The sequence below is a fragment of the Magnolia sinica genome, chromosome 5 (assembly GCF_029962835.1).
Source record: "Magnolia sinica isolate HGM2019 chromosome 5, MsV1, whole genome shotgun sequence".
In the NCBI taxonomy this organism is placed as follows: Eukaryota; Viridiplantae; Streptophyta; class Magnoliopsida; order Magnoliales; family Magnoliaceae; genus Magnolia; species Magnolia sinica.
In genome coordinates this window covers 6,051,781-6,123,869 of record NC_080577.1, presented here as the reverse complement: position 1 = coordinate 6,123,869, position 72,089 = coordinate 6,051,781, and the positions used below count along the sequence as shown (strand labels likewise).

At 41.0% G+C, this 72,089-nt stretch overlaps 4 protein-coding genes across 6 annotated transcripts in view; 3 read left to right on the top strand and 1 right to left on the bottom strand.

Annotated features, from left to right (window-relative positions):
• LOC131245263 (probable transcription factor GLK1) overlaps positions 1-5,202 on the top strand; it is a 7,368-nt gene extending 2,166 nt beyond the window's left edge. Inside the window, exons 3-6 of the mRNA XM_058244597.1 lie at positions 279-599; positions 684-758; positions 984-1,100; positions 4,472-5,202. Of these exons, the coding sequence (XP_058100580.1) occupies positions 279-599; positions 684-758; positions 984-1,100; positions 4,472-4,621 (663 nt within the window). The 3' untranslated portion in view covers positions 4,622-5,202. The remainder of the gene's footprint in view (positions 1-278; positions 600-683; positions 759-983; positions 1,101-4,471) is intronic.
• A 13,967-nt stretch (positions 5,203-19,169) lies between these two features.
• On the top strand, positions 19,170-29,206 carry LOC131245262 (uncharacterized). Of its 2 annotated transcripts, XM_058244595.1 has the most exons (9): positions 19,170-19,539; positions 20,599-20,726; positions 21,335-21,391; positions 21,519-21,632; positions 23,428-23,496; positions 23,578-23,616; positions 27,003-27,056; positions 28,742-28,822; positions 28,947-29,206. In XM_058244595.1, exons 1-9 carry the CDS (start codon positions 19,206-19,208, stop codon positions 29,010-29,012), a joined length of 942 nt encoding a protein of 313 aa, XP_058100578.1. In that variant the 5' UTR covers positions 19,170-19,205; the 3' UTR covers positions 29,013-29,206. The 2 variants fall into 2 exon arrangements, with proteins under 2 accessions (XP_058100578.1, XP_058100579.1); XM_058244596.1 differs by lacking the exon at positions 27,003-27,056.
• A 13,367-nt stretch (positions 29,207-42,573) lies between these two features.
• LOC131245261 (protein E6-like) lies at positions 42,574-43,825 on the top strand. Its single transcript, XM_058244594.1, has one exon. It carries the CDS (start codon positions 42,631-42,633, stop codon positions 43,588-43,590), a length of 960 nt encoding a protein of 319 aa, XP_058100577.1. The 5' UTR covers positions 42,574-42,630; the 3' UTR covers positions 43,591-43,825.
• Positions 43,826-48,645: 4,820 nt separating this feature from the next.
• Positions 48,646-59,138, bottom strand: LOC131245260 (aspartate carbamoyltransferase 1, chloroplastic). Of its 2 annotated transcripts, XM_058244593.1 has the most exons (7): positions 58,935-59,138; positions 52,414-53,089; positions 51,810-51,949; positions 50,396-50,569; positions 49,554-49,790; positions 49,317-49,452; positions 48,646-49,076 (listed from the first exon to the last, which is right to left on the bottom strand). In XM_058244593.1, exons 2-6 carry the CDS (start codon positions 52,988-52,990, stop codon positions 49,345-49,347), a joined length of 1,236 nt encoding a protein of 411 aa, XP_058100576.1. In that variant the 5' UTR covers positions 52,991-53,089; positions 58,935-59,138; the 3' UTR covers positions 48,646-49,076; positions 49,317-49,344. The 2 variants fall into 2 exon arrangements, with proteins under 2 accessions (XP_058100576.1, XP_058100575.1); XM_058244592.1 differs by lacking the exon at positions 48,646-49,076 and having other exon boundaries at positions 49,155-49,452; positions 58,935-59,137.
• Positions 59,139-72,089: the final 12,951 nt, after the last annotated feature.

The window sequence follows — 72,089 nt, the reverse complement described above, 5'->3', positions numbered from 1 at the left end:
CACTTGGAAGGATGATCCTTACCTATGATTTTGGGTTGAATGTGAACCATCTAAATTTTTTTCAATTCAAGTTTCATGTACTGGTCTGCATGTGGTAGCATCAAGGACATGGACGGTTAAGATCATCAGATCATCTCAACATGTGGGCCCAATGTTGGAACACATGGTGGCTGATCCGGAGTCATGATTGGGAGAAATGAAAGTTATAAGAGATGTAGACTTAAATTGAAAAAACAAAGAATAGCATGAAGAGGCTGAATATTGTGAGTTATGTACAGAAATATCGGTCGCATCGGAAGCATACGCTAGCAAGGGAAGCAGGGGCGGCAAGCTGGAGCCAAAGGCGGCAAATGTATGGGGGTGGAGGGAAGAGAGATATGGGTCCTTGGATTGCACCTACAATGGGATTCCCTCCTCTTCCTCTCCCTACTGCCTTCCAGCATTTCAGGCCATTGCACGTGTGGGGCCATCCGACCGTAGATCAGTCCATTGTACATCTGTGGCCGAAACATCTGGTCCATTCGCCATCTCCACCGCCACCATCATGGGTGCCTCCTCCTCCTCTGGATCCTTCCTATTGGCACCCTCCACATCAGCATGTAATATCTCTCTCTCTCTCTCTCTCTCTCTCTCTCTCTCTCTCTCTCTCTCTCTCTCTCTCAAAACGTGACTCTTCCCTTCAGGTATCCAAAGATGGCTGGGCTCCAAATGCTTTCACCCAAGGGACTCCTTGTTTCCCTCAACCAATGACAGCCCCGGTATTTGTCTCAGCCTTTTCCTTACTCTTTTGTTTGCATTTGTGCATCTTTTCCGTTAGCCCTTGGATTCATTTACTAGCTTCCTATCACATGTTGGTCACTGCTACAAAACACAAGAGACAGCTTCCATTTATATCATGGTAACTGTAACAAATAAAACATCTCTTGCACATGTAAATAGATTAGAATATGGAGAGTTTTACTCTTTCAAGGAAATGTATGCAGAGATTTCCTACTCCAATTACAGTTCCAGTGCCAGGCATTCCACCCCATGCATTGCGCAAAGTAGACAACGGCATTCCCATTCCAAGCGGACAATCCGACCATATAGACTTCCATCCGGTAAGAAGCTATTTTCTGTTTTCTCCCTCCCTTTTGGGAATTGATATCTGTCCCCCAAGTTTTTGATACGTACACTGCCTTTTCTGTTCTTGACATTAGAACAGCACAAAAGCGTACTATCTTAGTACTTGTGCCGTCTCTCCAAAGCACACATAGTAGGGTTATTTTTCAGTCGTTTCCATCCATCTCCTAGGCCCTTGCATGGATGGCTTATGTTTCAAAAATCAAACCTGCCAAACAATCATATCTTGACCATTAACCATTTTTAGTTTAGACCATCCATTTGATGTTGTCCACTGATTAGATGGATATGATTGTTTAATAGGCCTAATTTTTTAGAGATAAGCCATCCATGCTAGGTCTATCTATATATGGGTAGACCGGACCTAGCATACTTGTTGTTAAAGAGAGATGGTTCTGCAATCTTCCAGTTTTTCTAAGTCCAGGCTATCATCTCCCACGTGCATGGAAGAGTTTTGGGTATTATTTATCGGATTTGATTTTCGAGATAAACGCACAGAATAATTACATTATGGATGGATTGAACACGGGCTTTGAACAAATTGGAATGCAGCAAGTTTGAGAAATTGCTCTCTCACCATTAGGGGTGTACATCTAGCTGAACCGAGTCGAGCTGAACCCAGCTCGGTCGCCAAGCACATCCAGCTTGAACTCGGCTCGGCTTGATGACCGAGCCAACATCTCCAGCTCGGCTTGGCTCGGCCAGCAATTGAAACAGTTCGAGCCAGTTTCGAGCTTCGAGCTTTCAAGCCGAGTTTGAGATGTCTCGAGGCCCACAAGGAACAATAGGGATAGAGAAAGGTAATTTGCTTTATGCACTAATCAAAGAGGTGACCTCAATTTATTTGATAATTTTTTTTCAATATGTTTAACTGATTTCAAAATCGGCAACATAAAAAATAAATAAAAGAAAGCTAAGAAAAACCAAATCATACAGAACCACGAGATTGAATAACGAGCAGCATCCAATTCTAATATATAATCGATAGCAAATATTGAATAATGCACCAAATGTGCTAAGGATAGAAACCGAAAATCCAAAACTACAGGAAATTCAACGACGAGAGAGAGAGAGAGAGAGAGAGAGAGAGAGAGAGAGAGAGAGTGTGTGTGTGTGTGTATGGAGATCTTGTGGAGAGGAACTTGGGAGTTGAAGTGGATGTAATCACCAGGTGTTGAAGAGACACTTTTCATCGCTGCTCCTACAATTCTCCGTTCATCTCTCGCTCTCTCTCTCTGATTTTATTTTTTTTTACACTGGCGAATGTAGAGAGAGAGGGGTGCACGAGATTGGTCCAGATGGTAGGAAAGGAACGGAGAGAGAGAGAGAGAGAGAGAGAAGATGGGTTAGGGTTTAGGGGGCGGGCATCCGTGCGGGTAAGGGAAAATGAATAAAGGGTAATAGGGTTTTTTTTTTTTTTTAAAAAGGGTATATGTGCCTTGTACCAGGTCGAGCCGAGTCAAACCGAGTCGAGACGAGTTCGAGTTGGATTTGATCCAAGTCGAGTCGAGCTGCGGTAAGCTCGAACTCATTTTCAAGCTCCAAAAATAAAGCTCGACTTGGCTCGAACTCAGCTTCGATCCGAGTCGAGTCAAGCTTTTTCGAGTCGAGTCAAGTGAGCCAATCAAGCTAGCTCGGAACGTGTACACCCCTACTCACCATTACCATAGATTGGCAAGGCCATCTGTTAATATCTTAAATCAGTTACAAGATGGCTGTTTAATTGTCCATTAAAACAGTATACAAATACCCTAGAAATTTGAATTTCAATACCCTCCCGCAAGCACATCTGCGTCCGCCAAAACTGAGACACATCAAATCCTTTGAATTGATCATGTGTGACTGCATAAGAACGTCGTGAGTCAGATTAAAAATGGTTTGTTTGTGTATGAAGCAACATTCAGATTTGATCAAAGCTCCTTCAAATATGTTTGTCGCACTCAAATTGTCACACTACACTGTTGATGAAAGTTTTAGAAACACTCTTAGGTCACAAAGGAGCAAGTGATGTTATATCTTTATTGTGGAATTGATGGATATCATTTATGCATCAATAATGAAGATTCAAAGCTTTAATCTCAAAAGCAACTTGATTTAGAAGACATTCCTGATGCCTCAATATCGTCGATGAAAATTTTAATTTTCCTCACTTCACACCTCTAGAAGAACCTTCAATGGGACTAAGGTTTTCTCTATTATATTAGCGAGGGAATCAAGACATTTATTTACAGAAAAGAGGGACAGAGAAGCTTACCCATCATACTTCTCTCTTCTATGGTCTTCATACCGTAAATTTCTATATCCGGCTTAATAACCGTGTATAGGGACACCGGTTCAAGCATCCTGCCTCAAACCTATTTGCAATGATTATAACTGTAGTGGGGCCCATTGAATCTCTCAATCTAAATAATTTAATGATTAGATCTAAATTGATGATCATAAGTGGCCCACCTGATAAGAGTCTTACAAGTGAAGCCAACAAATTTCAGCAACAACATTAGCAAGAGCTTCATCTTTTGTTCTGGCACTCAAACATACAACAATAGCATGTTTCTTCTAAGTTCAAGAAACAAGATTTGGTCCAGAAAACACAATAACCACTCATAGTGTCTATGATATATAAGGATTACCAGCTCAATCAGCATCAAAATATGCATAGAGCAATATGCAAGGCATAGTAACAAGATGAATTCTAAATGAATGTGTATAAATATTAGGTAGCAAATAAAGGATTTGTTTTGCAGCCGTCCAATGTTATGTGGTGATCTAGATGGCTAATATAATTTGATGATGGAGGTGGAGGTGGAAGGACCATCAAATTAAGAGTTCTTTCATTGCAATAGCTTAGGTTATAGAAAGGTGCACCTGGCCATCATTCAACAACCATTGCTGTGTCAAGTTATTTTAATTTCTTTTAAGACCACGACAGAGACAAACATTTGTGTATACATGAACTTCCACATACAATGCTTGCTTTCATACCAATGTGTCATTCTAAAGAGTATCCTAAACGTGCACACGGTGGGACATACCATGAAAATTTTTATAGGAGAAAAGTGGGATGGTCCATTCATTAGGTGGGCTATGCCTTCCAAATCAAGGGATTCAATGGGTCCAGTTTTCTCCTAGTTCATATTTATGTTGTGGCCCACCTTTTGCATGACTAAGATGAAAGTTAAAAAAAATTAAAATAATTAAATTAAAAAAAAAAAAAAAAACATTGTATGCTAAGGCTCACATACATCATTATTATATGTGAACAATATGTCTCTATAACAAAATAATGTAGCATGTACTTGTTTATAGTATGGAACTTTATTTACATCTGTTGTTTTTGGGATTTGAACAGTCAAAAGAGACCGTAGATGCAGCTATTGGAGATGTTTTAGCAAAGCCATGGCTGCCACTTCCTCTTGGACTAAAGCCCCCATCTATGGAGGGTGTGTTGGTGGAACTACAAAAGCAAGGAATATCAAAAATACCACCATCTTGTGCTTGATAACATTAACAATATCTAAGGGTTGCCCCAAAAAAAACCAATAAAACCCGAAATTCGCCGACATATCCTTCTTGTAAAAAAGTACCCTTGAAAGCTCTTTCTTTTTCTTTCTTTCTTTTCTTTTAATTTTACATGAGGTTGTAACAGTGTGAGATATTATATAGTAAGCCCAAAATGTTTTTCTTTTTTCTTTTTTTGGGTAGAATGTTGGGGCTACTTGCTCTCTAAATGCAGTAAAGAGGGTCGATCGATCCTGGGTAATGCTGTATAAGAACGGTGCGCTACCAACTAAACTATTGAGTTGGGGTTAACTCAAGCTGTGTCCATTTCATGGTTTTCCATTCTTAAAGCCAGAGTTTCCTATTCGTCATGGACATGGAACTGTTTGGTACCACACCAGGGCCCATAATTGATTTATCCAATCTATTGATTTGATAGCCTCCATTGTAGATCAACCATGCTCCAAAATCTCTTCATTTGGTTAATTCTATCATTTTCATTGTTTACATGTAAATACATGGTTAAGAAGAAATACACCATAGTCGATACTCCATGGAGAAAAGACAAAAGGTTGAGGGTTATCTTTCAAGGAGACACGGTCATATACCACACTGGGAAACTGCAGCCTCTCCTTTCTTTTGTTGTTTTTAAGCTCCAGTTTTCGTGAATGCTGTGTGGGAGTTATATGATAGGTGAGGCCCGTTGTTTTTGTGGTGCCCATCAGAAGGAACCTGTTTGTATATCCTTTTTTTACAAAGTTACAGGTGGTGTGTTTCCACCTCTCTGAAAAAAAAAACAAAACAAACTCAAGTTTTCAGTCTACTCCATGGGGGTTATTTTGGGACGAAGTGTAGATTCCAAAATAACTGGTTTTAAATTTTGAATCATAGGCCATGTTTTTGTGCCCCAAAAATGGGTTTGGATGAGTTTCCTGGGGCGGCATGACAAGTTGGGCCATCGCTTCTGAAACTTGTGTCTGTGAATAAGGGCTTATCTACCCACATGATCATAGTTAAGTATATGTGATCATCAAAGCATTATCCTTTTTTGTCAAGATAATGTAAGAATTTTCAAAAAAAAAAACAAAAAAACAACGTATGCAATCATATATGGAGGATAGTGGTATTTTGTGTCGGAAAGGTGTCTTACACGCACTGAAATGCCTGATTTTTTTTTAACTATTCATTTATTAATCAATATGAACAACAATACATTTCAGGTGGGCGCCACAAAGATGAATGACGACCTCACCTATCATATACCCGGAGCGCACCTCACTCAAAGAGCCCATAACTAAGAAGCTATAAAGAAAAAAGAGAACTTAAAGGCGAGTTCAAGTATCGAGAAAAAACCGCTTACAGAGAATCTGTTGAGATATAGAGTTTGAAAAACTATTTACATAAAGTAAATTTAAATTGAGAAAAAGAGAAAACTTATCGGTTTATAGAAGTCGAGGCATGACATGAGTCACTCGGCTTGAAATCGAATTTGCTCCCCTTGGACAGCATCCTAAGTGCAATAGGTTTCCAGAGCAATCGACCTCCAGGATACAACAACTATGACCCCGTCCCAGCGGTGCACTCACTCTGCAGAAGCTCGAACCACTTTGTAGTCTTAACCCGAACTAGAAAACACTTAAACCGTATTTTTAATATAAAACAAACTTTTTCTTATTATTTAAAAAAAAAAAAAAAAAAACAGATGAGAGAAAGTCTATTTATAGACTTTGTGAAGACACCCTTTCACAAAGGGTTATGACTATTGGGTTTAAACCCAAGTGGTATGACCCTTAGGCTTCAAAAGACACAACTTTTCAAGACAAAAATTGAAGGGATATAACCTTTCAGTGAAAAGACACATCCGTAGGGCACATGCGCACCTATGGCCACAGTCATGATCCATCCCAACGGATATTTTGAAACATTAAAATATTTTAAAACAATTTAAAATACAACAGAGTCATCAATTAACACTTTTTAATTGTACCCAAACCAGCATTGTCTATGGTGATAAGACCCTTCACCGGACTAGGGATCTCCAATCTGTTAAGATATCTTTTATTAAGCCATCCACCACTACCCATCCTTGCTAGAGCATCCACAACTGCAACTGCATTTCCTTCAGGCAAGATATGAGTAATTTTGAAGTTAATTGATTGCCGAATGGGCTGAATATATGGCACCTAATCGATACCAGATATTCCATGAAGGTACGACTTAGGGGTTGGAAGCCGCCTCTGTAATTCGAGAGTCTATTTCTACAACAATGTTAGATAGCCCCATAAACCCACAAATCTCCAAACCATCTATTAGGGCATGTGCTTCCATGGTGGTGTTAGTGACCCGCCTATATGAGTTGTGGAAGGGGAAAATAACTTCCCCCTTCACCTAGATTCCCCCTAGTAGAGCCATCTACATTTAGTTTGAGCCAATTCAGCTTTGGCCTGGACCATTTAATGATCCGTAATCTCATTTTGTCTTTGCACTTAATACCTTCCAATCTCAAGGATTGGATAGTTACCGTTTAGACAGGGTCTTCCTACTTTAACCAACAACCTCATGATGTAGAACGTGTCACAGATATGTTGCTAGTATGGTTGGGCCAAAAGGTGGATTGTAAATTGACCGTAACTTTTGATCTAGGTATTATTACGGGGTGCACAACCTATCACTCTTTATTGAAACGGGTCATCCGAGGTAAACAGACCTACACAGTGGGTCGCATCTGTCCATTTCGTAAGAAAACACGCGCTTTCAGCTCAAAAACAATTTTTTAGAAAAAAATTACTATTTTTAGTAATTTTGAATTTTTTAATATTTTTCTATTTTTAGAGTTTTAGATTTTCTTCCTTTTTAAAAATAACTTGTAATTATGCTAAGAATCTTCTAGCAAAAGTTTATTTCAAATTTTTATTTTTAGAAATTAGGCTTTTTAAGAGTTTTAATATAATTAGAATTTTTATTAGAGTTACAAATTTGCTATTTTTGATAATTATGAAATATGAGGTTTTTTTTTCTATATTAATGGCGTAAGGTACATAGATATTACACAATCATCAATCAAATTATAAATTTATAGAATTTATTTTCCATTTTCCTTGCTTTTTTTTTCGCGAATTCAAAAAGTCTCTGTGAGGAGGTTAGAAAAGCTTCATGGATTTAGAGTAGTTATCTTGAGGAAGTCACGTTAATCCCTGCCTCACCTCATGCCTGCCTCTCTCAGCCACAACCGAATATTTTACCAATGATGGCTTCCGTCGACACCCTCTTCTCATCAAACCTGCGTGCATTCCTTCCTAGCTAAATTTCCCACACTATGAAATCCAGGGCCAAACCCCTTATCTTGAACGTCCATGACGAACTAGCCTTACTAGTCCAATGGATAATTCTTTGTGCAACAGATTGATTCGCCTGAATGTGTGCATATTGAATAGACAAGCAAGATTCATAACATAATAATATCATATATTACAGACGCAAGACACAAACTTCTATGGTCATCCACCTACCGTAAAAACGTGCCCATGACTGTGGCCCACCAATGTATGCCACATGCCTATCTTTCTTTCTCCAATGGAGGGCCCTTTTTGACGTTGACGTTGCAGCTTGTGAATGATTGGAATTAATCTCAGACATGTGTAACACATTTAAACAAGTACAGGAGGCGGTAAATCACAATCTTTCCAATTTTTTTTTTATTTTTTATTTTTTAATGAAAAAGAATGCGGGGATAGTTTCAATAACAACGACTCCAATGTGAATAAATAGATAAACCACTACTCTCCAACATGGTCGGTTTTGGAAACGAGCCTGGGATCTCAGTTTACACAGTTGGGGCCCATGGTTCCAAGATCCAGATCTTTGGTATGATGGGGCCTGCAGAAAATGGATAGTGGCCGTCCACAAATGGTCAATTAAGAAAATGAAATATATGAACATTAAAAGGCCAAAGATCCTTGCTAGGGATGGGCATAGGCATACAAATACTAACCGATGGATGGTGTAAATTTCTTTGGGTCAAGGATCATATATAATATTCCTTGAAAAAGTATAGAACAAAGAGGAGGTAGCTTGCAAGACAGTGGGAGAGAAGGTAAGAAACCGTTCTGGCAGGAAAGTATACATGCTTACATTAACCCAATCAAACAATCCAAAGTTGTAGGAAACACAGTTAGGTCATCATTAAAAATTCAAAATTATTTAACAGTCCTAACTTTCGATTAACAAACATTTGTTGGCTCATGAATTCAAATCATTAATATTTTCATTATGATTGCTGATTAAATACACCCAATAAGCAAGTTACAAAATCAAATCACTCTACGATCCATCTAGATAAGAGCCCATGATTTGTACAATTTGTTTTGAGATCATCAAATAGCACACCCATGATTTAATAGTGAATGCCACATCATGCCCTAGTAGAGTTTGAAAGTTTTTAACATGTAAAAATGAGAACCATGCAGCTCGATCATAAATTACCGAAATGCTCTTTATTTTGCTAAAAATGCTTCTAAGGGCCTGTTGTAACACATCTCTGTACACCGAGTCTTCCACACCTTACACCTTTAGACAAGAGTTTGTAACCCATTGAAACCCCTCATCTTAGGCTATTTTTGACCAATCACAATTGAGTGGGGTCCACTAGTACACCCAATCATGTTATCCAACTCTTAGAGAAATCCAAACAATTAATCAATGAGGCCCATCATATAGAATTCTTACATTCAAAAGTTAACCAAAATACCTGTACAGATTGTAAGATGGGAAACCAATAATGTGGTAGAAAGCACAACCCTCTGGTAAGGTAGCAATCACAAGCTACCCCTCCTGTTCTGCGCCAGTGCCACCATGAAACCTTCGACCATGATTACCACTCACATAAACTGTAGGAACAAATTTCATCCTGATACTAAACTTAATGTCACCGCAAGGCGTTCCATCCCCACATTTCGTGTGATATGGCTCACCTAAGCTTTAGATCTGCTTGATTTTTAGAATCTTGTGTTGTTGTAGACTTTCAAAAGTGGATCTCTATGGGCCCCACACAGCTCCTGGCAGAGAGATATCTCTGTGCCTGGGTTCACAAGCAATCTGCTCTCCACTGGCCAATAGGTCCACATGTGACATGCAATCATGTGCTGCCCGGCCTCTGGACTTTCTCGCGTGACATTTGTTTTAAGGCCCTGATTGCGGCACTCTATTGCCTGATATATATATATATATATATACACACACACACACACACACACACACACACACACACACACACCATTGTAATGAATTGGGCTAACCACATATGGTCATCTACCATGATCATGCTGGAAAATCTGGAAGAAGGGTTCCAATGGTCCTCTTGAGATGATCACACCCATTCAAGAGAGAGTTTGTTTATTTCACAACTCTGTTTTTTCTTTATTCTTTTCATTTTTTCTTTATTCTTTTCATTAATACTGCAACAACTTGTGGGTGTGAGTGTGTGTGTATATATATAATGCCATAAGATGCCTATCTACCTCCAACAATTATCAGCTGAAATCCTACCAATTCAAGCAACCCCTTAAACAATACTGCGCTCTACACATCCAGCTGTGACTGGACCATCCCCTCAAAATATCATAGATAGGACAACCGTTATCTTTCACTTCGTGTCCCATGAAACGAATGGTTAAGGAGAGAAAAGTACCAATGGTCCAAAATTCAACTTAAAAAGATCACAAGATTGGTGGCCAGGATATTCCATTCAGGGATACTTTGAGGAATGGTCCATCCACGGTGGGATCAATGGCCTACATGACAGAAAATGGCCCCACTCGCCAGAATCTAAAACTTGCCTTTATTTTGAAAGGCCTTGGGTTTAAATTCCCGTAGGCAGATTCAAGATACTATTCTTGTTAGAGTAATGTGTTACGTTCACGTGAGGCTGCCTGACTTGTCAGACCACTATGCGTTTGCCACTATATCTTAAGTGATGATGACTCATCCCCGTACCAGTTAGACACACGATCATCAATCTAGACCGTCCAAATTCGGATATCCATTGCGGGTAGGGTATAAACGGAAAAAAAATAATACTGTTCTGATTATCTTAACCATCTTATATTGATGGAGGTCAATTTTGGTCCACTGAACATTTTAATTTCGTATATGGCAAAAGATTTGATGGATGGTTTCATCCGGTTAGTATGATTTGCAAGTTTCCTCTTTTTCTTTTTTTCTTTTTATACAAAAGGGCCCACTATACAGACGGTCTTAATTGATATTTAAGTGCAATGGACCGCCACCATTGTTTTTAATAATGATGAGGAACGCACATGTTAGCAATGGACCCCGGCAAAACGCTGGCGTGAGGGGCCACCAGCGGAGTACAGGTGTAATATTTGGGCATGCGTTGACAGGTAATTACCGGCGCTGCCATTACCCAAAAATCCAACGTGTCGTTGTCGACGATTGAGAGCCACGAGATCCAACGGTGGGGACCACGAGAAATGGAAGTACCGTAAAGTCCATAGTTTGAAGGCATTGCAACCGACGTGGCATATTACAGACCGTCCAACCATGAAGGCGACAAGGCGGGAACAGCAGCCTGAAGGAGGAATGTTCACATGCGTTGGACGCATGGAAAATACCATATATGTTCGAGCCAAGTGGGCCCCTCCATGATGCTCAAGTTCCATCCAACCCATCCAATTAGATGCGCCTCACCATATATCGCAAAAAATCTAGTCTGATCATAACTCAGGTGGCCCACACCAAATGAAACAATGAGAGACGTTGGGGAGGAAGACGACTACTACAGAAACTTTCGGACGAAATATGAACATTAGGTGCCACCTGCCACGATGAAGGAACGTCAGAACGCATGCCATTCTTGTGGACCACACCACTCACATGCATTGCGTTGGAGTTATGGTCCTACTATAGTGGGATGTATGCTCACACCACTTATATCATACTTCTCTGTTTTCTCGTATTCGAATTCTTTTATGATTTAAACTCATAATAGTTTTATCACTTGAATTTTTTTAGTCGTACTTTTCTTTTTCTTTTCTTTTCTTTTTTTAAAATTGGAATTCTTTAATGATATTTTTTTTTTTTGTGTGTGTTTTTAATTTATAATAAAAGTTTTACTTAATATTTTTAGTTGTTCTAATTATTATAAAGTTAGTTAAATTCATATCACCATCTAACTCTTGGATGATTAGTTGCAGCAGGATCTAGATTATGTGAGATTTATAATTTCCTCGCAAATTAAGTCAAGTTTTATATTTAAACTAGACTCAAAAGTAAGCCCAATTCCAAATTAAGTCCTAAGCTTAAGCTAACTTCTAAGTTTATGTTAAAAACTAAGATAAATGTTAAGTTAAATTCAACCAAATTTGAGCCAAAAATCCAATCTCATGCCCTGGGGACCCATTTCTTGTCTAAATTAAAAATATCAGAAGCATCTATAAAACCCACTACGACTCCCCATGAAATTTGAAGTCAATCCACATAGCAGGGCACATCCGGCACATGACATGCCACTCGCCATGTGAATGGTTCTGCAATTCGAGGTGATCTTTGAGTGTGAAATTTGAGAGTAATTTATGAGATGGGCGGAACATGGTGTGCTGCGAGCAACTTGTTATGAGCTGCCTGCCGTATGGAATCAAAGTGCAGCATATGAGAGGAAAGAGAATTCTACCCCCATCTTAATTATATAACTCGGTCAGAAAGACCATTTTACTATTAAATTTTCACGTTTTTTATGCTCCATATCAAGCCCCCTAGCTAAAGAGAAGTTGTCACATGGTGCTCCCATTCCCTTAACTAATAACATTCCTTCAAGCCTCTATTTGCTCACAAACTTCACCCAAATCACTACCATGACACAACATCCACCTAAAAATATGCATTCACCATTTCATTCCTACACCAACTAGCCAAGAGGAGAGGAGAGATATCTCTCCCCTATAACCTAGCCACCCTTTCAAAGCCTAGACCATTTGGCCTAAGCCATCTTTCTCAATAAAACTCTTCAAACATAGTCCATCTTGTAGAATCCATCATACCCAACCAATCTAGCCCACCTAGCCGATCAAACCCATCAAACTCAATTTAGTCAATCCAAGCTATTCATCCAAAACCTATCTCATATACAAGTTAATTCAATTCGTTCAAAGGCATCATCCAACCAATATAATAATTTAAATCTTGCACAGTAGGATTGAGGTTAAAGATATCTAACAATCTTTTTTACGATGATCAATGTCAAATCTCTTCTTTCCTCTTACGCATCTTCGTTGCTGATCAGCTCATATGGTACATTTACTACTTTGTTTAACTTTATTTATAATTAGTCATAACACTCATTCTTTCTCCAACCCCCTGCTTATTTAATAAGTTCAAATGTATATTCCGGAACTTGCTAATTTTTCAAATCCTATCACGCCAAAAAATTTAGACCGATTGGGATATTTTTCTTTATCTTTACCATTTCTCTTAGGTAAACAGGTTTGGCAAATCGCATGTGTTCCGATTTATGCTATCGACTGTTGTGCCTGCGTGAAGCAAAACTGGTACTAAAAATAGTAACTAGGACATGCTCAGCTCTACAATCCTTTGAGTAATCTACAACTCACAAGCCCACACATTTTTGGTTAACTACGTGCATCTCCAAAGAGAGAACAAACCTAGTTTTATTCCGTTTTCTATTCTTTGCCCTCTCTCAAATTTAATAGTAGATTAAGATGATCGTTAGAAAACATTAAGAGCCATACTAGATGCACGGTTTCAATCTAACATGCACATCAGGGTGGATCTCAAAAAGGTCAAATATTTAGTAGCTTTGGAAGTATGTGCTCATTCTCCCAAAGAAAAGTAAAATAATAACTCTTCACCTGGAATCTAAGATTCCTGAAAAGCGCTTATTGCAAAGCTTGTTAATGTCCCATCCCGTCTGTTTGTATCATTTCGGAGACAGGTTTTCTTTTTCTTTTTGATTTTTGGTTCTTGGCTTGGTGTGTGGGTGCGTACCCTATTGAAGGAAATAAGAATTCTCGTCTTCCAAAAACAAAATCACGTTTGAAGTGCCATTTTTCAGTATGCGCATCTAACAACCCATGATCATGTGGACCTTTGAATGGGATCCGTCATGGATTGGACATGACCCTAAAATCACGATAAACCATGTTTGATGCACAAAACTAGAGGCCTTAAAGTGAACGGTGCAAAATGTAAGTTTGATCATCCTATCCTAGTGATCTCAGGGCCATGTCCAGACCTCCATTCCAACAGTTGTTGGTGGGCCCAACTGATTCTCATGGGAGGAACATAAACCCAAAAAAAAAAAAAAAAGGTAGTGGATAATCTCTTGTTAATTTCAGGCCCCTTAGAGAGCTGGGCCAGGTGGGTTCCAACCTGGGCTCACTCCAGCGTGATTTTAGGCCCATGGATTGGCCCAAAGGCCTGATACAGGGACTGCAACAATGCAGGTTGATCCTGCTTTACATTAAGGAATGGCCAGAGTCTAAGCCTAATACTAGGGGTGCAAGGCCTATTGAGGGATGTCGTGGGGCGGGTTGGGTCCTCTAATTTCTGGCTAAACTGATACACGGGCATACTTAAAAAACCAGGTGCCTTGGATCAACTCGGTCACCCTTAGAAGGTGAAACTCAGGATTGAGTTGGGGGTGGGGTAGAAGATCTCATGATATCAAACCAGCTCGGGTACTACCGAATCTGAGTTGACTCAGCCGAGTCTCAAAATCATGCACTTACCTTCCAACTCAGTCTGCTCTCTTTATGAACCAATCGTAGTGGAATCCGACTCAAAATTTCATCTGTGTATAAATTTAGGAGTGGCAATGGGTTGGACTAGGGCTGGGTTGGGCCTAGCTCAACCTTAGTTTAGGCCCTTGACCTGGTTGGCCAAGCGAGCCAGGTTGGCCTAGTTAGGAACAGATTTAGATGATCAAAGGTTTGAAGTACTCATATATAAGATTTTATTTATTTATTTTAATAGTTCATCTACCATTAGTTAGCCGAGCATATAAATAGTTCCGGTCCGATCCAAGAAGTGTATTTAAATTACACTTGTCAAAGAATAAGAGCCGTCAGTGGGTGCCTTTACACGGTTCATTCTTTTCTATAATGATGGCCCACTTGATGATTAGACCTACTTATGCCATTTATCACCGGCCTAAGCATGACCTGGTTAGGATGCCGAGACTAGATTCCGGATTAGGTGCAGCCCTGGCCTCACCCAAAACGGTGCGGCCCTTACTGTCGGGTCCATCTTGATGCATGTATTTTATATACACTCTGTCCCCTCAACTTTGCCAGATCATTTTAGGTCATGAGCCTAAAAATAAAGCATATATAATTCTCAAGGGTGGACCATACCATAGGAAACAGTTGTGATTGACCATTAATGGGCCACAAAAGTTATGAATCAAGCTGATATTTGTTTTATCACTCCATCTAAGTTCATGTAACCTTATCAACAGATTCGATGGCAAAAAACATTACCGAAACCTTGCCGTGATGGTAGGGTGTTACCATCACCACTTGTTTCTTATAACATGGTCCGCTTGAGACTTGGATTTTCTTCACTTTTGGGCTCATTTCCTAAAAATGATCTCCCAAAATAGATGAACCGCATAGATTTAGAGTACATACATCACGGCGGGCCCCATGGTAAAGGCCGCACCTAATCCACTCCTTACAAGGCCTGCTTGCCGCCCATTGCCACCCCTTAAACTTGAAAATATGCTTTACAGGTTTTCTATACAACCCTTAATTTTTGTTAACATATGTCAGGCTCAAGTGATTTTTTGAATTTTGAAAATAGGGGATTAATTACTGGCAGGTTGAGTAGCAAGAGTAGCTTCTGGAGCAAGGTCACCAAGTAATGTAGGCCCACCATGATGTATGTGTTATATCCACATCATCTATCCATTTGGCGAGATCATTTTAAGACATGAGCCAAAGAATGAGGTAGATACATAGCTCGAGTAGACCCTACCACAGAAAATAGTGGAGAAAATAATGCCCACCGTTGAAACCTTCTTAGGTCCCCCTGTAATGTTTATTTGAGATCCAACCATTTTATAAGTTAACACAGACACTAAAAAAGGGAAAACACAAGGTCCGTGACAAAGTTAGATGTGGACTCCTATTGACGCTGCCTGTATCAGCATGTATACTCGCCCCACCACAGTGTATGTATTTTATTCAAGTCATCTATCCATTTTGTCGGATCAACTTATATCTGTAGGAAAGCGCGGAAGGTGAGCCTTCAAGATCTGACGGTCTACACGAAGTTTGGAACTCCCACAAAGCAGAAGAATGGTGCTTCAACGGCTCACCTATCTACTACTGGAGCAGATGGAACTAGTCACACCTCTGATCCTACGGTATATAGTGGCCTCGGATTACGATCTATGGATCAGATCGTCCCAAGGACAAGCTAAGATTGACAGATTATACTCTCAATTTATTGTATTTCATAATGCGAGAGAGAGCGAATGCCTTTTTATAGGAAAGGAGAGAAGTTTGGATGAGACTATATCATCCGGTCTTATCCCTATCTCCTATCATAAATCAAATTCAAAATTGAATTTGAAATATAAAAGGCCGGAAGATGCCTAAACTTATGAGACTCACCCACTAGTGATTGCTCATCAGTGGGCCCCACCGGCCTACGTCCAACAATATCATGAGCCTGAAAATTATGTATATCTAATTTGTAGATGGACCATACCACATGATACCATGGTGATTGAATGCCCACTATTCAAAACTTCTTCTGAGCTACCAAAGTACTTGATCAAGTTATATTTGTGTTTTTTCATTTCTTCTAGGTCTGTGTGACCTTATCAATAGGTTGGAAGGCAAATAAACATTATAGTGAGGCTTAGGAAGTTTTTAATAGTATGTGTTTAATCACCATTGTTTTCTTGTGATGGGTCCACTTGAGATTTAAATCTACCTGATTTTTGAGCTCATACTTTAAAATGATATGAAAGAATAAATGACTGGCATGGATAAATTACATATATTATGGTAGGGCTTATGGGGCACGGACAATAGCCACCCACGTAGTTTAGTGGCCAATCCAACAAAGTTTTCAGGACAGAAAATGAGGGAAAGGAAAGATCCTTTGTGAGGGTGCGGATGAGAAAATAAAAAGTTGATTTTTAAAAATATTTAATTGCATAGGAAATTAGTTTCCCCTTCCTTTCAACAATTAAAAGAAAATTTCTCAAGGAAATATGTTTCCTTTCCCACCGTTTCTTTAGAATTATGATTTTGGTATTTATGAACAGGTAAAAAGAAAATTACTCAGAAATTACTGATATGGAATAGAAATAACTCAAAGCAAACCCTTCTTAATATGGGCACCAAATGAGGTGTACAAGGAACCAAAAGCGAGGCTTATTTGGTTATTGATGTAAGGCAGGTCATAGACATTTTCATGGCTAAGATGGATCAAAAAAAGCCCGGTCAATGACAGAAGTGATTCGCACTGTCAGAACTTAAAATAGATATATTTTGCAAATTGAAATGAGCTATCGAACATACCATATATAATTTTATGATAAGACGAGCTACTTTAGTCACTCAACCCTATCATGCTAGGTTGCCCATGCTAAATTTGTGAAATACCATCAAATCGATAGTCGAAATTTTGTTTTAATTTCATTTTTGCTATTTATAGTAAGTTTTAGTTTGGTTATACCCCTTAATCCGTTTGAGTTTAGGAGTTGCTTCCAATATGAAAAATGCTTAATAATTAGGAGTAGTGCTTAATAATTAGGAGTATAGCCTGGTTGAGCCAAATAGACACTATTTTTGGTCGAAAAATCTTAAGGTCCAGTCTATAAACAGTAAGTTTATTATTTATAGTAAGTCGCGATTTTTAAGAATTTCAATTATAGTATAATTTCGAAACTTCACCCTAAGGTTTGTAGACTTATTTAAAGAGTTGTAATCTCATTTCTCTTCTTTTCTCATGGATTCGAAATATTTTTGTGATGAGTCCTGAGAAGATTCATGGATTTGATGCAGTTATCCCTTGAGGTTATCTAACAATTAGATTATCATGCATTTATTTGATAGGAAAAAATTATCCAACCATCTTATTTTAAAAAAAAAAGCGTCCACCACACACGAGCTATAGTTGTTTAAATAACTTCTTATGCTTTGACCTGATGATAATGGCTTTCATAATTTAGCCGGCTTAATTTGTGTTAATATATGCCAAGTTTGCCGCATGCAGATTGCATCCTCTGTGGGACCTACCGTGATGTAAGTATTTTATCCACATTGTTTATCATTTTTCTCAGATTATTTTAAGGAATGAGCCAAAAAAATGATGCACGTTTAGATCTTAATTGGACCACAGAGTGGGGATTGCACGTCCACCGTTAAAAACTTCCTAGGAAGTGGAGAAGTTTCGGATCAAGCTGATATATATATATATATATTTTTTTTTCACTTAATCCACGTCTACATGACCTTATGAATATGTTGGATGGTTAAAAAACATTATGGTGGCCCTCAAAAAGGTTTCAAGGGTGGGTGTCATTATCACTACATCTTCCTTTGGTGTGGTCCATTGGAGCTGTGGACCTGTTCATTTTCAGGATAATACCTTAAAATGATATGAGAAATTGGACAAACAGCGTGGATAAAACACTTACATCACGGTGGACCCCTACCGTCCGGGCAGGGGTAGGACACAATCCGCGTCCGCGGAGCAAGCCAACCCGAGCATTAAGCGTCGTACCCAGCCCGAGTAACAAGTTACTCGCCTTCCAAATTATGGAAGCAAATTGCCTGTGACCCTGGGCACGTTACATAGATATGACTGTGCCCGGGGCTGTGTGGACCCACAGATTCGTGACAAATCCATTCCATCCATCGGTTTTGAAAGGCCACAATAGAATAGGAATTTAAAAATCAGGCACCACACCAAATGAAACAATGTAAACGGAAATGTCCACCATTGAAACCTTTCTGGAGCTGACCATGATTTTTTATATGTCATCCAATCCGTTCATATGCTTATTACCACTCAGATAAACTGTAGGCACAAATATCATCCTGACACACAACTTCTGTCACCCCAGGCGTTCAATCCCCACTGTTTCGTGGTGTATGGCTCACATGAGTTCTGGTTCTGCCTGAAATTTAGATTTATGTGAGGGTGTGATCTTGCAAAACAGATGGACAGAGTAAATTTGTAGATTATAGCATCCAGCTAACCGGAGCCGATTACGTGTTACCCTCGCCGTTTGGGGACAGAGTTTTGGATCAATCTGATATTTGTATTTTCCCATGTTCAGGTTTATTTGACATTATTGACGGGTTGGACGGCAAATAAATATTATGGATCTGTTTACAGTGGGCCATTTGAAGTTTTTAATGGTGGGCGTTCAATCACCACTGTTTCCCGTGGTGTGGTCCACCTGAAATTTTGATCTTGTTAATGCTTGGTAACACATCATAAACTGGGCTGGAAAACGGATGGACGGAGTGGATAAAAGTGGGCCCCACGGGAAGGGTAACACCTGATCTGCCCCCCTGACCGACTGACGAATGCATGAATCCCGTACCCGATCGCCCTTCCAGAGTCCTACTTCAGTCGTTAGTTGCACTCGAGCTTCAGGTGCTGCTCCTCTCACGAATCCCAGCGCAAAGGAAATGGGATTCCACGTCTTCGCTCTCTGTATTCTCTCTCTATGGTTTCGACCTCTCCACCCCATCAAAGGATCTGCTGAAACAATCAGACGGACCACCGCATTTCTCATCTCCGTCCCCATCTTATCCTCAACCGTCCTCGCTCTCTCCGATCACCAATCCTTCTGCAGAGATCCAACGGACAACGTTATCTGCCAACTGGAGGAGATGAAGCAGAAGGTCTCACGATTAGGTCATCTCCCCATCTCTCTTTCTCTCTCCCTCTGCTGTAGTTGGTTGGGATTTGGTTTTTCATGTATTTCATTGAATTAGGGGTCTTTTGGATACCACTTACATTAGAATGTCTAACATCGGCATTGATTCCATCTCGTTTCATGCAATTCGAATCGAAATTATGGTTTCTCTCTCTCTTTTTAAGAGGGTTACATTTTTAATTTCTTTTCGATGAGATTGAATTTATTTTCTTTCCGGTGTATTGATTTCTGACGAAACGTTAGAAGATGGCTGTTGGCGAATCATCATCCATTTGCATGTGAACTTCACAGAGGGCATCCGGAGTGTGCATTTAGGTGGGCCGCCCCATAAAAGTTGCCCGCAGTGAAAATCAGACCGGTCCGGTAATCAGCTGGACAACACTGCATGAAAACGATGGATGATTTCAGTGGGGAATTCAGCTGGTCTCATCTAATGAACACATTTGACCAACATGATGGCTGGTGACTGGCCTGATTTTTCTGGCAGGTGATCTTCATGGTGGTGCCCACCTTATGCATGAGTCGCATGTTTCATGCAAAGTTCAGATGCAACTGATTGTAGGTCATTATTCCTCTCTCATTTGGTTAATTGAATTGGAAGTTGGAAGCAATTGGTGCAAAACTGACAGCGGAAGTTTGCTAGAAATGAATCTCATACCCAACAGGTCATTGATCAGACAGTGATGTGAAGTGGGTGGGGCCCAATTGATGTTACTGCACCCTAAATGATCAAGGCAAGCGTTTCAAAATTGAGGTCTCAGATTCGATTCCATCTTACCCATTAAAAAGAGGTCAAGGCACATGGGGTGCAGACTGTGAGGACATTCACCTGTAGCAAACTACTGTTACAGATGTTTCTCATTGGATTGCTTCCCTTGTTTTTGTATAAGCTGCTGAGTGAATTTCAGTTGCTCATGGCCATAGTCAAGATTTGCTTGACGTTATGAAATATAATTCTTCAGTGTGTTTGTTTGAGCCTATAATTTCTGTCCCATTTTTTTTAATATATATATATGTACTATCACCATTGGCTGCAGAGTCCATCCTGGAGGTAAATATGAAAAGCTTAAATGCTAAAGATGTGTATCTTGAAGAAAAGGAGAAGCTAATTGAGGAGATGACACATAAAATCCACTTTCTGCAAAATGCCATGGTTGATATTAAGGTTTGTTTTGTCAGTTCTGAGATATAATAGTGTCATTTTTGTCAGTAATCAATGCATACCCTGTTTGGTTGCCACTTAAAAATTAGTTCATCTCATTTTAGTTAACAGTATTTATGTTTCAGTGATTTTAGTTTATATAAATTGTGGGTTATAAAGATTACTTTTAATCATTACAAAAATCTCTACATAAAGTATTTAACATCTCAGCAATTCTATAAATTCAGATTATATCAAAATCTGCTTCATGACCAGTTTAGGGGAGTTTAGATGTGCCCCAAATGACAACCTGTTTGCGATTTCAGTCTGAAGACTTGGAACAATAACCATCCATAATACTAAGCATTTGGGTCAGCATGGAAAACCAGAACCGAGTTATGGAGGATGTAATTTCTCCATCTTTTCTGCTGTAAGTCAGATATGGTGTTGATTCTGCTGATCAGATGGAAAAACATCCGCAGCCCCAAGACCCAAGGGACGCCTAAATGGGCTCCAAAGCACAATAGCCAAGCAGCCTATTCTTGTAGCATCAGTTAATATGTGTGTTTTCATTTTCAAGCTTTCTTATATAATAGAAGACAAAATCACTCTTTTTTTCTTTTTTTTTGCAGAAATCGCTCGGTGACTCCTCATATTATGAAGAAAGGGTTCGTCTGCTAGAAGATGAGGTGTGCGGGTCTTATCTGTAGTTATTTTTTCCACACAAAATACTTAGGTTGCCTTTTCAGGACATGGCAATGAAAAAATTTAGTTGATGCTGTACTAATTTAAAAAGTGGCTCACAAGAATGCTTAGGTGCGTCTTCTTTGGGCTGAATCAAGAAAGAACAACTTCAATATTCATGTTTTAGACGCTAATGCACGTGATGCTGAGGAGAAATTAGAGGAATTAACTTCTCAAGTTGAAAAGGTCAGTTTACTGATTCATTCATATATGATGTCACAAAGAGAAAAATGGTAGCACACTACACCAAAGTTGTTGCATTAGGGTTGATAAAATTTGAATGGTTATTGTGGTTTCAGTATTTGCAAACGCAGAGACTATTTTAAGCTTCGGATTCTTTTATGGTGAAGTCGTGGTGAGGACAAACCAGAAGAGGACTTCTCTGAATGGAATTTTAGTTTACTTTGCCATTCATCTATCACATTAAAAGTCTGTTGATGGTACAATGAAAATTTGGTTGCATTAACATGGATAATTGTTAATTAATATTTGATTAGTTACTTGTGACCAAGGTATTTGGTAACAGTAACAGCCAGCACAATGGCCGGCCATGTGACTGCTATGATACAGGGGCACGATGACTGTTTCAGCCCTTTTAACTGCCACTATGGCCCTGTAACTGTTGATTTTTTTTATTTTTTTTAAAGGAAAAAAACATATGAGGATATTGGAAAATTTTAGAAAAATATGAGATTCTTAAATATGTTATTCTTTTCTAGTTTTGAACATGTATTTGATGGTGTAACAGCCTAATGGGCCATTCTTTGTAAGAACACTATCTTGGGCTGCCTGATACTATTAACTTGAGACTGACTCTAAAACAGTAAAAGTCTCATATTTAGGCTTCTAAATACCTAATATCAATATATAATTCAGATGATAAGTCTGCATATGATTAATGATGAGTTGATGACACAATTATAGGTCATCACCTAATCACCATTTAGGCTCCAAACACCTAATCACCATTTAGGCTCCAAACACAAATCTGGCATGATTGGGTAGATTAGGACACGCTATATATAAGTGATAGTTACTGCCTTTGATATTTCCCAACATGGTCCACATAGCTTCAATTTGTCGAGTCCCACTTAGTTGTGTTTTGATCCTCACAATAATCATACATCTAGTTTAGGCTTTAATTCTAAGTTTCCTTCATGCTTGACACGAATAAAGAATTCTGGGTGATCAAACCACATGATCTCGAGGTAGAGACTCCAACACCTAGGACAATTGGCTTGTGAACTGGCTTTGGAAGAGCCTGGACACTCGATTCTGGAAACATATTTTCCCAAGTTCCATTGAAAAGGAACCTGTCCAGCCTGCTTACTGCTAGATCCTCCAGGTTATTGGAACACAAAATCTTCCACCCACCATGGGAATATCAAATTCATTAAACCCAGACATAGTGGCCTTGATGCATGATCTTTCCAGCTTCTCATACCCATATCTTATCACACTGAAGTCACTCCCTAAACACCACAGGGCATCCCAGAGTCTCCCCAAAATGCAGGCCTCAGACAAGGACTATTAGGACTATACGCTGCAGTGAGGATCCATTGTCCCCAAACCTACTGATTTAATCGGGATGGACGACAACCATCTCCCTTTGATCTCCAATCTATTCAGATCGAAAGCATCCCAAATGACAAGAATGCCCCAGGTATGCCTTGTGCATTAATGCAATCCCAATCACGGAACCACATTTACCCAAATGAACTTAACCAGCTCCCTATCCATGACCTCCTCAACTGTAACCACCTTAGCCATGGACATGAATGTGGCACATGCAGGGTTATTAAACTTCACACACACGCCCGCACATGTATGTGTGCAGGTAGATGTGATCTTTGATTGTCATTCCAAAAAAAAAAAGTGATCTTCCGTTCCTCTATTTCACATATGATTTAGCAGCTTTTTTCCTAGTTTGTCGAGAAGAAGTCAAACCTTGACTGTCAAATTATTATTTATTTACTACCAGATGGGGAGTATTGTTACAGAACAGTGGATTCAGATTCAGCAACTGGAGCAAGCACTTCAAATAACAGAAGTATTGTCTTTTTTAGAACATTTATAGTTATATGTTATGGATCTGCAACTGTCCAGCTGATTTTTGTATTCTTTTTATCAGATTAGAAAAACAGAGTCTACCAGATGTATATTCCTGAAGGTACTATTATACTTTAAGTAGTTACTGTTCATTTCTTAGATAATCTCATCCAATTTCTTTGATGTGAATTCTGTTTATCTATTTCTTGAAAAGTCAAGGATCCTTTCTGCATATTTAGCTTCAGAGGAGCTTGTCCCAAAGATTGCAGCATTTGCATGCAGACATTTGAAAATATCATATGAACACTATAGACTTAAATATTATTACAACACATAAGATCCAAATATTTTCTCCGAACTTAATATTTAGAGTTCACTGTAGCAAATGCTCAATATCTAAAAGAGCTCAATATCTAGTTTAATGGACTTGTATTCAAACACCGGGGCTGTTCTAGCGATATATTTTCTCTGTTTCTTCAATTTGGTTGATAGCCCATGACCTCGACATTGCAACCCTTGGATCCTAATTACTTGTACACAAGGCGTGATCAGATTCTTTTCATTCTTTCGTTATCAGTCCATATGAGCTAGAAAAGTTAAGTCAACCACCATTGAAGACTGAAATAATATTACAGTATGTGAGAACCAAAAAATTCCTTGAAGATAATGGCAGGTTCTGTAACTGCATATACACATATTTTGCTTGTGCTGCAAAAGAAATTCCAAACACACAAAGATACAGTATCTGATTCCTAGTTCTACAATGACGCAGAACTGTCTCAATGACCTTGTCGAATATACACATATTTTGCTTCTGCTGCTAAAGAAATTCCAAACCAATTGTGTTTTAACCTTTGTATGTTTCATCCTCTGATGGAGGAACATGGTCAGCAACCTTTATAAATAGCATCATAACTATCACGCTCGAAATGCGCATAGGGTCAGTGGCTAATAACCAGCATTTGCTGCCAGGCAACGCTGCATGTGCGTGGGCTTATTGGACAGTTCACCATTGTCTAATAACTAGCATCTAATGGCACTTGAGGTGTTTTCTTCCAGGCAAGATGCACTCAAAATGCCCCACACGGTAGTGTTTAGGAGGATTTCACTTCGAACTGCCAAGGATAAGCACAACGCCTGCAAGGTTCAAGTCACACATGATTTGCATATCTCCAGAAAAATGAATCAAGAGGTGATACATGACTCGTGGTTGTGTTGATAACTTTGCCTGGTTGTAATGTGCCACTGTTCCCCGGCCAACGTAAAGGAGGAGGTTAATATTACGTAGACAGCCAGTCGTTGAACTTTTGCCAAGCAGTCATGAGAAAGCTAGCCCCAATGATATGGTTCATGATCGTGTGTTGCCTTTTAATGTCCAGAATCTCTTATCCCACCCTTTCTACCTTGTGTAAATTCGGTCTATAATGGGGAAACTTTTAAAACCAAACCCTATTTTTGAAAGCTTTGAAACTAATGGCTTGCTCATCATACATGCAAAGGATAACATGGCACTGCAGAGCGCACCATCCCTAACTATAATTTGGCTGTCAGTGTTCTATAAACGACTACGATAAGTTTGGCACATGGCTTATGAGTTTGTTACGTGCAAATCTCTCCCCCAGTACTAATTACAATATACAATATCGGGCGATATTTTCAATGTCCTCCTATGGGCCCCATTGTAGTCTTCTAAGAAGGCTGAACCGTAGTTTATGGACTTGCTGTTTCAGTTACTTGACTGCTTGATAGAGACATTCTTGAGTGGTTGCATGACTTTATTTATTTATTTCTTGAGGAGTAACTAATCAATTTATTAAAAGGGCACCAAAAAGGAAAAGGCACAAAGAGTTGCAAGCTAAATAAAAAGGAAAAATTACAGTCTTGTAAAGAACTTATGCAAGAAGCCCATTCCACTAGAAGACTCTTGACTTTAACACAACCTCCTCCTCTTTGGCCACTAGATTATGGAAGCACCTTTCATTCCCCTTCTCACCCCCCCCCCCCCCCAATAAAGGTGTTCCAAAACGGTAACGGTGGCCGTAACAGCCACCACTGTTACTGTTGTGATACGGGCCGTTACGGCCCCCGTATCGGCCATTATGGCCTTTTTTAAGTTTTTGGAAAAAACTGTTATTGGACCGTTATGGGGCTGTTACGGGACCGTTATGGGACTGTTTTTCTGTAACGGCCGTTACAGCTGTTTCAATCCCGTAACGCGTAACAATTATGACCGTTACCATTACGTAACAGCCATTACATAACCGATTTTGAATACCTTGCCCCAAATAGAGCCATAAAACAGCTAGCATAGCCAACCTCCAAAGATCCCGAAATTTCCTCTCTAGCCAAGCGCCATGCCAGATGAGGAGATGCTCCATGACGGACTCCAACATAACCCAAGGGTGAGTTGCACAGTTTGCAGTCTCCATGCCAGTCATACTCCGAAATAGCAATTTAAAACCACTACAAAGAGTAGCAAGTAAAGAATTGACCCCATAATTATGGATCAATGAAGAATTATTGAATATTTAAAAGCATGGAAAGAGTAAATGCTTTTTTTTTTTTTTTTTTGGTGAGCATCTGCTGCAATTCTTGAGGATGTCTCAGGTATATGGGTTATGCCAGATGGTTAGTGGGTCTTGGGCGAAGGTGGTTGGATTGTATCTCTCCATATTGCTGTCCCTTAACCATTTCTTATTGTAGCTTCTTTTGTTTAGTTTAATAATATTTTCTTGTTGCCATTCTTCCTTAGTTTAATAATATCTTCTTGTTGCCATTCTTAAACAAATGGTCATGCGAATGTAAAGTCCATTAATAGAATTAGTCTGTATGCCTGATTATAAATTTGCATAATCTCATCATTGCCCAAAGAGCTTAATAAGAAGAAATAATAGTCCCTAGTTATTACAGTGAGGCGCACATCAGTAAATGGAAGTACTTTAGACTGTAAGAATGGAGCTTGTGCAGGCTATAAGTGCAGGGTTCACTTAGCTCTGTAAGTATGTGCTGAATTTAACAATACCACCAACTGGTAGCACCAGCAGTAGTAATTGTAGCAATAACATTAACACAGTACCATTAGCTTTTTTTTTTTGTTAGCTTGTTAGTACACCCCACTGTCAGTTCACACTTCACTGTTAGCCACCCCCACTAGGGATTGATACCAAGACCTTAGTGTTGAAACAAGGTATCTTTCACTCGGTCTACCACTTGAGCTATGGATCAGGGTGTCGCAGTACCATTAGCTGTTGCTTTATCAAGTGTTGGTGTTGCAGTAGCTCCATTGGTAATAATTGTATCCTCCTATTCTAGCTATAAGCTGAAATATGCTACATCAACTTCCTTTTTTCCACAAATTTTACTATTGTAGGCTTTAGACCAATTGTAATATTTTATGCTGTTCTGCATTTTGTTAAGGACTTCCATGGGCATCGCCTCCAAAAAAATATTGTGCTGGATCCAAGTTTTTTTGGGAGTGATTTTGTTTTGGGTTCCTATGTGTCTCAGGCTTTGCATTACTTGAAACGAATCATGTCAGCAGCGCAAAAAAGCCATCATCAGGTGTGGACCTTTGCTTTGTTATCTGTGAATCATTCAATGGTAGCTTCTTTGAGTATTGCATCATCTTCCATTTTAGTGTTAGATCTATAATAGATGTTGTATAGTGATTGGTTTGAGAAAGTCAGGTTGTTGTTGCAAGGTTTCGCCATTTGGCGTTTTTCAATAAAAGTTGTGTTACCTTCAAAAAATTATATATATATATATATATATATATATATATATATATATATATATATATATATATATATATATATATATATATATATATATATATATATATATATATACATACATAAGTAGAAGAAGAAGAAGAAAGAAAGATGTCCACAGGTATTACTGCATGCATGTATGGTATTTAAGATTTTTATTTTTATTTTTTTCTTGTAACCAATCTTTTGATGTCATGTCCTACCCATTTCAATGTGTTGGGATATAAAGTGTCCATTCCTGCGAAGTGTATTGCTAAGCTTCAGTTTAGTCAAAGGTAATGATGTTTCCGAGCATTCATGAAGGAGAGCCCTCAAATTTTAGTTGCATTTGTTTCATGTCCAACTTGAAAATGACGTAACTGCATTTGGGCCCAGACCCTCAATACGAGTGCTAGGGAAGGAAAATACAATTTAGTTTTCCACTTTATTGAGTTGGCAATTGCAATTTAACTTGATAGTGCATCCAAGGTCTTCTAAGTATGCCCTTTTAAAAAATAAAATCTTCCAAGTATTGCTGAAGGTATCTATAGTTGCAACTATATATCTTCTCAATGAACTCCTAGACTTGGGAATTGGAGTTTGGGTTGTGCTATGTCCAAAAACAGAAATCCAATAACCTACAAATGGCACTGAAGAAATCCAAGCTGCAAGAGTCTAGGACATTTTCCTGCTCGGTGTACCTCCCTCACATTTTCTATTTTCCACAAATGCCTAAAATTCCGGTATCTCCTTGTTAAATTCATGCCCCTAAGAAGTCAAGCTCATATTGTAAAGGTTTCTGTACAGACTTAAATTGCTACATTCATTACAGGTACATCAATACTTCTATGGTCTTTGATTAGAGTTGTGAACATATACCATGATAACGTGAGCAAGCTCCTGGGACTGCTCTTATTGCACTAAATTTGAATGAAATTGTCTGTTGAAGATGTATGTGACACATCATATAATCAAGATGCATGCACCTTATTTGCATCAGTTCAAAATTTTGCAAATTTGCAAACCACTACATCTACACATCCAAATATGCATCAGATTTCTGCACGGTTTAAAAGCTGACCTACTCAGAAAAGTGGAATTCTAGGATACGCAGCCCAAGGCTTTGCACTGTATACTGAGGTTTTCAATTTTTGTAAGTGGGGCCCAGGGTTCAGTAATCCCAGACCATTCTTCTGTCGTGTCATCCCATGGATGGCCCATGCTTTGACGATCTCCCAGATTGAAACATTCTAGCCACCAATATTTGGACTTTTTTCAGTTAAGCGTGGAATGTTGCTGTATTTCTCCTTTGAGCTGTTGATTTGTAGGTCACAAGTTGAGGATAATTTTGTGGCATGGTCCATCTGCGGTTGGATGCAACAGACCGTGGTTTGGAATACTGAACCATGGGCCCCACCTGACTGATATGCATCTTCGTAGTGGGTATGTATGTGGGAAAGACACTGTCTGAATGCAATTAATGATTATCTTTTGCAGCTACAAGGTACAGTCAAACAGGTGATGGAAAGGAACGAATTTACTGCAGCTTTTGTCAACAAGGAGGTGGTATTTTTCATGGTATGTATTTTACTCCATCCCATCCTCTACTTCGATGATGTTTTGTATGTTGAATGTTTCACACCTCGCTGTTCTGCTTTTCTTTGACAATCTAATGTGAGCTGTAATTGATGTATTTATTCAGGCATCAGCTCTAATTACCTTCCCAGCAATGGGCGCTTGGATTTTTTACTCATCATACTTGAGCTAGTTGTTTGGAAGACCTCATATACCTGATTCGCTTCAAAAAAGACTGCATATACTTGATGGGAAAAGGAAGCTAGGAAAAGACTATAATGGGATTGTTTTTGGCTTATAACTTGAAAAAGGTATAACTCATCTTTGTTATTGTGTACATATACCCATTACGAGCATTTATCTTCTATTTGCTGCGTTATGTTTGTATTCTTTCTGTCTTGTGCATGCCAGTCTTGTCTACCGATAACTTTTAGGGCATGACCTGTCCACATTGGGGCCATTTTGTCAATGGTCTGGATCACTGAACCATGGGCTGCACTTGGTCACATATTGAATTACACTGAAAATCTTTGGAGACTGAATATCCTTGGGTTGAGGAAAATGTAATTCCTGTTTCTTCTTTTATTTTGTTTTTTGTAAGCAGGAGGAAATTAGTTCAAACCAAAAGGTTTGTCTGATGTGTTCTGCTCTGGATGTCCCATGACCTAAAAATATCACACTGGAAGATCCCATCCATCAAAGCTGGGCTTCTTTTTTTTCCTGGTTGAACATGGCCATTACTGTATCTCTTATTAACCATCCATTTGCAGGCCACAATTTGATTGATAGAGTTAGCGCACACATTTTTGGAGCATGATCCATCCATGGTGGTCCCCTCAGACCTATGGTTTGGATCACTCATCCACTTGTACAAGATAAAACCCAAAGTATATAAATCCTCTCCTCTCAGGGAATGTGGAGCTCCTTCCAGCACACTTAGAAAGGTTCTGACACACCTTGTGATTGCTTTGGTGAGCAGAAAAGCCAGTTGAGAAGGAGTCCTGGACCCAGCCCATTTAATAATTGGGTCTGTATTTTGGCCTCTGATCCAAACCATTAAAATCTTGGTCAGATCTTCGATCCAAGTCAAGATAAGCTAATCCCATCAATTTGATGGCTTGGAGGGTCTGGTATGGGAGGGATCCAGATCCATTGTATGAGTGTCATGGGTAGGGTCTGGGTCAGTTTTAGGCACGGTAGGTCTCTCTATGTGGTGTATGCCCCAGATCCCATGCATGTGTGCGTTGGTAGCATGTGTTTCTGTAGTCACGGTTCACACGGGTGAGTAGACTCAACTTTCTTCGAGGTCTTCTTTTGCCTTTTCGCCAGTTTGGTAGATAGACGAGGAAATGATGACATACAATAATTGATTGTCAAATTTCAAATGTACAATTTTCTTTCCGCCAAATCCTGTCAACTTTCACATCAATTGGCGAATCCACCTATTATAATTTTCCCATCAGTTTTCCTAATTAGACTTAGTAATTATAAATAGTTTTATAATTTCCACTGTCCTTGGACTTGTAGTAATTTACTTGGTCTTGGTCGGGTCCAAGACTGGGTGGGGTCTGTTTTACAATGATCCAACAGTTTGAAAAACAGGGTTGGGCCTGAGACTGGGTTGGGTTTGGGTCGGTTCCATTTTGGGATCATGTTTGGTTGATTTTGAGAGATCTAGTCACAACCCATTTAAAAACTGGGTTGTACTTTTGGTGCTGGATCTCATCTGATGGGTCCAAATTTTAGACCCTGACTCTTTAATTTCTGGTAGGGTCCCCAGTCAAACTCCAAGGTGGTGGCTGCACTGTCAGCATGGGCACAATGACAGGGCTAGTAACACCCTATTGTTAACATGTAGAAGTAGACATACCAGGTATGCAGTTTGTTTAGAACACAGTTCAAATTCTTGAAGACTTGGAACTCGACTCATGTTCAGCCAGGTTGTGTCAACTCGAAGAATAGAGTTGTCACATGACTCGACTCGATATTTAACAATTATTAAATAACATATTAGTGGTTGAAAGGTAAAAAGGATCACATGAAATAATCATTCACAATATTAAAAGAGAAAATATCAAAACTTTGAAGTTTGGTTCCTTTGAAGGCCTTATTTCTTTCATAAAAAAAGGTGAGTTGTCTGCAGTCTGGAGCCACTGTGAGTCTGCATCAAGGCAGCTGCCCGACTGAGCCAGCAAGTTCATTCTATGAGTCTCTTTCAAACTTAATCAGGTAGGAGTTGGTCTACAGACTTGGATCTGATTTTCAAAAATGGGGCTAGGTAGGTCACCCAACTCGACTACCAGAAGGGGTGCTGAATGTGTGATTTTTTTATTTCAACGTTATTTGTTATTTAATTATATATGTATTATGTAAAAACCATACAAAAGGCATGGTCAGTATCAAACATGTCATGGAGCCGATTTTAACGCCAATACCAGATAGTGTAATCAGTGCTTGAAACTAGTGCAAACGGACCAGATAAAGAATGACAGGGTACCCGAATTTAAAAAACCGGCGCAATTGGCATAACTCACCTTAAGTATCCAGAGGGCGCCCGTTTTTTCTAATGCAGGGGAAATGACTTTATGTGCATGAAATCATACCGACCATCGGGTTCGCCACCCTGTTTTCGACCTTGATCCAAAATGCAGGTTTTTTTTAATTTATTATTATTATTATTATTTTGGGTTAGCTTGTTAGTACACACCCATATCAGTACACACACTCCATGTTAGCCACCCCCGCTTGGGAACGATACCAAGACCTCAAGTGACGCAAGGGAGGACGTGAGGTCGAGCACCGTCTTCCTCAAAAGGATAACTATTCCGAATCCGCAGAACTTCTCTGGACTCCTCACAGAGACTTCTCGAATCCACAAGGAAAGAAAGCAGAAAATAGAAATAAATTCGAAATTGATTGATGAATAATTGATGATTCTATAATGTGTGTCCTTACACCATTAATATAGAAAAAAATATACTAAAATTCGTAATTACCAAAAATAGCAAAATTCTAACTCTAATGAAAATTCTAATTCTAATAAAACTTTTCTAAAGCCTAATTTCTAAAAATAAAAATTGCAAATAAACTTTCTCTAGAAGAGTCTTATTATAACTAAAAGTTATTTCTAAAAGAAAAGACAAGCTAAAACTTTAAAAAATATTAAAAAATTCGAAATTACTAAAAATAGTAAAATTTTTCTAAAAATTCGTTTTTGAGCTGAAAGCGCACGTTTTCTGACGAAACGGACAGATACAACCCACTTTGTGGGTCGGTTCACCTCGGATGGCCCGTTTCAATAAAGATTTATACGTTGCACGCCCCATAACGATACCCGGATCAAAAGTTATGGTTAATTCACCATCCATCTTCTTTTGGCTCAACCGTGCTGGGAACGTATCTGTGATACGTTCTACATCAGACCCCTCCACTTGAAAAAAACTCATCCTCGAGTTACGCAAGAAACTTGGCACATGAGTCTGAGATAACTTCTGACGCCGATGTTCATTAGCCCTTTTTTTGTACTTGGCATTAAGCTTTTGAGCTGACACAATACACGTACTCATGTTTTCCTTGACTTGACTAATATTGATCAGTTCCTTCACATCTGTCTTCAAGATCTCATATTTTTTCTGATAATGTGGGCAATTAGGCAGACTTGCCCCTGAAACGGGATCAACGTAATTTTGTATATCTCGTATGGGAGGCAATTTATCGGGGGGTTCATCGAGCACAATCTCCTTGAACTCCTGCAAAATTGGCTTCAAATCTTCTGGGATATTCACAAGCTCCATATATTCTTCATTTTCAACTAATGGATATATGTCTTGTTTCCTCAGATTATTTGACAAAAGCCTGTTCAATTGTGAGAGACTGTTCCTCAACTTTAGAAGTCTTGTGTTGGTTTTCCATTCCTATAAAGGTCACATGTTCGCTACTGATAAATCATGTGGTCTGTTGCAACTGCATTTTGATGAAGTCGTTTCTCACGGACCAATAATAGGATTTTTCTGCATAACCTTTTACTGATCGACTATCCTGATAATAATTTTGGTTTTGTTGGAATAATACCTGATCGTAATCTTGAGGGAGGAATCGCATGTACAATAACTTCTTCATCTGCGGCTAGGTGCGGATTGGCACCTTCATCTGTCTCGTCCGATCAAGTTGAAGTTGTTCCCACCAATCTGAAGTTTTGCCTATCAACTTGTAGGCCACGAGTTTAACTTTTTTTTCTTCTATGATGTTCATGTAGTCGAAGAAACGTTCGACTTCAAGCAACCAATCGAGAAGGTCCTTGAAGTAGAGTTGGCCATTAAAATTAGGAAGATCGACTTTCATCTTGAATTCTTGAACCATTCTGTGGTTCATTGATAGCATCGCCCTACGATCAGTATAATTACGAATTCCAGCAACTGGCGGTGGTGGATCACCACCATAAATACGGAGTTGCCCTAGGGTCTTTGCCAAACGATCTACCATGCGATCGATGAAAGCCTGCAGCCCTTGCATGACTTGTCGATTCTCTCGCTACGCCGATTCGAAAGCTGCCGCCGTTAAAGGTAAATTCCCTAGAGCACCGCCCATAGGATTGTTGCCCGACCCGTCGTTAGAAGCCATCGATCCGAGGAGAAACCTTGCTCTGATACCAAACTAACGCAGGGGAGGACGTGAGGTCGAGCACCGTCTTCCTCAAGAGGATAACTATTTTGAATCCACGGAACTTCTCTGGACTCCTCACAGAGACTTCTCGAATCCACAATAAAAGAAAGCAGAAAATAGAAATAAATTCGAAATTGATTGATGAATAATTGATGATTCTATAATGTGTGTCCTTACACCATTAATATAGAAAAAAATAAACTAAAATTCGTAATTACCAAAAATAGCAAAATTCTAACTCTAATAAAAATCATAATTCTAATAAAACTCTTCTAAGGCCTAATTTCTAAAAATAAAAATTGCAAATAAACTTTCTCTAGAAGAGTCCTAGTATAACTAAAAGTTATTTCTAAAAGGAAAGAAAATCTAAAACTCTAAAAAATATTAAAAAAATCTGAATTATTAAAAATAATAAAATTTTTCTAAAAATTCATTTTTGAGCTAAAAGCGCACGTTTTCTAACAAAACGGACAGATGCGACCCACTTTGTGGGTCGGTTCACCTCGGATAACCCGTTTCAGTAAAGATTGATAGGTTGAGCACCCCATAACAATACCCGGATCAAAAGTTATGGTTAATTCACCTTCCATCTTCTTTTGGCTCAACCATGCTGGGAACGTATCTGTGATACGTTCTACATCAGACCCCTCGACTTGAAAAAAACTCGTCCTCGAGTTACGCAAGAGACTTGGCACATGAGTCTGAGATAACTTCTGACGCCGATGTTCATTAGCCCTTTTTTTGTACTTGGCATTAAGCTCTTGAGCTGACACAATACACGTCCTCCCCTGCGTCAGTTTGGTATCAAAGCTTTGCCTGTCAACTTGTAGGCCACGAGTTTAACTTTCTTTTCTTCTATGATGTTCATATAGTCGAAGAAACGTTCGACTACAAGCAACTATCGAAAAAGTCCTTGAAGTAGAGTTGGCCATTAAAATTAGGAAGATCGACTTTCATCTTGAATTCTTGAACCATCCTGTGGTTCATTGATAGCATCGCCCTACGATCAATATAATTACGAATTCCAGCAATTGCTGGTAGTGGATCACCACCATAAACACGGAGCTGCCCTAGGGCCTCCGCCAAACGATCCGTCATGCGATCGATGGAAGCCTGCAGCCCTTACATGGCTTGCCGATTCTCTCGTTGTACCGCTTCAAAAGCTACTGCCATTAAAGTTAAATTCCTTGGAGCACCGCTCATAGGATTGTTGCTCGACCCGTTGTTAGAACCATCGATTCGGGGAGAAACCTCGCTCTGATACCAAACTGACGCAGGGGAGGACGTGAGGTCGAGCACCATCTTCCTCAAGAGGATAACTATTCTAAATTCACGGAACTTCTCTGGACTCCTCACAGAGACTTCTCAAATCCACGAGGAAAGAAAGCAGAAAATAGAAATAAATTCTAATAAATTCGAAATTTATTGATAAACAATTGATGATTCTATAACGTGTGTCCTTACACCATTAATATAGAAAAAAATAAATTAAAATTCGTAACTACCAAAAATAGCAAAATTCTAACTCTAATAAAAATCCTAATTCTAATAAAACTCTTCTAAGGCCTAATTTCTAAAAATAAAAATTGCAAATAAACTTTCTCTAGAAAAGTCCTAGTATAACTAAAAGTTATTTCTAAAAGGAAAAAAAATCTAAAACTCTAAAAAATATTAAAAAATTCGGAATTACTAAAAATAGTAAAATTTTTCTAAAAATTCGTTTTTGAGCTGAAAGTGCACTTTTTCTGACGAAACGGACAGATGCGACCCACTTTGTAGGTCGATTCACCTCGGATGGCCCGTTTTAGTAAAGATTGATAGGTTGCACGCCACATAATGATACCCAGATTAAAAGTTATGGTTAATTCACCGTCCATCTTCTTTTGGCTCAACCATGCTGGGAACGTATCTGTGATACGTTCTACATCATCAAGCGTTGAAACGAGGTATCTCCACTCAGTCTACCAGTTGAGCTATGGATCTGGGTGTCCCAAAATGCAGGTTGATTCATCACTCAGGTGGGTCACTGACACAGGATGAGGTCAATCACCGTCTTCCTCAAAGATAACTATTCCGAATCCACATAGCTTCTTTGGACTCCTCACAAAGACTTCTCAAATCCACGAGGAAAAAATAAGGAAAATAGAAAATAATTTCTATAAATTTTGTAATTTGATTCATGAATGAATAAATGAGTTTACACCCCTTTAAATAGGGATACTAAGCCATGGAAGAAGTTTTGGAATTAAACTACAACTAAAACTCCTACAATTTGCAACTTACTATAAATAATTAATTTATTGTTTATATATGGTTGTGATTCCTACTACTGCACACTGTTTTTGGCCAAAAATAGTAAGTGTAATATTTGGTCGAACCATGATGTTCTCCTAATTATTATAAGCACTTTTCATGTTGGGCGCAATTACTAAAGCCTAATGGTAGTTACTATAAATAGTAAAAATGAAATTAAAACAGGATTTCAACCGTCGATTTGATGGTATTTCGCAAATTCGGTGTAGGCAATCCGGCATAGCAGGGTTGGGTGAGGGTTGGGTGGCTAAAGTAGCTCATCCTACCCTAAAATCATATATGGTACGTTCGATAGCTCATTCCAATTTGCGAGATACGTCCGTTTTAAGTTTTGACAGTCCGGATCACCTCCACCTCCGATCTGACCTTTTCTGATCTATCTTAGCCATGAAACTGTCCGCAAACTACTCTACATCAGTCACTTATAAGAGAATAGTATTAAAAAAAAAAAAAACTAAATCGGCAAAATCGATGAAGTATGGCCCACCTGAGTTTTTTGAGGAGTAGCTTTGGGCAATTTCTTTCATGCTGATGAGGATTGTATGGCATAAAAACACTGCGGTCGGCCCTACCTAAAAAACTAATGGTGGTGTAGCCTTCTAAACTGTTTCCTATGGTCGGTCGTACCTGAGTTTTGGATCATCATGATTCTCATATTCCAGGGTGTGAGGCAGCTTACCTGATAGATGGGGTGGATCCCACGAAGGTTCCACCCACATGGCGCTTGGTTAGCAAAAGTGTGCCTTCCGCAGTTGAGATAGGCCAATGGGGTCCTACCCATGGCTTTAAGAGTGGGATAGACTCGTCCGAGTTGACTCAGATTTTGGTGGTGCTGGATCCATTTTGATAACACGAGTCGCCTCCCAATCCCAAATCACCCCCAACTTGCATGAGTCGATACTTGACTCAGTGTGGAACTAGTGGATCCGAGTCTGCCGACTCTTAAAATCATGGTCTTACCCAAATACAATGAAATACGGGTAAGCAGTTGCAGACACAGCACATCTATTGGAGTTGTAGGATCCCGAGGATTTGAACTGTAGTGGGGGGTAGTAGTTCAGACCGTTGTTCTACAAATAAATGGTTCATACGACTACAACCGTCGACTGAAAGGAATCCAGAAATTGGTGAATGTTATCTTCCAATCCATAACATTTTTGGGTCATGATCAAGATTCATCATCAATGGTGGGACGGGACAAACCAATCAATGATCTTGATTACCTAACCATGGCCCTACTTGTCAGTACCGAAAACCCCGATTGATGTGCAGAGCCTCGAGTCGAGAATCCTATAATTCCTCCGTGTGGGGATCCATGTGCCTTAGGCACAGTCACGTGACTAGCATAGTAGAAAGGGGAATCCAATGGATTAGATGAAATCTCGTCCCTGGTTGCTTCTTGTCGTCGTAAAAGGGAAAATCGAACATTAGCAGCAAGGGTCGTGAATTATGAGCGACCTCTCTTCTGACAGTGTGAAGTCGCTATTAAGAGATCCGTGCGTACGGTACACGTGCCAGAGATCCAGTCCATTCATCTGGTTAGGGTGATTGTGAGCACGCTGTGTGCCAAAAATCAGGGTAGTACACTCTCAAGTAGGAGGACGATAACATACGTTCGAAACTTATGGTAGTTACCATGTGTTCGAGCTGCATGGGGCCTACCGTTATGTGTGAGTGCCATCCAACCCGTTCATTATATGCCCCCAATATCAGCCCTAAATTCCAATATCCAGCCTCATCCATGCATAACTCGGGTGGGCCACACCAAAGGGAAAAATGGTGGACATTGGGGAAGGAGATAACCATCATAGAAACATCAAATGAAATGTGGGGTCCACCATATTGTGTATTTTTCATCCAACCCATTCATAAGGTGAGACCCACCTGATGAAAGGACACACCAAAACTCAGGTGGGCTTCACTGAATATATATAGGTTTTAGGTGTGATTGCAAAATACTCCCCATTGTGTGTCCCACCTGAGGTTTGGATATGATTATTCTTGGTATGTACGGTGAATATGAGGCAAACTAAATTGACGGTTTGGGATCAACAAAAACATTACCAGTGGGCCCACACGGTTTGAACATTCGAACGCATGTGATCACTGGACTTCTCATATAAGTTTGACCTGTTTGGTTACTATGACAGTTATTTTCAGTCCATGGAATGGAATGATCATGGTGTATCTTGCGTGATAAACGTACCGGATGTTTGACACGTGTCAGACGCACGGTATCCTATCTCTCTTTCACCCTCACCCTAGAGGCTGCTCACAGTCACAGCCCTAACGAGAAAAGCATTTGCCTTGTATTCCGTTCAATTGAAGCAACCTCCCATCAGTTACGTGACTGACAATCATGCCCATAAAATCAAATTAATAGTGGGCCACCTTAGAAAATAATGGACAACCACTCAAAACCTCCAATTTCAAATGGTGGCCTACCTGATGATTTGGACTAAATTGATAGGATATCCTAGTGGCGTGACCATTCTAAATGGTTTGGATGACACACACGTACTAAAGTTGGCCTGCACCCCTGCAACAACTGGTGCATGTAGAAAAGGGTGTAAAATGATCTACTGCTCAAATATAACTACGTTGTTTGCAGACGGGATTTCTTGAAAGAGAGGACAGGTAAATGTTGGATTCAGTCCGTGGGGCCCACCTTGATACATGTGCTGTATATCCACTCTGTCCATCCGTTTTTTTCCAGCTCCTTTTAAATGATAGCCCAAAACTGAAGCAGATCCAAATCTCAGGTGGACCACATCACAGGCAATAGTGGTGTTTGCTTGTGGGCCAGAAAAGATTTGGATCAAGCTCGTATTTGTATTTTGCATTCATCTAAGTCTGTTTTAACTTATTTGGATGACAAATAAACATTACTGTGGGCCTTAGGAAGTTTTTAAAGCATCAATGTTTCCTAGTGTGGTCCACCTAAGATTTGGATCTGCATTAGTTTTGGGCCCACGTCCTAAAATGAGCTGGATAAACGGATGGACGGCGTAGATATACAACACATACATCAAGGTGAGCCCCAAGGTCACGACCTGATTGAATCGGGGTAGGCAGATATACTAACCCTTTTAACCCTTACCGACTCGAGGATATACTCGGGTACTCTGTTTGTAGCTCGTACGCCTGGGACCACTTTCATTTCAAGAGTTAGGCGCCGGACAGACCATGGCCTAGCTGCCAGCTTTTGGTGAACGTGGACCACTTCACCCTTTTTTTGACCATCTATTAACAGGACACAAATCAAACGGTTATCATTGTCTTATTGAGGAGATTTTCAGAGCCATGGCCCATCCGTGTGGGACCCTAACAGACCAATGGTCTGGATCACTGGAATATAGGCCCTAATCATAAGAACCAAAGACGCATATGTACGGTGCGAAGATGGAGGGGAGCCGTATAATTCCTTCCGCACATCACGCCGTAACATTTCAACGAACTAACACCGAAGAAAAAGCAGACTGACAATTGAAAAGCAGCCGATTGATGGGTCAACCGTTTCAGTTAACAATTGTCATTTGAAAAATAAAATAAAGAGTGATATCTACACCCATCCGATTGATAGCTCACCCCATTCCATCCACTCTAGGCAAGAAAATCTGAAAACGAGTGTACACGCACGCATCTTTGCATCAAACGCGCCCCGCGTCCGGCTCAGCTTGGGGGACACAGTTTGGCTAGTGACTCCAACACCAACCAGCTATCTGATGTCAACGCTACGTGGCCCCACCATGATTATCTTTTTTATCCACGCCATCCATACATTTTTCCAGCTCATTTTAGGACATGTACCCAAAAATGAGGTAGATTCAAATCTCAGGTGGACCACACCACGAGAAAACAGTACTGACTGAATGTCCACCATTTAAAACTTCCTAGGGCCGACTGTAATGTTTATTTTCCATCACGGAAACCTGGATGAAGTAAAAAAAACAAATATTAGCTTGATCCAAAACTTCTGTGGCCTCAAAAAGTTTTCAACGGGTAAGTGTTCAATCCCCACTGTTTCCTATAGTGTGGTCCACCTGAGATTTGGATCTACCTCATTTTTGGGTCCCTTCCCTAAAATGATATGGGAAAATGAATGGATGGCGTGGATAAAACACATACATCATGGTGTGGCCTACGAACTTTGACAGAAGCTAGCTGGGTCCCCAGCCAAACCGCGTCCCAGCTGAGGACCCTAATGGCTGATTGAGTGGACGATCTAGCAGGTTCCGCAATGGATTAAGAATCCCACAACTGTCAGACGCTGACGTTTGATGGAGAGAAAAGGAAGGAAAGATTGGGTCCATGTTTGAGGGGAAATCCAGACCGCTGAGCTTGAGTAGTCCATCAACAGCAGAGCCCTTGAGAACCTAGGTTGATGAACTCTTTTCCCCACTTAGTTATGTGGACCCATCATACTTTGAATTCCAAGGGCGATGGATGGGTTGCCGTAGATGCACGCAAACCATTAGGTAGTGGCTATGTAATGAAGTACACCGAAATTATCATGTGGCCCACCTGATTATTAAGACTGATGTCTCTACCTGCTTTGCATGCCATTGATCTGATGGTTAGGATTAACATATTACTCTCTTTTTTTAGAAATAATGCTATACGATTAGGATGATGATAGAAATGGACGGTTCAGATCAATTATTTGATTATCTACGTGTCTATAATTAACTGCTTGCATCACGGGCCATTGCCCACCTACATCACTTGTGTAATTATAAAATCTTGTCCAAAGGGATATACCGCGGATGGATAGTTTTTGAAAATTTAAAAAAAAAATGACAGCAATTATAAAATCTTGTCTATCATATTTCATCAATTTAACTGGATGAATGTTTGGCTATTAACTATTTTCATCTCACACCATCGCTTGAAGGCCATCTTTCAGATGGATATGCTAATTGGATATTTATAAATTTGGAGAAACCAACCCTACAAAGTAAGGAAAGCTAGATGGACGGACCCGATTGATTCATTTTCCTGCCACTTGTACTCTGGGGAGTTGGTTCTACCCTTCACCGGTTCTACCGAATGCGTAAAAGGTCAAGAAGCCTTCTGTCTATTTTACACCGCTACTCCACAGGATGAAAAGGGACTCTCATTCTGTCCTCCTTTTTGACTAGAAACAAAAGTCCAGTGTGCGTCTTTCACGGTCCACTAATTTTGTGGCAATCCACACAGTAGATGTAGCACATGTGACAGCCTACTTAGGCCATCCAAATGGGCCCCTTAAATCACTCTAATCTAACAATCTTACCCATCCAACTGTTGTCTAGAAAATGGACACTTAAAACTGAAATACTCAGCCGTCGAAATTATCAGAGGGAAAATTAGAACGGTTAGGATCGTTTTCATCGATGTAATTTTCAGGGCATGCTCTATCCACAAGGGATCCACGATTTCAACGGTCTGGATTGATGTGAATACATGCCAGGTGTACAGCTTATGAGAGGTGGTTTGCCATGGGACACGCTCAGGGAGGACATGCAGCGTGCACAAAGTGCTATTATTTTCTGGTCCCACTTCCCACAATCCCCGCATCATCAGCCGCGCACGTTAGAAAATTTGGCAAAAGCATGCCTACAGATTACTCGAATTCTTTTGCCGACTCCTCCATCACCTAACGAATTCACTCCGCCTATGTCGCTCCAGTGGGGCCCACTTGTCAGATGATCGAAGTCGTCCATGTCCTAGATTCGGTACTTCAAGGGCCATCTAAGGACACTTTAATAAGCTGAAACAGATGATTCTTAACTATTACCAATTGTAGATGTACGTATGGCTCACATTAAAATCTAAAAATCAAAGGTCAGGATCATCTTTTAAGGGAAATTAATAGATCCTAGTTCATTTATGATGTCACAGAGAATATGGTCAGTTCAGATCACCCGACCATCTCTTCATATTGGGCACCACTGGGCCACATGCTGTCGATCCTGGCAATAGGTACTCTGATCTACAAGCCTGTCTAAAAAGAGGACCGGTTGGTGATCTAACAATCTTAGCCGCACACGTGGACCCTTCATGGTGATCTAGCCATTTGTAGAGTTAGTTATGGACAGGACACCGTCTAAATATTGCATCAGTGGGACGCACTACAGAGAGAAATGTACAATAATGCCTAAAACCAACACATTCCCTTTTTCTAGCCCAACTAAATGTTGAAATGGCTTGATCTTAGGTGTGTTCCTTCATACTGGTGGGACACACGTGATGAATGGATTGGATGGCTTATAAACGACCCTGCGGATCCCACATTCAATCTGGAAGTTTCTATGGTGGTGTCCCATTTTATTCCTCCGTGTGGCTCACCTGAGTTGAGGATGTGGCTGGATTTCGGCATTTAGCCCCAAAATTGGAGGACGCGCCTACTGGACGGGTTAGATGGCATTTACACATCACGGTGGGCTCCACACAACTCCAACAAGATATGTGAGCATTTCCTATTTTTGATCCAACCATCTATTTGCAGTCGCAGGCCACTGAAAATATATTAAGGATTATCTAATGGACATGAGCTTGGCGTGGGGGGGTTGGATGAACGGTTCTAATCCATAAGGATAGAGACTTCGTGAATGGTGGAATTAGTGTGGGCCACAAGTTAGTTTGCCATCATCACCGACCACATTTTCTTTTACGTGCCCTTCTAAGGGCCCCGCCCCACCCATCACCTATACTCTAATTGTCACTTTCCACCCCCCAAGAAAATTGTGAGAGAGGGAGAGAAAGAATCCTTCTATATAAGGTGTGGATGATCACATCTCTCCTTCACTTCACTGCAACCTTTCTCTCTTTCTCTCACTCTCTTTTTCTCACCCATGGCTACCTTTCCAAAACCCCTCCTTTCCCTCATTCTCCTCATCCTCATCTCCTCCCTCCAAATTCAAGCGAGGGATAGCCAGTTCTTCGGCAAGGTATCCCGCTACAACACCGTTCAAGAAACAGAATCCGTAGAAAAACAAGTCCCCACCCCAAAACAAGAAGATGTCATCCCGCAAAGCCGACATGGTTATGGCCTCTACGGCCATGACTCTGAAAAATTCACCCCCACCACAACCAACTCCAATTCAGAGTTCAATACTGTAAACTCTCCATCAAAATTCTCAACTGAAGAGTACAATGGTAGCAACTCACCATCCAAGTACTCTACTGAGGAATACCCAAATGACCAAACCTACAAGAACAAAGAGTCCACCACCACCTACCCCAACAGCCAGTACGAAAACGAACAAACGTACAAGAACAAAGAGTCCACCACCAGCTACCCCAACACCGAGTTCGAAAACGAGCAGCGCTACAAGAACAAAGAGTTCACCAACAGCTACCCCAACAGCCAGTATGAAAACGAGCAAAGCTACAAGAACAAAGAGTCCACCACCAGCTACCCCAACAGCCAGTACGAAAACGAGCAACGCTACAAGAACAAAGAGTCCACCACCAGCTACCCCAACAGCCAGTACGAAAACGAGCAACGCTACAAGAACAAAGAGTCCACCACCAGCTACCCCAACAACCAGCAGTACGGCATGAGCGACACCAGATTCCTGGAGCATGGAAAGTACTACTACAACGTCAACGCCAACGATAATTACCGAAATGGGTATGTTTCTGGGAAGGGAATTAATCAGGGGTACGAGTCCTCCACGGACGTCGATCCTAAGAATAAGTACAATAACAGAGGTTATTATGGTAATAATGAGAATGCCTATGAGTATAACAATTCCATGGAAGGGCAACAAAACCGTGAAGACGAAAATGAAGAGGAGTTTCTACCATAGATTGTTCGGTCCATGATCAAGCATACAAAGGAATGGAAATGATATTTGAAGAATTAGTTCATCATCAAACTTAAATTATGGGGAGTATTTATCATTAGATCTTTTAAAGTTTAAGTTATGGAGGATGTTTGTTTTGTGATTTTGATTGCACTCGTATGGTTTTTTTTTTTTTTTTTTTTGCAATGTATTTGCATTTAGTGGTGGAAAATCTAATAAAATGTATACTTTGAAATCATTTAGTATTATTTTTATCTCTTATTTAGAAATAATCTGATGTAGCGGCTGTATTATTATAAGTTAGGATACATACAGCTACTTTTTTTTTTTACAGCCAATGTAGATTATTTTATCTGTAGAAAAGGTGGGCCACGCCATGAAGATTCCTGATACGAAAATCAGGTCAATATACATATGGATGGACAGATGTTAGTAGCAATGGAGAGTTGTACTAGTATGGCCCACCCAATGAGTGGAGCGGCCTGATTTTCTAGGATCACGTTTTGGATGGATAGGATAATATGATATCTACCCATGGTGGGGGGAAATGGTTTGATGTATCTTATAGTTTCAGGGATTTCTAATCTTGAAGGGTGTTGTAATTCTGAGGTTTACTAATTCCACACATATGGCGCACGTGCAAGATCTGAGCTTTAGATGTAACTTGAAAATGCTTAGATTTTGTCCCTCTAAGGATCTGCTGTTTTACTCTTCAGGTGGGCCACAAAGTGCAGAAGTGAATTAATGGGTTTTTAAAATATTTTCTAATTGTTTATTTGTTTTGCGAGCTATGGGCGATTTGAGGTGTGAAATGACCAACCTAAACAGTGTACCCACTTGATGGAAATATCCCATCTCACATCTGTGTTCTATATTAGCACGTGTGCCTGAATGTGGATGGAAGATGTCACACACGTGTGGAAGTTGAAAACCTCTATAATTCGTTTCTATTCATTTATTTTATAATATTTTGCGGTCCCAATTAAGAGATCTCAACAACCGAAAGGAATGGAGGAAAGAAGGTAGAAATGATGGGGTGAGCTGTTTTTCATCATGCCTCTTCTTTTCCATGGGTGTTTTTCCCTTCTTAGCCATAATTACAGGGCCCCGTCGTGTAATTTTGCCTCCACCTCCACACCTAGGGTTGGACCTGCCTTAGTCTCTTAAATTAACCATGGCAATTTATCCTAATCAAGCTAAAAAGATCCTAACCCTAGCCTTGCAAGGCTGGGCAGGTGAGCTGACTTCAATTTAAGAATTTTCTTTAAGATATCATCCACTCATAACAAGTCTCATCATAAGCAATTTAGATATCATGGACTACTGGGTGTGGTTTTGCCCACCACTCTTAAGGGTAGAGCTAGCTCGAACCACCTGCAGTCTACTAAGACCTGGCCCTGGCCCTAATCAGACTAGAACGTCCTTAACCCTACTTTTATAGGGCAGGCTAGGTCTAGGGCACCCGTTTAAAAATGGCCAAATGTATGAAATAGTTCAAATTTAAGAATTTTCTTTAGATATCAGCCATCCACAACAAATCTCAATCATGCGCACTTTAGATCATTCCAAATAAGATCCCAAGTTCAACAAGCACCTATAAACTACAACTGTACCTCAAATAAGAGCCACTCACAAATGTCTTTAAATTATTCATTTATTTTATATAAAGAGACCCACTTGAGGATTGGACCCGACCAACAAGCCAGACCGTTTGTTATTGCTAGGGTCCCGCCCTAAATTTCAAGCCCAAGCTCTGGGCTCTGATCATGCGGATTGCAGCCATCTGATTGTGCCAATTTGATTTGGACTCATGAGGTTTTCACCATCCATACAGTGCTCCAGCAATCAGATGGTTAGGATCATCCAACCAGTGCACTTGTGTTACTCATGGGAGGCCCATGATTCAGACGGTCCATGGTGAACGGTCATAATGGTTCAGTCAATGATGACAAATGCACACCGTAGTCGGTCCCTAAAAATAAATGCCTGTGCGCACTCATCATGCCGGAAAGAAAGGGAGCACAGGAAAATGATAACAGCTATTGTACTACGCTTTTTCTTCCTCTTTTTTCCTTCCTTTCCCGTTGCTCAACCAACAAGTTTCCACCATCAAACTGTCTCCCATTGGTGGAAACAGTGGGACCTACGTGCACCGATTTACTTACTCCTGTGAATGAAAAGTGCACCTACTCGATGATATTCACCCCCTCACACGTGCCAACGTGTAGGAAATGTGACAAGAAGCTTCTCATCAGAGATTTCCTGGGTTCAAAGTCAGGCCGGTCTACTCATGTGGTGGGCCTTTTATCGAGCGTGGATTTTAGACTCGATGACTCTGTGACTCATCCGGTCTAGCCTGACTCGTCTGAGCGATTCATGTTGTCAAACCAGGTCAGGCCTAACCGAATCTGAGTGGATTCAGATGAATCGCATCCAACTCATCCGAGTTATCGATTCATGTAGGTGCATGACACGACCATGCTAGCTAATTGGACCCACGAATGGTTTGGATCATGTACAGGACCGCAGTCAACCTGGGCAGTTCTTCAGCGGGTTGGTGGGCCTGGACAAAGTTGCAGAAGTACGTTTTTCCATGGGCCTAGGTATGGGTTTTTTGGTAATTGGCTAGGCATAGTTGGACTTTCAATGAACCAGCCCAGGGTACCTTAGGACCTGTTTGATTTTTGAAGTAAATGGTAATTACATGGTAAATAAGTAATAATTACTTACTAGGGAATTACCCCATCATTTCCTGCGCCTATGTCGATGTCTTAGCTTTTTGGCCTTAAAATCAAGGACGGCTGCCAAATGAATATAGGCTCACTGTGATGTATATGATATACCAATACAGCCTGATTTAGGCCATGAACCCAAAAATGAGGCAGATCCAAAGCTCCAGTGGACCACACCACAGGAAACAGTGGAAATTGAATGCTTGCCGTATAAAAATTTATGTGGCCCGTAAAAGTTTTGGCTAAAGCTGATATTTGTGTTTACCCCTTATCAATGTTTTTATGACCTCATGAACAGGTTAGATGACAAATAAACATTAATGTGGGCCCAATAAACAAAATAACTTTTAATGGCGGACGTTTAAGGCCATTATTTCCTATGATATGGGCCACTTGAGTATTGCATTTGTCTCAATTTTGGACTTAGGCCCTAAAATCTACTAATAAAACAGATGGACAGTGTGGATATGTCATGCACATCACAGTGGGGTCCACAAATGCAAGTTAGCTTTTTTGGACCAATCTTCGAGAAGAAAATGCATTTGAAATTTCAAACAGGGGAAAAGGTAATAATGACCTTTTTTAAGGGTATTTCCCTATTCCCTCAAAATCAAAAAGGTCCTTAGGTCCTTATTCTATAATCAATGAAAGTTGTAAATTAGAATATTCATTTTGTTCATGGACCTCTTTTTTTATTGTTAATTAAAGATAGAGCGGGGCACCAAGTCGAGTCGGACCGAGTTAGGGCTGACTTGACTCGATCCGGTTTTGAAATAGGCCTAACCTGAATTCGATCTGACTCGATACCGAGTCCAGCATGCCTAACTCAATCTGAGTTCGGTCTAGCCCGGACTGATCCGGACTGAATCCGATCCGGTCAGAAGTACTGAGTCGGATCGAGTTGGCACCGAGTCGGATTGAAAGATGCGGGAGGGAGGGAGTGGGGAGGAGAGGAGAGAGAGGAGGAGGAGGAGGAGGGTGATAGTGGTGGCCGGTCGGTGGTTGTCGGGCTTGGAAGAGAAAGAGGACAAGGATGAGGGAGAGAGGGAGGGAGAGGAGGAGGAGGGTGATGGAAGTGGGTGGTTGCCGGGCTTGGAAGAGGAGGATGAGGGAGGGAGAAAAAAAGGTTGAGATCGAGTTGGGGTAGGATTAGAGAGAGTAGGGTCAAGTTATTGGGTGACTTGAACTCGACTCGGTTAGAGTTCAGATTGGGCGAAGCTTACTTGGTTCAGACCGACTCACCCATTCAGTTCGGGTCGAGTCGGATCGGACCAAGTTGGACGAGTTGAGTTAGCCGGAACGGGTCGTCCCGTGCCCACCTTTAATTAAAGACAATGTGTACTTGGAATTTTTCTAAAACTCTTTTCAAGCTTATCTAAGATAGCATAAGACCATGTGCTCTGGGAGCTCATTAATTTAAACCTTGAACTAAAATATTTTGATTGCTTGTGTCAAAACTCACTTGCAAGTCTTATACTTAACCCAAACTCACTTGTAAGTTTTATACTTAACCCAGACTCGACCATGAACTCAACCCATGAGATCAATGGGTTAGGTCTAGTACAAGAGGACCCATATCTGAACCATTAAATAAAGGAGCTGTCATTTTATTTTATTTTTCACTTGGACCCAACCATATATGGCCAAAATTCCGACCCGATTATGAAATGGATCGACCCATTTGCGCCCCTTAGATCTGCCAACCTTCATTCAGATTCAGTCATTCTCCCAGTTTGCATCTGCTCCCCTTAGGATTTATATGGACGTGCTCTCTTTGCACAACATGAGCATGTTTCCGTTTCTGAGAAGTGAGGCTCACAGTTTGGTAAAATCCAAACCATTGTTCTGTTGCTCAAGTGAACTGAATTGCAAGCATTCAGTTTAACTAGGAGAAATGTTAAGTATTGTTAATATACTTGTTTCATGATGTTGTTTATTTGTAGTCATGGGTTGGTAGAATCCTGTTCTATGCCCAAAATAGGTCTTGTTTACAGACATAATCCACTGCAAGGATAGAAGTCTGTTATGCCTAGATACACCCATATGGCAAGGCACCATTTTTAACTACGGATATAGATTAAGCAGCTATTGATCAGACAATCATCTATCAAAGAAAAATTTTCCATGGTAAGGACAACCACATGAACGGTCCATGGCATGTGTGGCTGAAGATTGGTGAAATTTCTGCTTTCTAAGGACACATATCTCATTTATTTGAGAGAGTTGATACTCCTAGAAACCATCAATGACATATTAATGGATAACAACCCAAAATTACGCTAACAAACAATCCTAAAAATCTAATCAGAGAACTGCCAACAAATACTTAATACTGAATTGGACCTCTTTTGTTGCTGAATTTCTAGAATGCATGGATCATAACATTCTAGAGCACGGCCACAGATACCATTAGGTGAGCTCATTATTCAAAAGACCATCTGTTTTGGTCTAATTACCTAGGGTTACTTGTGGGGAGGCGGGATGGGAGAATAGATCATCATCATCTAAGCCTTATTCCAATTAACTGGGGACAGCTATACAAATCCCTTTCTACCATACCATATCCTCAGTTAAACTGTCGGTCATCAAATCTTTTCTCACTACTCCCACCCATGTCCTTTTTGCGCCTTCCCCTTGTCCTTCTTCTCATGGATGGGAGAATAGATCATTTTTTTTTCTTTTTCTTTTCTTTCCCAAATCAGGTTTTTGTACACCAACTGCAGATTCTTTTCGGTACACAATCAGCCAAAATGCTTCCTACAATAGACATCATGTTTTATATCGAGTAGATTGTGTGGTTGCACAAGAAAAATGAAAAGGACAAACAAATAACACTGAAACCCAACTGATTCTCGCAGATTCTTTTCAACTATAATTTCATTTACCCATTATTAAAATGGCTTGGTAAGCGTTAATTAGCATAGCTTACTATCAAAATTCCACGCTTCTCACACTTCTTTCTACGAACATAAGATCAGTGAGCATTCATTAACTTACCAAAATTTCGAGGATGTCATCAACGACCTCACCAGCCAAGAAGTAAAAGCTTCAAAAGAGCCATACGAATGTAGAGACCATTCTTCGCTTGTCTAAAATATGCAGCTCTTGGGTCAGCATCCACATCCACAGTTATCTGCAAAACATACAACATAGTGAAAATTCCAATCTCGATGTCAGAAAAGGGCAACCATGATGTTTTTTTACAACATGCAGATGTTCTGTTTATCCACTAACCTCATCGAGCCTTGGGAGGGGATGCATGATTACAGCATGCTCCTGCATGACATTCAACACTTTCTTATCCACAATGTACTTCCCTCGGGCTTCCTCATACAAATGAGTTCTCTCACCGAATCTTTCCCGTTGGATACGCGTCTGATAGACCACGTCACATTTAGAAGCCACTTCCATCAGGTCTGCACTTTCTTCCCATTTGACCCCCTTTGATGTAAGATAGTCTTTTATGTCATCCTATCAAAAGCAGCAAGAGGCAAGAATTCAATTTTTACATGCTTCTCTTGCAGAGGTTAGCTTGAATACATCCCAACATATTGCAATGTGATATGTCAGGACTTTAGCCATTGTAATTGGTTTTTTTTTTTTCTTTTTTTTTCACAAGGACCCAACACTTTTATGTAGTAAGTCTCCCTTGGATGGAGGATGCCTAAAGATTTTTATCAGATTGCATATTCCAACCCATTGATTACACAAAGGCTATGCCGACCATCCATTGTCAAAGCAAAAGAACCAAAAAAATTTCAAATGGTTGAAATAATCCAACATAAGAGGTTTTTTTCTTTTCTTTTCTATTTTTGGTTGTATATCCATTATACAAATTGAGCCTCATTATATAAATGGTTTGGATCATTGGAAGACGATACAGATTCAAAGGTTAAAGTCCCAATGCATTGCATTTCAATACTTTGGGATGTATTCAAGCAAACACCTCTCTTGCAATGTATGGGAAGTATGAAACCAAACTATTATTTCAAAGATATATAATGGAAAACCGACCAAGCTTGCATTGAATGAAAGCACTAAAATTCAACTCTAGAAATGGTGTTGGGGCACTGTACCTTCATCTTCACTACATCTGGAGCAACAAAGTAGATCTTCACATCCCTGTACTTGGCAAGTAAGTAAGCCAGTGATCGAACTGTCCTTCCGTTAGCAAGATCTCCCACCAGACCCACAGTAATGGCATCCAGCTTGCCTATCTCTCTTCCAATTGTATATACATCCAAAAGAGCCTGTACACAAATGAAAAAGGTGGTCATGATTTGATGAACATGGCTTAGTACAATATCTCTAGTCCCAGAAAAGGTTCATGGCAAAGAAAATAATTAAACTTCAAATTATTGGATTTTCTCTAAACATGTAGCATTGTATGGGCAACCAACAACTGCTAAAGGAAATGCTGACTGGATTTAACAATATGTCAAAGTAACCTTATCACCACAACTGCATAATACCCATTAGCATTTTCTTTATCAGTTGTTGTAATACCTATTAGCAAATTCAGTGTTCAAAATATCAGTATCACTACAAGTTTTGCTGGCCAGGGATACAGAAACAACATCGATATCGCAGATAACCGGAAATGCGGGAAAACATGGGGAAAATGGTAGAATTTTCAGTGAAACTTTAGGAGATGCTAAAGTAAACATATTTGCATAGTTAGGAACAAAAGTTTGCAAAAAGAATGTATACACAGTAAGTTTCCATTTACTGAGGGCTTAAAAGCTTGTGTTGTCATAAGAAACAGTCTAACCATCCAATCATCCATCCAAACATCCATCAAGATTGCAGAATATAGGCAACTCATGATATTTTGCCAAAAAATCATCAATAACTAGAAAGGAAACAAAAGATTGTGGTCTTGATATCACGCATGTTGCGATAACAATAATATTGAGATATTATCAATATTAGCAACAACAAATTGAAAACTGCATACAACAATGTGCTCATAAAAAAATGAAATAGATTTTTTTTTACTAAACAAACTCTCTGTGGTATCTCTATGTTAGCAATATTATTGAAATATCGCTGATACACTTGTGATGCAAGTGTTACCTAGAATTTACGCATTCGAAAATATTAAGGATACTGATACATTGGTGATATAAGCAACCCCTAGAATTTACACAATTGAAAATATTGGCGATATCAATACGTTGGCGATACTTAGAGATACATTGTTGATGCCTGTAATTTCTAATAAGTGTTATCGGTATCGTTACCAGTGTTATCGGTATCGCCAAGCTGGAGATAACAATAATATCGGAGATATTTCAATAATATCGGAGATATTTCAATAATATCAGAGATAATTCAAACAATGTTAGCAATGCACCTGAAACTTGTCGTGGAAACTGAAGGCTATCTAAAGATGAATCCGCATGTGGCTAGTTTAGTAATTCTGGCATGTAATTGTGATAACTATCCTTGCTAGAGAACTCAGATATTAAGCACCATTTTTTTTAATACCTGCGTTGGATGTTGTCCTGGACCATCACCAGCATTAATGACAGGAATGCTAGCTGTTGCCGCTGCTCTTCTGGCAGCACCACTCTCAAAGTGCCTCATGACAATGATATCCGAATATCCTTCAACAGTTCTTATTGTGTCTGCACATCAAACCAACTTGAGAAGAAGATACAGTAATTGCCTCCAATATGAGAAATTATAAAGTTTCTTATATATCAAGATGAATACAGGATCCAGATGCTCCCAGTCAACATTTGTGGGGCAAGGCATCATCATCTAGGTTATTGATTGGATGAGTTACACAGTGGATGGGGATACCCAAACAATTTTCAGATGAGAAGATCCTAGCCGTGCAATCCTGACCTTTTCCCTGGAAATTGCTAATTCTCTTATCTTCTACTTGCATGCCATGGATTGAAGAGCAGTGATTTTCCAATCTGGAAGATTTTGGGGGTGTCCCGATCCACACTGGGGTCCATCAGATCAATGGGATGGATAAGTGAACCATGATCCCATGCAGGACGCTGTACATATCCTAATGCATGAGGCCCCTATAATCCTCCAATATTCAGCTAAAAAAGTATGAACTAAAAATGAAAGATACCTTCAAGTGTCTCTCCTTTTGCGGCTGATGAGAACTCACGTGCATTTTCTGTTGTCAAGACTTCCCCGCCCAGCCGCTTCATGGCGGATTCAAAGGACAGCCTAGTCCTCGTTGAAGGCTCATAAAAGAGAGTAGCCATGAGATAGCCCTTCAATATCTGACTTCTGGGAGAGTTCTTCTCGATATTCTCCATCTCACGAGCCACTTCAAATATAGCATTCAAAATATATCTATCAAACTGCTGAGCCTCAATAACATCATCAAGTTGAAACTTTTCTCCGACCGAAAACAAAGTGGAGTTTTCAATGTCCAATGAATAGCATCGACTGTCACTCAATAACATCTTTCCATCTCGTTCCTTTGATGGAAAGGGAATCCGATATGCCGAGTTAGTAGGTATGGAAAATGATTTAGGAAGAATGGGATGCTTGAACATGATACTTGAATAGGAACGTAAAAGCTCTTGCTGGCATCCCTGAGGGAATTTGGCCATGGAGAAGCATTCTGGTTTCGATACAAGCATGCCACTTGGCATAATAGGCTTAATAACACATGTAGAAAGAGAAGATAAGGTCATTGTGCTAAGCTGAATTAAGAGGTTTTCTTTTGAGTTCCTTGAATGCCGTTAATTCCACTTTGATATGATGAATAGAGCTTCAATATTGCAAAGAAACAACTGCAAAATATCAAATTACCATGATATGATTAGCACAAGTTTGATGCTTACTGGTTTGAAGGGAAAATGAATTGAAACTTGAGTTTAACAACACCAGGATTTGATTGGGGTGACTGTTGGCAGTGTAGCAGCTCTACTTGGATATGTGGACTGTTAGTCTGGAGCTAAATTTCACATAGTTATCTTATGTCAATTTAGGTTTTACCGGTGACACACTGTAGGAGTTTGTCCATGAGTTGTGTAAGGTTTCATTGGGACTTTAGATTGTTCATAGGGGCTTTTGTTCTTTAAGTTTTAAGGCTCTACCTATACTTCTCTTTCTTTCCAATAAAATTTTATCTTACCTAGCCAAAAAAAAAAAAAAAAATCGCTCGAAAATCTTAACCGTACGATCATAGTTTTTTTTTTTTTTTTGGGTCAAAATGCAGACAACCAATCAAACAGCTGATATCAACTGATGAAGGAGATTTCAGCAACATGCACAATCTGTAAATGGGTGCACCATATGAACTTCACACTTTGCGTGTTTGTTTCCCTTGCATTCTGCTTTCCTTTTTCCAATAAATTACTGTTTCTTCTAAAAGAAAGACGACCCTAAAGGTGTGTGTGGCTGTAGTATTGAATTGAATAGCCCCAAGATGGTCACTCATCCCCGAGATCCCTAACAACACCACAAACCCGGTGACTCTTAAGCACCCTCGAGATCGTGAGGAAACTCGGAGAGCTGTGAGGTACAGGAAAGCTTCAAGGTCGCGGAACAGTCACCCGAAACATAGATGTTCCTGCTCCTCTTGTGTTGTCTCAAGGGATAAGGTTGGTGCTTAGTCATCATGCAATCCCTCTATTCACTCTAGACGGTCAAAGGAAGCTCCACAGACTCTTAAGGAGTTGGAGGGAGATTTCATCTGGGATTTTGCTACTCACAGGAAAAGACTGGAGGTGGAGAGAGGGTCGGATGGACCTCGGTCCTGGAAGAACAAAGGTAAGCAAGTGGTGGTAGAGGCCAATGGTGTGCAAGAGGAGGATGTTTGTTCCAGGGTTTCTGTTCTAATCCTCGATGGTGAGCATCAAGGCAAGGAGGTGATTCAGACCGACTTAAATCGGGAGATGAGCTTTGGGGTCTAGATCCTAGCAAGTAAAGGTCGAAAGAAAGGGAAACATCTGTCGCAAGTACAAGGTAAGAATCCCTTGAGAGAGCTTCTAGTTCCAACTCTCTTAGTTGATAACTTCCCTGAGGAGTGGATAGACATTCACTCTATGTGTGTCTTTCAAAAGTTTAGTAAGGTTATGGAAGTTGTTATCCCTAGAGTCAACGGATCTGACTCTATTAGAAGTTTTGCCTTTATTAAGATGGAGGAAGACGAGAATCTGCTTAGGGCCATCAAAGGCCTTCATGGTCGAAGCTTCTATGGTAGATCTTTGAGGGTTCATGTAGCACATTTTGAGCCTAAGACGGTTAATCAAGAGATGAGGGTGACGAAGCCTGTGCATCCAAGTAGTCCCCCTTTCCCAAAGGGCACCTCCCCCTTCGCCCCCTCCCAGTCATCCTCTACCCCCAGCTTCTCTCCTCTCGTGCAGGTTTGGCAGTAGGGGACACCCTTGTTGTGGGACCTAGGATTTCTTTTAATGAAGCTCTTCTAGGGTCTCCCCTTCATCTCCCTCAGGAGCTTGGCACCCCCGTCTCTTCATCCCCAATTACCCCTCCCTACTCCATCCCTGGGATGAGGATAACTCGCCAGTGGTGCATGTCAACCCGAATCTACTACCTAAAGCTTGGGAGGCTCTCTACTAGTTTTTCTGCATCAAGGCTATTCCTGAACGACATTGCCATTTGGTTCCTTTTTTTTCTACAACATGAGTCCTAGAGAGGTCCTTGTTAGATATCTTAGTCCATCTTCTGTTTGGGTTTCTCTTCACTCTATGGAGGACATAGAAAGGGTGATCTCTATTGGTCTTTGTTGTCGTGTTGGTCCATTGGAATCTATCTGCAAGTGGTTGGATTGATCATGTTTTGGGTCTTCTGATGTCTAGTTTCTATTTCCAAGCATCCCTCTTGAGTTGTGGTATGTTGAGTTTTTCATGTTCGTCGAGGTCATGTGTAGGTGAGGTGGTTCTCATAAATCTAGCGATTGTGCTTTGGGAAGAGCTCTGTTCAGCCAAAATATGCATTAAAGTTAAGAAGACAAAGGTGGTGTCGTAGTTCATCACAATCAAGATTGGAGAGAAATTGATCCAAGTCAAGGTAATTCATGAAGATGAAGGTTAGTGGTCGCCTATAGGTGGTTGTGGGGGTTAGTGTCTTTGTTCGTCCTCTACCTCCATTCACCCCTATTGTTGATGATGATGATGGTGTTCCATTCTCCTGCTCCCAGGGTATTCCAAGTTTGGAGTGCCTGCCTAGTGCGGCATGTGGAGCAAACAAAGCGTGTGGGCATGGTGTGCCATAAAGGTCGTTACAAGGCCATAAAGACCGTTACGTAAAGATAATGGTGGCAACCGTTACACGTTACGGGGTCGTAATGGTTGTAACACCGTTATGAAAAAAATGGCCTATAACAGCAAAAAACGGCCAATTATGCTCCCTGTAAAGACTGTAATGGTTTGTTACTATGCAAATATAGGTTTTTCGAGGGGGAAAAAAAATCAACATTACGAGGGCAGATACAGTTTTTTTGGCTTTTTCTTTCAATAAAAGAAAAAAATAAAGAGAGAGAGAGAGAGACCGTTATGAGGGCCATAACAGTCGTTACAACCCATGTCATAAAGGTAATAGTGGTGGCTCTTATGGCCATCGTTACCGTTACAGAATACCTTGCATGTGGGCCTTCTAGGTTTCCCGCCGAATTGAGTGTTGTAGATGAGACCACGAGTTCGGTTGGAGCAGGTGACACACCATTGATCCGTGTGACTCCTGCCCCCTTGTCAATTATGCATCTTAAGCCACAACCAGACTCTCCTCCTTCCTTGGGCACTTTTGATCTTGCAAGAATATCCCCTCCATCCGATCCAAAGGGCTATGCTGATAAACAACCTTGTTGGATCCTATTGAAGTCCTCTTCATACTAACGGGCCCTCAAAATCAAGAGCTCTCTCAGGCAGAGAGATCAACTCGTGGCAAGAGCTGCCTAATGTTTTTCCGATTGCCTCTAGAGTCGGCAACGCCTCGTCTCTTTGTGGAGATATCTCAGCCGCTCGATATCTGCCACAGGGTCTCAATCCGTCAATCTCTGATAGACACTTGCACTCCCTCCCCCCTCGATTTGAAATCAGGCCCTATTAAGGTGTCATGTGTCTCATCCTTGCAAGTAGAGGGACTTAATGCTCTAGTGCTCGAGGTGGGTCCTTCCTATCGTCTAATGGAAGCCCCTCTCATTGATTCTTCTCTGGAGAGGGAGATGGAGAACGTTACTGTTTCTCTGTCTGTGTCCTTTGGTTGTAGTGTTGGCTCTCTTCCTACTACGTATTTAGGCCTTTCCCTTTGTGTGGGGAAACCAACTTTGCATCTATGGGATAAAATCACAAAGTGCATGGAAAGAAAGCTCTCCTCATGAAAGAGAAAACTTCTATCTCTGGGAGGCAAGTTCACCCTCATTAAAACCTCTCTTTCTAACCTGCACTAATATTATGTCTTTGTTTGCTTGCCCTAAGTCAATCATTGCTCGAATTGATAAACCACGGAGAGACTTTCTGTGGTAAGGGGACTCTTTCTCTAGAAAGTTCCCCTCATTGAACTGGAAGGAGGTTTGCCCCCCTATGCAGGGGAGGGGCTGGAGTTAGGCTTCTTGATTTGGTCAATGAGGCTCTCCTAGGTAAATGGATTTGGAGGTTTGCTTTGGAAAATTCCAGTTTATGGAGGTCTGTTATTGCAGTTAAATATGGTCTACCCTTGGTTGTTGGAAGACTAAACCTTCCTCTCTCTCTATCAGTTGTCTTTTTCTGTGGAAAGGAATTCTTGAATTGGCCCCGAAAGACTTTTTTGAGATTAGGTTTGATTTAGGTAAGGGTGATAGACTCAAATTTAGGAAGGACCCCTGGTGTGGGTCCCCATCCCTTAAGTCCTCCTTCCCATCTTTAGCTTCCCTAAGCTCTGTTAAGGACATTTCAATGGTGGACTATTTTTTGGGGACCGGAGAAGATGGTATTTGGATCCCTCCACTTCAGAGGAATCTCTCCAACGAGGAATTTATGGATCTCACATCTCTTCTCTCTCGGTTGCAAGTTTTGTTCCGTTCTCCCGAAGAGGAAGATGTCCCCACCTGGAATTTGGCAAGCTTGGGAGTATTCTCAATTCAATCATTTTATAGGCATCTTGCTTCGTTTGATTCTTTGAGAGCCTTCTGCCATATGGGGATGGTCTAGTCTTATGGGGTCCATCTTAAAGTGGCAGCCTTCACTTGGCTTGTTGTAAAAAACTGTGTTTCACTATTGATAATCTCCAGAAAAGGGACATGGTTCTGCCCAACGCGCACAGCCACTGTCTCCAAGATGAAGACTTCATTAATCATCTCCTCATTCATTGATGTTTTTCCTCAGAGATTTGGGGCCGAGTGTTTCAGATGGCTGGGATTTCCTGGGTGCTACCACAAGTCGTGGATGGTCTCTTCCAATTGTGGCATGCTGAAGATGGAGATCTTCTAGGTAGAAAGAAGCGGCAAATCATTTTTCTTTTTGTTCTCTAGTCTATTTGGCTTGAGAGGAACAATCAATGTTTCTGGAATTGAGATCTTCTCTCGCCAAGGTGTATAGCAGAGTCCTTCATTTGTTCAAGGATTGAGCGCCATAAATTGTTGGGGTCTTCTTGGGGTTAGCCAGTTGTGGGGCTGGCTGTTGTATAGTTTTTGCTCTTCCTTTTGGGTTTTTTTTTTTTTTTTTTTTTTTTGCTTGCTTGCTTCTTTCGTTTTGTTCTAATTTGTATGTGTGTGTTTTGTTTTTGGTGGTTTAATAAATTTCATCTTTCAAAAAAAAAATTTGCAAATCAGATAAAATAACGAAGAGAAATGTTCCAATGCACAAAGCACAAAGCAGAATAAGTTATAATGTTCCTAGTTGTATTGGGACACCTAGACAGTCAATTCATTCATCCAGGCTGTTCACTATGTCCAAACACATGTTTCTTGGGCCAACATGCAAACATCACACCAAACCTGACAGATATTAACCATTGATCAATGGCCTTTAATGTGGACAGTCCAGGATTGCTTACACAAAATAGGTCTAACCAACAATTTGATCAATCTATTTGTTAGGTCTCATCATGGATTCGCTTATGATTCTAAGGAATCAGTTTTGTTAGACAACCGTAGCCATCCCATCCAGAGCTTGGAAAAAGGATGGCTAAAGAAAACAAGGAAAAATCAAGGATGGATTAGATCATCCAAATGAAGGATGGATTAGATCGTCCAATCAGTGTGACTTTTGCATGATGGCTAAAGAAAATAAGGCCAAATCAAGGATGGATTAGATCATCCAAATGAAGGATGTATTGGATCATCCGATCAGTGTGACTTTTGCATGATTGCTAAAGATAACAAGGCCAAATCAAGGATGGATTAGATCATCCAATCAGTGTGACTTTTGCATGGTAGTCCATGAAACGTGTTCTGTACTTAATAGACGGTTCAGATTGATAGATTGGACTGTAGCACTGGACCCGTGCGACCAGGAGCCCTGTAACTCATAGTGCTCTGAGAGAACTGGAGCATTTCACAATAAATAAATAAATAAAAATAATAATGAGATTGTATGGTTTGAATTGCGAACCAAGAATGCATTTTCTGTGGTATTGAGTTCAATTTCAATTCACAATAAATAGAAAATTAATAAAAATAAAATAAAATAACATTACCTTCCATTTCTCCCTCTTTCTTATTCTTTCCCCCAAAAGGTAGAATCGCGAACAATGGACAGAGCAAGATGGAGAGGAGGAGATGGACGGAGAGAGGGGATTAGGGTTTTGATAGAGGTGGGGGATACCAGAGAGAGAGAACGCGAGCGAGCTTCTGTGCGTGGAAAATGACAAAACTGCCCGTGGGCGGTGGGCGCGGATTGGTTACTACGCCCATGACCTATTTAAGAGACGGACGCTAATGTCGGGTCTCCGTGGGGCCACTGTCATCTATATATTTTATGCAGGCCGTCCATCTATTTTAAAAGATCATTTTATGGCGTAATCCCAAAAAACTAAACAGATCGAAGGCTCAGGTGGAACAAACCACATGAAGCAGTGGGAATTTAAAGCCTACTATTGAAAGCTTCTTGGGGAAGCAGAAGTTTGAATCAATCTAATATTTATGTTTTCCATTAATACATGCTTACGTGACTTTTGAGCAGGTTTGGATAGAAAATAACGGCAGTCCTTTAGAAGTTTTCAACTGTGGTATGGTCTAACGTAGACCCTTTCGGCTAATACTCTAAAATAATTTTTCAAATAAATGAACGGCGTGGATGAAACATATAAATCAAGATGACCTAACAAAGCCCTCAACATGACCATCCGTGTATAGCTAAGTATCGGTGGAGTAGTACCCAATGAGAAATTTAGCCTGTCGCTTTCTCCATCTTATCATATGATGTAATAGAAAATCAGACAGGAACTAAAGTTAGCCGCAGCATAGGAAACATTAAAAGAGAGGACAGAGGGAAATGCCTACCTTTGAATCCTTCCCTGGTTCCACGATGATGTCTATATGCATACAAACCGTTCAAAAGGTGATCACCACTAAGATGAATTGTGGCCTGATTCAAAACTTTTATGCCAGGTTAATACCAACTGTTTCCTTTCAGATTTACCTTCTGGATCATGTTCTGAAATGAACGGACAAAACAGATGTACGGATTGATTTCTCACAAACATCAGGGTGAGCCAATGATAATAATGCATGGTTGAAACTTTCCTCTAGCCCGTTGTGATGTTTATTTGCTATCCAATCTCTTAATAAGGTCACGTGAACCTGAATGAAGGTAAAACACAAACATCATTTCTCCAAAAATTCTATGACCCTGAGAATTTTTGTAAATGATAATTGTTTAATACCCATTGTGTGGTTCACTTCAGCCTTGGATCTGTCTCATTTTTTGCCTTATACCTTGAAATAATATGGAAAAATGAATGAACAGTGTAAATAAAACCCATGCATTACAGTGGCTCCCATAGGCTCAGCCTGCGCCATCTCGAGATATGTAGGGTAATAACCAATCCGCGTAAGTTCTGTTGGGCCACATAGATTTTTCTTCTGAACTCCTCTGTCCATCAGTTTTTCAATATTTTCGATGTGGTCACAAAAATTAGACAGATGCAAGATTCAAGTAGACCACACCACACCACATAAACAACAGTGATCGACGGCCTATCATTGAAACCTAATTGGGCACCACAAAAGGTTTGAATTCAAATAATATTAATAGTTCACTACATCCCGATGAACGGATTGGATGACGTATAAAGATCACAGTGAGCCCTAGAAGGGTATCAATTATCCACGTCTTCGTCATACCATTTCCCGCTGTGCTCGCTTTAACGGTGGATATACCTCGTTTGTGAACTAACGTCCTAACATGATATAATAAAACTGATGGACGGAATGGATCTAGTATGTTCATATCTGTGGGCCCCATAGGTCTTGGGATACACGAGATGTCACGCCCCAAACCCGAAAATCGGATTCATAGGAATCGCGATCGCCGAATCTGGTGCCGACAGCCTCCGTAGTACCCCATTCTCGGCTCCTAGCGTTCATACGCCAGATTCCGATCCTGGGATCCTACAAGGAGGATTTTTTTTTTCCAATGTACATTTAACTCGTAATAAGCATAATCACAAGTATACCCAAATTACAAAGACAACATCATCATCACATATCCACTAATATAAACATTTGAATACAATACTGAAAGAAAAATACATAAATAAAAAAAATCAAGCTCCAGAGGACTGCTACACGCTCCAAGCTCAACACTGCTGCAACCTATCATCATCTGCACGCATCTATCGTGCATAAGCTTATAGAAAGCTTAGAGGGTGGTGTAAGTGTGTGCACAAGGTAAGTGCCAAGTATTCAATACGATGCCATTATCATACAAACTGGAAATACCGGTAATCCACAAATCGTACAATATCGGAATACTAGCAAGATCATAAATTATTTAAATAAGCAGAAATACTGACAAGAGCAGGAATTATCAGAGTAAACAGAAATACTCACAAGATCATAAATCATACGATAACAGAGTAAGCGGAAATACGAACAAGTCCATGAGCCAATCAATATCAGAATACACAGTATATAACAGCTATGCAAACGAGGAGTCATAAAGAGCCAAATATCAAATGCCAAGAATGCAATGGAGTATATAATTCCTTATGTGTTCACAAATATGTCAGTCATATCTAGACCATATAAATGCAGAAGCACAGTAACCCAAAATGTCATATGCCGCGGATGTAATGCAATATGTGGTGCGAATGGAATGAACATGCTGGAGTATGAAGTCGGGATGGTAGTACGTAGTATCGCAGGCTATGGGGTCCATCACAAGGGACTTCTATCCAAACCAGTCTCATACCTAAATTTGGATAGTCAGACTCAATGTGGTAAACTCCTGATCTCAGGTTAGTCGCGCGCCCCAACCGAAATCATGGTCATTGCGAAGGCACACGTAACAACTAGTTGCGTACCACCAACCCGAGTAGATAGTGAATGAATGAATGCATGAATGAGTATGCAACTCCTACTCACTAGATCCACATATCAGTACAGTTCATCTCTGGGATCATCACCAGAGTTTAGTACACTCCAAATGACACTGTCGCTCTCCCAGCCGCACAGTCCAAGTGAGCGTAAGAAACCTCACTATCCGCCTGACCAATAGTCTGTCAATACCTATCCGGCATGTCGATAGCGGACCCATTCACGAGCTGGTCAAACTCAGCCTAGTATTGCCCCTTACCCTCGGGCGGGTAAGGCCACACCCCCTCCCAACCGACCACGATACAGTGGGAGACGCGGCCTCCTGGTATTCGGCACTCGGGCGCTCATGCATCCACTCGGTCTCGACGTTGGGGCGTCTCCTGGCCACGAAGGTTTAGGGATTTTCACCCAAGGACATCTATGGCGCCCGTATGCTAGAACCAAACATTTTCGGTGTCCCATTTGGCCATCCACGATATGCCTGTGGAGGCTACGACCCTGATGTCGCTAGGGCGTACGGTAATCATAATGCGAGATGCATGAGTCATACAATCCAATCATGCATCAATCCTACGCACACCGCGTGCTCATGTGAGATAACCTCCGCCTATCAGGGAGTCTCATAACATGCTCAATGACATATGCAATGATCAACCACATCTCATAACAAACATGCAGATGATGCATATGGGCATGTATCATGATGCTATGCTGTCACATACTCATAATCGGTATCAATAACCGGCATCGACCATCAATCACAACAATGTAGACATTTAACCAACATTGTCCCCAAAGGAATAGTGGACCCATGGCCAAACAGATAATGGGCCCACAGCCTTACATAAAGGCTTAATATACAACACAATGAGCATTATTCAAGGGACACACATACGCAATAAGTGGGCCCTGCTCATGGGCCTCAAATACATGACATATGGGCCCTACACATGAGTCTCGAATACATCAAATAGGTCATGTATCATGGGCCTAATACACATCACAATGAGCCTTATTACGTAGACCTCCTATTCGTATTAGGCCTTAAACACGGGCTGCATATACATTACGCAGACCGAATACACATCTCATTGGGCCTCAATTACGGGTCGCATATACATCATATAGGTCACGACAATCGGCCTTGGCAATCGAATTCGATACTCAGAATCGGCATCGGAACCGGCCAATACAATCGGTCTCGACAAATCGACACCGATAATCTACATCGATAATTGGCACCGACAATCAGCATCGATAATCAACACCGACGACCGGTCATATAGACAAGACTGGGTCCATAGATGAACATCCGATCAACCATAATATAAAGATTAGCCCTCGGCCGTGGTTATATCAAATCTGGTAGCATGGAGCCATCCGTCCGAGATAAATGGGGCCCACTTATTTGGGTTAACCCACTAAGAGAATGAGGAGAATGAGCCTGATAAGGCCTAAGGAAGGGTCACAATGTGGACATCTAACCATCACTGCCCAGCAATGTGGACATTTAACCAACAATGCTCCCAAGGAGTGGTCCACATAGAATCAAACATAAGGTGGGCCCAAATATCCAACAAGTGGGCCTCAAATAATCATCACAGGTGGGCCTTACACATACAGCACGTGGGCCTACACATCACGGTAGGTCGATACATTGGGCCGCACCATTGGGACTAATATACACATCTCAGTGGGTCGCATCATTGGGCCGCACCAATGGGCCTCATGCAATTCAAGTCGGGCCTCAATAAATGGGTCGGAAACATATCACAATGGGCCACGACATACGGGCCAGAAATATGTCACAATGGGCCTTGACATACGGGCCAGAAATATGTCACAATGGGCCTCAACCCATGGGCCGAAAATACATCTCAATGGGCATTACCGAATGGGCCACAAACACATCATAATGGGCCACAACCATGGGCCTCACATACCTCATATGGGCCGCACTAATGGGCCTCATAGGTGGGCTACAAATATATCAAGATGGGCCTCACAAATGGGCCGCAAGTATATCAAAGTGGCTTCACAAGTGGGAGCTTGGATTTCATCTGAAATCATCTCAATAGTAGCAGGTGCATCATGTGTATCACTGTTCACATCATTCTATGGGGCATATGGCCCACTAATGATGATCGGCACTATCCAAACAGTCTCCAAGTAGATCAGCACCATCCAAACATTGTCCAGCACTGTCCAGCACTATTTGGATGGTGTGGATGAAACAAACACATCACGGTATGGCAGTACAGCACCGTCAAAATAGGTGGACGTTGTGGGTGGAATACATACAACATGGTGTGGTCCATAGCATCGCCCAAACATAGTCTAGCACCGTCCAAACATTCCAGACAGTATGGATTAAACAAATATCTCATGGTGGTGTCCCATCATCCAAATGGTGGAAGGCTATGATAAAACAGATACATCACGCGTGAGCTCCACGTACTGGACAACATGTATGTACAACACATACATCATGGGAATCCCACCGTCCAAGGGTCCGGGCGGTGGATGGGATTGGTGAAACATATACATTAGGTGGGGCCACGTGGTGTGACCCACTAGATATAATATTATATATATATATATATATATATATATACACACACACACACACACACACACACATATACATCAACTAGGACCATGTGGTGTGGACCACCAGATATAATGTTTATATTAATATATACACCACGCATATTTATTTATACATATATACATATATATTACCATTCATGCAAACGTCCAGCCCTGGACGTCATTTAACAGATGATCAGGATGAAATATATATGCCAGGTGGGTCCACACGTGTGGGACCCACCACACATATATTTTGTGATTAGGGCCCACAGAACTGAGGTCTTATAGCAGCTACAGCTGCTGATGGACGGTTGGATCTCATACAGCAGCAATTGGAGTCCACGGCGGGATAGACTAGATATAACACTTGCCTCATGTTCAGACCCACTGAACTTGCAGGTGTTAATACAGCAGCTGCAGAGCTACTGTACACGGTACTTCAGCCAATCCACTTCGTAAACATGGGTCCCATGAGGGGCCTACCATAATGTTTATTTTCCATTCGACCCATTGGTAAGGTCACTCAGACCTGGGGCCACAGTAATGTTTATTTTCCACCTGACTTGGCCCACTGAAATGTTTATTTTCTACCCAACCTGGGCTCACTGTAATATTTATTTGCCATCCAACTGTTCATAAGGTCACTTGGACCAGGGTAGGGCCCACTGTAATGTTTATTTTCTGCCCAAAATAAGGTTGCACGTGACCTGGCCCATAGTAATGTATATTTGCCACACAACATGTACAAAGGGTACTTGGACTAGGGGGCCCACTGCAATATTTGTCTGACATCCAACCTGTAAAAAATAAAATTCTCGTGAACCTGAGAAAGCTGGGCCCACTGGGATGTGGTTCGCAAATCCAGCCCACCCATTATGTGTGTCCCACCTGACTGAGGGTTCAGACCAAGTTTCAGCAGCATCCAAATTTCAGATAGGCCCCATGTAAGACCCGTGTCCTAGTCCGTACTGTTCCGTTAGCTTCCGCAGTCCTTCCGGTCAAATTCCGGCAACCTTCGCACCATATCCGGTATTTGCGCACGATCCTAGGCCAGGTCCCGCGCACCGACGTCGGCTTGATCCGAAAGTTGTATCATAGCGACCGCGTCGTCGCCGCGGTTCCAACGCCGTGACTTGCGCACCGAACCGATACCCAGGCAAGAAGATGCCGATCAGCGTTTATTCCGAAGAAACACCGCGCGTTGCGGATTTCGAGGGAATCTCTACGCAATAAGTCCCATCAATCAACATTTAATGCATCCCATACATCAAGTACTATACCCATTCCCTTTTTTTCCAAAAGTCCACCATTCTTTCCACCTCACCACTCCTCTTTTCCAAATTTCAACAACAACCATACACCTTTACAATTTTTTCAACCCAACCCATCACTCCATCACCTCACCTCACCCATCCATATCTTCTTTCTCTCTCTCATTTCTCATATCTCTCCCAAGCAACTCAACCCCAAGCCTCATACGTCTAAGCTCCCATCTCCCTCTCAAGTGTGGTCCACCTTCCATTGTCCATCTACACCCTCCCATCTCTCATCCACACCATTAATCCCCCATCATCCACCATCCAAGGCATAGGCAAGGTGCATTTGAAGCCAAGGGAGCAAGGAGAAGAAAGATAAGATGGGTGATCCACCGTCATTTCTCCTATTTTTTTTGGGCCACATGTGTTGGGACCCGTTTGATGTATGCATGTATGAAATGGAGGGCCCATAGTGGCGGGGTCCCTCCTCTATCTCACCGTGTATCTCTCTCTATTTCTCTCTCTTTCCCTCTCTTTCTCTCTTCCTCAGAATGAAGTGGGCCCCACCAATATATTAAATCTACTCCATCCATCAAATAGGGTGGCCCACCTCATTTTAGGAAAGATCCACCCCCCCTATTTAGAGTAAATGATATATTATAATATTTTATTAATATTTATATATATGGTAGGCCATGATCATGTGGGACCTACCTTGATGAACATGGGCCACTCACGCGTGGGACCCACCATGAGGCAGTGTTTATCCAACCGTCCAGCGTCCAGAGACGCTGGACGTAGGCGTAAGGCATGGCTAGAAAAAAAAAAAAAAAGGGAAGAAAAAGTTACTTTTTAGTGGACTGCCCATGCAGGCCCCACCTTGATGTATGTATGTGATCCACACCGTCCAATCTATCTCCAGTCTTCTTTAGGCGTTGAGCCAAAATTTTAAGGTGATCTGATCATCAGGTGGGCCATACCATCTAAAACTATGTGAAGACATGCCAGATCATAAAAAGTACTCGGTGGGACTCACCTGAAGTTTGGATGCAGGTGAAACTAGTTCTGGACGGGTAGAACAGTGGGATACACATAATGGGTGGGCTAGATTGTGAATCACATCTCGGTGGGCCCCAAAACAAAAAAAATAATAATAATAAAAATTTTTAAAGCAGCAGCGCTGCTGCTGCTGCAGTGACGAGCGGACGGACGCTGGGGCCTCACGGCTCCAGCTGTGGGCCCCCACGGTGATGAATTTCGATCATCAACACCGAGCATTTGATGGGTCCCCACAGTTCATCCGTCCACGCCAAAAGTCAGCTGTATATGGAACTCTGGTGGGCCACATCATTTAAAATCATGTGTAGTCATGCCTAAAATATATAAAATCGTTGGTGGGGCCTACCTGAAATTTGGATGCGACTGAAACTTGGTCTGTACCCTCAGCCAAGTGGGACACACATAATGAGTGGGCTGGATTGTGGACCACATCACGGTGGGCTCCCTATCCATGTGTAAAATAAAATAAAATAAAATAAAAATAAAATAAATAACGGTGGGTTCCCTGACCGTGTACTGGGGATGCAAAAAAAATAACGGTGGGCCCTACCCACGGTCCGTGTGACCTTATGAATAGTTTGGGTGGAAAATAAACATTCCAGTGGGCCCAGTCCAGTGGGCCCTACCTTGGTTCAAGTAGCTTTATGAACAATTGGGTGGAAAATAAACATTATGTTGGGCCTTAAGTTGGGTGGAAAATAAACATTATGTTGGGCCTTAAGTTGGGTGGAAAATAAACATTATATTGGGCCTTAGGCTGAGTGAAAAATAAGCATCATGGTGGGCCCCACTTATGTAAGTATTGTAAACCACACCCTCCATTGGTGTGGGCTCCATCAGGATGCATGTGTTTCATTCGACTATCCAACCATTTTTGAGATATTTTAAGGCCCATTGTGGAGGCCCATCTTCATGTACTGGTGATCCTTGTTGAGGCCCACCTTGATTTGTATAAGGCCCATATTATGAGGCCCATTGTAATGTACGCAAGGCCCATGTGACTAGGCCCATGTTGATGCATGTGTAGCCCGTCATTGAGGCCCACCTTGATATGTATATATGAGACCTATGTATGGGGCCCATTTGATGTGCTGGAGGCCCATAGGTCAAGGCCCAATAGGACACACATAAGGCCCACTGATAGGCCCATGCTTGCAGTGTAATTCCGCCATGGTATATGTGTTGATTTTGTAACGGGCCACGCCTTGGGAGTAATGCTGGTTTGACGTCCACATTGATAATGTTGGTTAAATGTCCGCATTATAGTTCTCCCTAAGGCCCACTGATAGGCCCAAACTTGTGGTAAGTAGGCCGTCTAGGCCCATCTCCATTATACCTAGAACCCATCTCTTATTACATGTTTAGTATAGATGCATGATTCATGATCATTCGCACCATATGTATGCCTGATGTGAGGAGTGACCGATCATAGCATATACCTTTGGATAGACCATTTATGGGCTCCCTGATAGGTGGAGTTGCCTCATATAAGTGCATGGTATATACAGGACTGTTGCATGTGTGTTTGTGTGACTCTTGCACTTTCATTTGTGTGATTGTAATTCTTGTATGCCCTAGCGACATCAAGGCCATAGCCTCAACCAGACACATCGTGGATGGTGAGATTGGATACCGAAATATTTGGGAACTAGCATACGGGCGCCATAGACGTCCCTGGGTGAAAATCCCTAAACCCGATGGTACCGAGAGGATGACTCCAATGTCGAGACCGAGTGGAAATATGAGCGCACGAGGGCCGAATACCAGAGGAGGCCGCGTCTCCCACCGTGTCGTGGTCGGTTGGAAAGGGGTGTGGCCTTACTCGCCCAAGAGTAAGGGCCAATACTAGGCTGAGTTTGACCAGCTCGTGAATGAGTCCATTATCGACGTGCCGGATAGGTATTGGCAGACTATTGGCCAGGCGGATAGTGAGGTTTCTTACGCTCACTTGGACTGTGCGGCTAGAAGAGTGGCAGTGCCATTTGGAGTGTATTGAACCCCGGTGATTATCCAGAATGAGAACTGTACTGATACATGATGAGGATTGGCATGCTTGAGTTGCATCTCGCATCGCATGGCTGTGTTATGGCCGATAGCATTCATATCTTGCACCGCATAGCCTTGATACGGCTGATTGCATTCATGTGCTCATCACCATGATTCCGCATTACTCTGACCTTGCATTTTGAGCACGTTTATATTGCGCACACACTTACACCACCCTTTAAGCTTTCCATAAGCTTATGCACGATTGATGCGTGCAGGTGACGCCAGGACGCAGTCGCAGCCATAGCATAGTAGCAGCAGGAGCGTGTAGACGAGCTTTGGAGTTTCTATCTTTTGCATTATCTTGTATTTTGCCCTTTCTGCCGCATTGTACTCAAAAGTTTTTGATCATAGTGGATTTTGTGGTGGTGTTCTTGTGGTTATTGTTTGTGGGTTATGCTTTTGTTATGCTCATTATGAATCAGACTGATGACTTGAAATCCTCCTTGTAGTATCCCAGGATCGGAACCTGGTGAATGGGTGCCGAGATCCGAAAATGGGGTTCTACGGAGGCTGTCGGCGCCGGATTCGGCGATCGGGAATTTTGTGAGCCCGGTTTCCAAGTTCGGGGCGTGACACCCCACCAAGTGATTTTACATGTTCTAGGCATCACTTCACATACATTTAGATGGTGTGACCCACCTGAGCTCCGTATACGGCTGATTTTTGGAGCAGCCACCTGGTCCAAGGGGACTCATCAAATGCATGGCGTTGATGTTCGAAACACATCACAATGGGGCCCACGGCTAAGGCCGTGAGGCCAGCCTGTCCGTCCACCAGCAGCGCCCGCGCACGCTGCTGCTGTCAGCAGCGCCTGCTGCAGCAGCGTGCCTTAGATTTTTTTTTTTTTTTTTTAAGGTTTTTCATATGTGGGGCCTGTGTCTTGAGAATCCACTCCGTCCATTGTATTCTATGGCCTAAGACGGATCAAACGAGTCCGCTATGCAGTATGTTTTTGACGGGTAGGGACATCAAGGTGGGTCCTAATGGATCTTAAAGGTAAAAAAAATTGTTTCCCCTGCCGGGGCCCGCCAGAAGATCGGATTGGATTCATTCTTTAGCTCAACGCCTAAAATTAGCTTGGAAATGAAATGGATGGTGTGGATTCAATTTTTACATCAAGGTGGGGCCTACATAAGTAGCCTGCCCCAAAAGTTCTCCTCCCTCATTGTTGAGAGTGTTGCTCATGCTTGTGAAAGACGTCCAGCGTCCAGGGACGCTGGACGAACCATGTACACATATGGTTCAAGGTGGGTCCCACGTGTGGGGTCCACATGGATATGGCCCACTTGATTTGGGTCAACCTTATATTTATGTTTTCTAATTACCATTAAGTAGGGCCCACATGGCTTGGATGGTCGTAGGGTCCATTTGATGGACAAATACACATCACATCTTATTGAGTGGGCCACAAAATAAAGGAAGAAGGGAGAGAGAGAGAGAGAAGGAGAATCACCCACTTTACTCTTTTTCTTCTTCCCATATACTCCAATGCTTCTATGAAGCTCTTTCAATGGTGAAGATGACAATCTAGAGGTTGGATTGGTGGGGATCTAAGGTAGATGGTGGTTGGATTTTTGGGATGGTTGGACGTCCATGGCTTTTGCAATAGAGAGTGAGGAAGAAAGAGGGAGGGAGAGAGAGATAGGAGAGAGAGAGAGAGAGGTGATGGTTTATAGGTAATTAATGAGTTGACTTATGGGGAAAAGGGAATGGGTGGTTATTTATGAGTTATGGCTAAGGTAGGGTAGGGTGATGTCACCCCTAGGGTGACATCATAGCAATTATGTTTCTAGGAAAGTACAACTAAAGGGATAGGTAGGTCCCGCGATCAAGCGATCAAAGGCTGAGATAATGCACGGGCCGGATCTCATAATCTGAGCGTCGCATTGACGCACGAGACGTGTCGTCGGAACCGCAGCAACGGCGCGGTCGCAATGACATAGGTCTCAGCTTGAGTCAGTTCGGGTTTATAGGATGTGACTCAAGAGCGTGTGCAAATGCTACCTGCGGGTCGTTGAAATTCGACTGGGAGGACCGTGAAAATTTACGGAACAGTACGGGCGAGAATACGGGTCTTACACGAGATCCATGTAAAGAGGGGTTATACGGAACTCGTGTCTGCGGAGGAACGCAGGTTGGCCAGCGAGTAACTCAGGGCCGTTTGGCTGGGCGGATTGGAAGGGATGCATGGTATTGGAAGGGATTGGAAGTTAAATCCCGGGATTGGCTGGGCATGCCAAACAGACTGGGTTATCTGATCCCGGGATATAACAATCCCATGGATCTTAAGACAATTCACTAACAACACTATCATTACCTTTAAATCCCATCCAATCCACCCTAATCCATTCAAATTTGGCCGGGACGTGTTTGATTCGAGGGATTGGAAGAGATGAGAAGGTTTAATTCTGGGATTGGATGGGCGTGCCAAACAGACTTGATATAGCAATCCCATGAATCTTAAGACAATCCACAGACAACACCATCATTACCTTGAAATCTATGCCATCCACCCTAATAACATTCAATCCCTTGCAATCCACCCGGCCAAACGGGCCCTTGGTATGCTAAACTCTGGCCCACCGTGATGGAAACGGATTGGCCAATGGTCAGTGCTCTGTGGACCCAACATAATGTATGTGTCTCATCCATCCATTTTTCTAGGTAATTTATTCTGTAAACCTAAAACTGAGGTATATTAAAATCTCAAGTGAGCCTTAAAGTGTTGATTGAACTCTCACCATTAAAAAATTTTTAGAGCTACAAAAGTTCTAGATAAGGTGATATTTATTTTTTGCCTTTGTCTAGGTCTATATGACCTAATTTACAGGTTAGATGTCAAATAAACATTACATTAGGCTCTATGAGATTTTTAATGATAAATGTTATCACTACTATTTTCCCATAGTACTGTTCATTTGAGATTTTGATTTGCCTCTTTTATGGATATATTATTAAAATGATGTGTAAAAATAAATGAATAGGTCAATAAAATATGTAAATCTGTGGGCCCACATTGCACCAGCTACTAGCCACCTAGCCAGTCTCAGTGTCACTAGCCAAACCATGTCCCAATGTGATGTATGTTTCTTTTCAATTTATCAGCCCATCCACCGTAGGGTATGATTCCAAGAATTATATTATATTGAAAGCTCATGTGGACTACACAATTGGGAAGAATAATAATTGAACGCCTATAGTTGGAAACTTCTCGAGGCCACATAAGTTTTGAATCAAGTTATATTTATTTATTATTATTATTATTTTTCCTTCCTACATGTCCGTGACTTGTGAATAAGCTGGACGACAAATAAACATCATTGTCGCCCCAGGCAGTTTTAAACGGTGGATATCATT

Bases quoted from the DNA above. Each gene is read 5' to 3' on its own strand.
- LOC131245262 (XM_058244595.1), top strand. From the start codon at position 19,206: ATGCATGAATCCCGTACCCGATCGCCCTTCCAGAGTCCTACTTCAGTC. The intron at 19,540-20,598 runs GTCATCTCCCCA...CATTGGCTGCAG, and splicing joins GCAGAAGGTCTCACGATTAG to AGTCCATCCTGGAGGTAAAT. The intron at 21,392-21,518 runs GTGTGCGGGTCT...AAGAATGCTTAG, and splicing joins TTCGTCTGCTAGAAGATGAG to GTGCGTCTTCTTTGGGCTGA.
- LOC131245261 (XM_058244594.1), top strand. From the start codon at position 42,631: ATGGCTACCTTTCCAAAACCCCTCCTTTCCCTCATTCTCCTCATCCTC.
- LOC131245260 (XM_058244593.1), bottom strand. From the start codon at position 52,990: ATGACCTTATCTTCTCTTTCTACATGTGTTATTAAGCCTATTATGCCA. The intron at 50,570-51,809 runs GTATTAAAAAAA...ATTTGTGTACAG, and splicing joins CAGGACAACATCCAACGCAG to GCTCTTTTGGATGTATATAC. The intron at 49,453-49,553 runs GTTAGTGGATAA...TATGTTTTGCAG, and splicing joins CCCTCCCAAGGCTCGATGAG to ATAACTGTGGATGTGGATGC.